Genomic DNA, 72,089 nt, shown 5'->3' with positions numbered 1-72,089 from the left:
TCAGAAAAAATTAAAAGCATACACCTTTGAAAAGTTGCTGGAGCATTACAAAGTCCAAATGGCATTCTCCTGTAAGCAAATACTTTAAAGGGGCATGTGAATGCTGTCTTCTCTTGATCTTGAGGGTCCACTGCAATTTGATTATATTCAGAATATCCATCTAGAAAATAATAAAAAGCATGACCAGCTAACCTTTCAAGCATCTGATCAATGAAAGGCAGGGGGAAATGATCCTTCCTTGTAGCAGTGTTGAGCCTCCTGCAGTCTATGCACATTCTCCATCCTGTGACTGTTCTTGTAGGAATAAGCTCATTCTTTTCATTCTTGATCACTGTCATCCCTCCTTTCTTAGAAACTACCTGCACAGGACTTACCCAAGAACTGTCAGAAATAAGGTAAATAATACCTGCTTCCCATAATTTCATTACCTCTTTTTGGACCACCTCTTTCATAGTTGGATTGAGTCTCCTTTGTGGTTGCACAACTGGTTTAGCATCATCTTCAAGAAGTATCTTGTGCATACACTTGGTTGGACTAATCCCCTTCAAGTCACTAATGGTCCACTCAAGAGCTGTTTTATGGCTTCTGAGCACCAAAATAAGTGCCTCTTCCTCTTCAGGCTTTAGGGAAGAACTAATAATCACTGGATAGGAATCATTTTTACCCAAGAACACATATTTCAGAGAATGGGGTAAAGGTTTGAGCTCAAGTTTGGGAACATCCTCCTCCTTTATTGGCGTGTTCATCAGCTCCTTTTGGGGTGGTGAATCATCTACTTCAACTAATTCATACTCAGAAATAGGATCCAGAACATCATCAAGTATCTTAGCTTCCAGTACTTCTTGAACAAGTGGTTCAATAACATCTATTTTCATACACCCCTCAGAATCATTAGGGTGTTTGAGGGCTTCAAAAACATTTAGGACCACCTGTTCTTCATTGACCCTCAGGGTTAATTCACCCTTTTACACATCAATCAGAGCTCTACCTGTAGCTAAAAAGGGTCTATCGAGTATAATAGAGGGTTTTACATCCTCTTCCATGTCTAATATAATAAAATCCACAGGGAAAATAAATGGTCCTACTTTAACAAGTAAATCCTCAACCACACCCACAGGTAATTTAATAGAAAGATCAACAAGTTGAAGAGAAATACGAGTGGGTTTTACCTCCTCAATTTGAAGCTTTTTCATCACTAAGAGTGGCATGAGGTTGATGCTAGCTCCAAGATTACATAAAGCTCTCTGAATGCCGACATCTCCAATGGTGCAAGGAATGACAAAACTCCCTGGGTCTGACATCTTCTCAGGAAGGTTGTGTTGAATTATGGTACTACATTCCTTGGTTAACACCACTGTCTCTTGTTCCTTTCAATTCCTCTTGTGGGTCAACAATTCTTTTATAAATTTAGCATAGAGAGGCATTTGCTCCAGAGCCTCTGCAAAAGGAATGTTAATCTGCAGCTTCTTAAAGGCATCTAACAATTTAGAGAATTGCTTTTCTTTGGACGCCTTCTAAAGCCTCTGAGGATATGGCATTTTTGGCTTGTATTCAGGAGCCTTTGGCAAGGTGGGATAAGTGTCAAGAGAGTCAAGAAACGGTTTGTCTGCACGTTTAGGAGGGGCGTGTTCTACATCTCCCTTCTTCTCCTCTGGAGATTCCTTTTCAACTAGCTCTTCATTGGCCTTGGTCTCGGAGCCAGCTACTTTACCACTTCTCAACTGAATAGCCTTGCAATCTTCTCTTGGGTTCACCACTGTATCACCTGAAAATGTACTTGCAGGCCTCTCAGGTATTTGCTTGCTTAGTTGGCCCATTTTGCACTTCCAAATTTCTAATGGAGGCTCTGGTTTCCAGCATAAAACTCCTCATCATCTCCCAATTAGAATCTTCTTGGAATTTAGAGTTTGCCTGATGAGGTGGTTGTTGTTGCTGAGGCTGAAATTGGCGGTTATTGTAATTGTTCTGTTGAAAGCCGCCCTAGAAATTATTGTTGAAGTTCTGAGGCCTCTGAGGTTGGTCTCTCCACCCAAAATTTGGGTGATTTCTCTACCCCTGATTGTATGTCTTAGAATATAGATCATTGTTGGGATTCCTAGGACCACTCCCCATGTAATTGACCTGTTTAAAAGAAGGTTGAGCATAATCATAATTATCATTTTGTACAAAATTACTTGCCATGTCATAGGAGATCTCTTGAGGTGGATTTTGTGTATTGATAGCTAAGACTTGTATGCCACCCATCTGTTGAGTAAGTAAGAATCCTGTTAGATGAGTATAAATATTGGTTGCTAGTAACCAATTCAATAAGTTCAATAGTCTCCTCTGGTGTCTTCTTCTTATGCAATGAACTGCCTGCAGAAGTATCTAAGCTCATCTTGGACATCTCACCCAAGCCTTCATAAAAGATATCTAGTTGGGTCCATTTGGAGAACATGTTCGGAGGGCATTGCCTAGTCAGTAGCTTGTATCTCTCCCAAGCTTCATAAAGAGTTTCACCCTCCTTTTGCCTGAAGGTCTGAACCTCCAACCTTAGCTTAGTCAGCTTCTTTGGTGGGAAAAATTTAGTGAGAAACTCAGTAACAACCTTTTCCCAAGTATTTAGACTCTCCTTTGGTTGGAAATCTACCCATAGCTTTGCTTTATCCCTCAGAGCAAACGGGAAGAGCATGAGTCTGTACACCTCTGAGTTCACTCCATTTGTCTTCACAGTATCATAAATTTGCAGAAAATCAGATATAAACTGATTTAGATCTTCATGAGGAAGTCCATGATATTGGTAGTTTTGTTGCACCAAGGTGACCAATTGTGGCTTCAACTCAAAGTTGTTTGCAGCTATAGAGGTACCACAATGCTTTTTTCATAAAGATCCGCAGTAGGGACAGAATAAGAACCAAGCACTCTCCTTTGTTGATCATCCCATTTGGATTTGCCACATTGGCATTAACAGTATTATTATTATCCATAGTGGACTCTGCAGCCTTGTAAAGTCTTGCTTGTTGTAAACGTCGCCTGAGAGTTCTTTCAGGTTCAGGATCAAAGTCTAAGAGATGTTCTTTGCCTTTGTTCCTATGCATAAACAAACAGAAGACAAGAAAAGATGGGATTCTCTACGTCAGAGTGCAGAGAACTCCCAGTGAGGTAACCTATGTAAAATATTAAAATAAAAATACTAAATAAATTAAATAAATAAATTTCGAAAATAATAACTGACATAAAATAAAATTTTTTTTTTCAAAAATTAATACGAAAACTAAATTAAAATTAACTAGGCGACACCAAACTTAATTTTAGAAATTAAGAAAAATATTAGTGCTATTTATTTATTTAAAATATTTTTTTTCAAAATTTTTTTAAATAGAATTTAAATAAAATTAAAACTAAAACGCCTAATCTAAGCAATCAAACAACTAATAATTGTTAATCACTATTAATCCCCGGCAACGGCGCCAAAAACTTGGTGCAAAATTTCTAACCACAAACTAACCGGCAAGTGCACCGGGTCGTACCAAGTAATACCTCAGATGAGTGAGGGTCGATCCCACGAGAATTGATGGATCAAGCAACAATAATTGAGTGATAGGCTTAGTCAGGCAAACAGAAAGTAATAATTGGGAGTTCAAAAGACATTAAACAATATAAAAAATATTAAAGATAGGCAGATAAATAAGTTGGGAATAAAATATTGAGAAAGCAGTTAAGGTTTCAGAGTTATCTATTTTTTCGGATTAACTTTTCTTACTAACTATTTTAATCATGTAGGATTTAATTTATGGCAAACTATATGTGACTAGATCCTAATTCCTTAGACCTTTCTAGTCTCCCCTAGAATTCTTCAACAGCCAATTCCTTGGTCAATTAATTTCAATTAGAGGGTGATGATCAAATTCCAGTTTATATGCCACAAAAACTCTAATTACCCAAAGATAAAAAGATTATATGTCACGTATCCTGTTAAATCCAGATAATTAAAATTTAGGAGAATATGTTTTCAAGCTATTGTTCAAGTAAAGAGCTTTTCCAAGTTATACAAGAACTCAAATAGAAAGAGGATCATACTTCCGTTCTACCCAAATTCATAAGATAAAGAGCGAAAACAATTCTTAAATTATAAATCCATGCATAAATTAAAATAGAAAAAGCAATAAAATCAATCCATACAAATAGACAAAGCTCCTAACCTTAACAATGAAGGATTAGTTGCTCATGGTTTAGAGTGAAAATAAGGATTGTAAATTGTGAATTGGAATAATGTTGTGTTAGAATCACCCGGTTGGAATTCCCTTTTATATCTAATCCTAATTATTTAAAATCTAATATCTAAAACTAAAAATTAATATCTTTTCCTAAAAATAATATTTGAATTTAAATCAGAATAATCAGCAAGTCTTTAGTTGATGGGTGGGGACCACATGTTTTGTCCATTCTGCAGCTTCTAATCTGTATTTTCTAGGCTGAAAACTGGGTCAAAACAGCCCAGAAATCACCCCAGCGTTTTTCTGCGTTTTCTGCACGTGGCGCATGTCACGCGTACGCGTCAGTCACGCGTACGCGTCGATGGTCTTTTTCGCGAGTCACGCGGACGCGTTGGCCACGCGCACGCTTCGCTGTGCAAATCTTCAAATCACGCGTACGCGTTAGTCACGCGCACGCGTCGCCATGAAAAGCTCCAAATCACGCGTACGCGTCAGTCACGCGTACACGTCGCTCCTCGCTGGTATCTCCTTTAATTCTTGTGCTGCAGAAACTCCATCAAATCCAGCCGAATGCTACCTAAAATAAACAAAATTGCAAAAGACTCAAAGTAGCATCCATATTAGCTAAAAGATAATTAATTCTTTATTAAACTCAACAAATTAGATGCAAATTCACTAGGAAAAGATAGGAAAGATGCTCACGCATCACAGATAAAATTGTGAAAGAATAAGAAAAGAAAAGAATGCGAACTTTTATTAATTATTGATTGATTGAATTGTACTGAAGTGTATTGTAAACTATGAGGGTAAAACTAAATATATATAGAACATTGTTCTGTGAAAGATAAGAGCAAATAAAGATAAGATAAGAACAACTAAGATAAGATAAAGATAAGATAATAAAGACTAAATTTATAATTGAATTTATGTATTCTATTAATTAGACTGAATTTGTGGGTCACAAAACTTCTTTATTGTTGTCATGGGCTAAAGTAGAAGAGTAGTTTAATAAAAGCACCTCTGAACTATCAATTCCTTAGATTTCTAAAGAAAAATCTATAATCATTGAATAAAGTGTTGCATAGTTGCATTGCTCTAAATCGACCACCTTGACTTATTAACTATTATTCAAAGACAAGATTACATTACATATAAACAGGGTGGCTGAAAAGAAAAATTACAAATGACATGTCTAATAAGGGCGGTTACAATGTAAACTCATTTACAAATCTTTAAGTATGACTAAAAGCTAAAATAATTTTTTTTTAGTTAGCTGAATTATGGTACTTAGCACATTGTTTATTCTTATTTGTGAAAATTTAATTTCAATTTCTTATTCTAATAAGGAATGTAGTTAAGTAATAAATGTAAAAGGTAATTATGTTTTCATATCATCATATATAGTATTGGTCTCTGTAGAGATTATTATATTTCAAAGAGAGATCTGCAACATCGGAATTTTCCGTTATCTGCAAATATTAAAAGGAATGAGGTGAGTAAATCATGCATAAAAAATTAATTAAAAGTTGAACAAATAATAGCATGGAAGGAAAAACAATTGCTTAAAGTAATAAAAATAAAAGAAATACACATATTAAAAATATGTAACAAAATTAAATAGAATTATAATTAAATAAATAATTCTTAAATTATTTTATTTTTTGGAATTTAAAACAAAGCGAGTCATGAAATCAAGAGTAAGGCTAGGCAAAATGGAAGAGGAAAACGAAACTGAAAGCGAAAAGGAAGAGGAAAAGGATCAGAAGAAGGATCGAGTCGTTAGAATTAGGCAATATGGCAATTTCAGAGGATACTATAAGAAACGAGTATTCATCCATTTTCTTTGTTTTTGCTTTCTTCTTTTCATTATTAGTGTCAGCTAAAAGATTCAAACTTTACAGTGCCCATTTGATTTTGATGATTTCAGAATGCAGGGACTCCTGAAAAGGATTCACGTTTAGAATTCTTGAGAAAGGAATGGTTTGAAGACAAGGAGTGTCTTGATATTGGTTCCAACGATGGCACATTAATTATCTCCATTGGTATTTTCATTGGCCCTCCAAAGATTTAATCTTTCCTTATTCATACTATCGGAATCTTAGAAATTTATGTTTTCTTGCTGTGCAAGTTAAACTAATAACAAATGGCAGAGTTTATTAGATAAGTGCTGATTCTTGTTAGGTACCAGACAAATGACACAGCAAAATATAGAGATGAAAAATTAGAAATTTGTATAAAATATAGAAACAATTGAATAACTTTCTTTGAGAATTACAACTTCTCTCTATCACAAGGAGACTACAAAACACTCTCTCTTAACAAAAGGAAAACACACTTCTCTCTATATATATAGAAGAAAACTACTCAAAGAAATATTATGTTATTCTCTTTGGATGACTTGATTGAAATGAATTAAAGAAAAACTCAATTTATAGGTGAGTCTCTTCAATATGAACCATCCGTCAATTAGAGGTATATAATTTTTCTCTTTTTCAACCACTAAAATTCTAAGGTTATAAACTAAGATTGTTTATTACCTCTCATTTTATTTAGTTATTATTTATTTATATATTTTCTAAAATTAGCTTTACTAATTTTCACAATCTCCCACTTAAAGCTAATTTTGATAAATTTTCAAAATTCATGTTGCTCATGTATTCCATAGGCCGTATGAGGATCTACACCATTCAAACTTTTCTGTGTTGATTAGTTTTGTCATGGCATCTGCTAGGTTATCTTTAGTGTGAATCTTCTGCATATCAACACTTCCTTCTTCTACTACTTCCCGAACAAAGTGATATTGTACTCCAATGTGTTTTGTTCTTGAATGAAAGACAGGATTCCTTGCAATGTGCAAGGCACTCTGACTATCACAATACACAGAAATCTTCTGTTGTTTGTGCCCGAGTTCTTCTATCAACCTTTGGATCCAAATAGCTTCCTTGCATGCTTGTGTAGCTGCCATATATTCAGCTTCTGTAGTAGATAAAGCTACAACAGTCTGTAATTTAGATAGCTAGCTCACAGCTCCTCCTGCAAGTGTAAACACATAGCCTGTAGTAGATTTTCGTTTATCAAGATCACCTGCAAAGTCTGAGTCGACATATCCATTGACAATGAATTCTGATCCTCCAAAACATAATGCAACATTTGAGGTTCCTTTGATGTATCTCAAGATCCTCTTAACAACATTCTAATGCTCTTTACCTGGATCTGTCATAAATCGACTTACCACCGCAACTGCTTGAGCAATATCTGGCCTTGTACAGATCATGGCATACATAAGGCTTCCCACCGCTGATGCATACGGTACTCGAGACATTTCCATCCTCTCTGCTTCACTACTAGGGCACATACTTGAGGATAATTTGAAATTCATAGGAAGTGGGGTTGAAATTGGCTTACATTCTTGCATATTGAAGCGTTGCAAGATTTTCTTCAAATAATTCTTTTGCGATAGCCAAATCTTCCTATCTTTTTTGTCTCGGTGAATTTGCATCCCTAAAATCTTGTTTGCTGGTCCCAAGTCTTTCATATCAAACTCCCTAGCCAACTGTGCCTTCAATTCTTGGATTTGATCTTTGTTGGGACCTACCACCAACATGTCATCCACATACAACAGTAGAATGATGAAATCATTGTCACCAGACCTCTTGTAATAAGTACAATGATCTGAACTAAGTCTGTTGTATCCAAGGCTAATAATGAAAGAATCAAATCTCTTGTACCAACACCTTGGCGCCTGCTTTAGACCGTACAGAGATTTAGTTAACCTGCAAACCAAGTTTTCTTTTCCTTGTTCTTCAAAACCTTCTGGTTGGAGCATATATATCTCTTCTTCAAGTTCTCCATGAAGAAAAGCAGTCTTTACATCTAATTGCTCTAGATGTAAATCAAATGCAGCACACATAGCCAAAACTACTCTAATAGTAGTTAGTCTCACCACCGGAGAAAATATTTCATTGAAGTCAATACCTTCTTTCTGAGCATATCCCTTGACAACCAATCTTGCACAATATCGTTCCACCTGATCATTACTATCTCGTTTGATCTTGTAAACCCATTTGTTACCAATGGCTTTCCGACCTGCTGGAAGTTCAACAAGTTTTCAGGTATGATTCCTATGTAATGCCTCAATTTCTTCTTGCATTGCTGTCATCCACATAGAAGCGTCTGGATTGCGCATAACCTCCATAAAAGTTGTTGGCTCTCCATTTTCTATCAAAAGACAATATGCATCATGGTTTGTCAAAACATAATTTGAGTGCCATGATGGTGTTCTTCTTTGTCGAGTGGATCGACGAACTTCTATGTCATTAGCCTCTACTTCTTGTTCTTCGTGCTGTGGTTCTGCTTCAGAAAGATCACCTTCTCTGCATTTTTCATCTATTTGAATAGTGGTTATCTCTTTAATAGTGCTGTTATTTTCTTGTTCTTTTTGTAATTCATCTTCTGCAAATATCACATCTCTACTGACAACTACCTTGCAGGCAGTGGGATCCCACAGGCGAAACCCCTTAACACCGTCAGCATAACCCAAGAATATACATTTTCTAGACTTTGGGTCTAGCTTTGTTCTTTCTTGGGAATTGTACATCACGTACACAGGACAACCAAATATATGTAAAGAAGAATAATTAGGTGGCTTACCTTGCCACATCTCCATTGGTGTCTTTAACCCAATTGCAGTTGATGGTGACCGATTTATCACATAACAGGCAGTTTTAACAGCTTCTGCCCAAAAAGACTTGGCTAAACCTGCAGTTTGCAACATAGCTCGTGCTCTTTCTAGGAGAGTCATATTCATTCGCTCTGCTACACCATTTTGCTGAGGCGTATATGCAACTGTGAATTGTCATTGAATACCTGCTTGCTTGCAAAATATTAGAAAATCACCATCAACATATTCTCCTCCATTATCTGTCCTTAAACACTTGATCTTCTTTCCAGATTCAAGTTCTAACTTTGCTTTGAACTCTTTGAACATCACAAACACGTCTGACTTTTTCTTGATCGGGTACACCCATAGCCTCCTAGAGTAATCATCAATAAATGATACAAGATATTTTGCTCCTCCTAGGGACATCTCCGGCGATTCCCACACATCAGAATGAATCAACTCCAATATGTGCTTGCTCCGAGCAGTTGATCTACCAAACGTCAATCTATGTTGTTTGCTTATAACGCAGTGCTTACAAAATGGTAAGTTTACCGATTTGAGCCCGGGAATGAGATTACGTTCTACAAGAATCTTCAAGCCTCGTTCTGACATGTGGCCTAGTTTGCAATGCCATATCATCGTCATTTCTTCTTGGCTTGTTGAAGCAACTGATGCCTCTGCCTCTTGTAAAGTATCTCCCATAAGCATGTATAGATTTGCTGCAATCTTTTCTGCTTTTATTACCACAAGAGCTCCTTTAACAACTTTTAAGATCCCACCTTCAATATGGGTCTTACAACCAAGTTCATCCAATTGCCCAATCGACAACAAATTCTTCTTCAAGCCTTTCACGTGTCTTACCCCTTGAAGTGAACGAATAGAACCGTCAAACATTTTTATTTTGACAATACCCATTCCAACAATTTCTAAGGCATGATCGTTTCCCATAAACATTGATCCTTCCGAGACAGGTTCATATGTACAAAACCAATCACGATGAGGAGTCATGTGCCATGTTGCTCCTGAATCAACAATCCAAACATCAGTGAGCTGCTTGCTGCCTTTAGAACCAATTGTTGCTTCGCCATACAGGATTTCTCCATCATCAGAGGTGCTCGCAACACATCCTTGAGAACTTGATCCTTTTGGAACCTTCTCTATACTCTTCTTATTCCAACAATCTTTCTTGAAGTGCCCTCTCTTACCACAATTGTAGCATTTGACCTGCTTCTTACTTTGTGACTTTGGTCTACTTTGACTCCCACTGGAACCACACTCCATTGATCTTCCTCTTGTCATCAACAAAGCCTCTGCTTGTTTTGAGCTTTCTAATCTATCTTCCTTATTCTTGCGCCTAGATTCTTCTTCAAGAACCGTAGCAGCCATGTCATCAAAAGAAAGATAATCAGTCAAAATATTATTAGTTAAGTTAATGATAAGCTGATCATATGAATCTGGTAGACTTTGAAATAAGAGCTCTGCACGTTCATTTTTCGCTATGGTATATTCCAACGATGAGAGTTGGGAAAATAGCGTATTTAGATTGTTGATGTGATCCGTTGCCGATGTGGACTCACTCATTCGAAGAGTATAAAGTCTTCTCTTCAAGAATATCTTGTTGTGTAGTGACTTGACTTCATATAATTTGGTGAGAGCATCCCAAATTTCCTTTGCTGTCTTTTTCTCTGCTACACTTGATAAAACCGAGTCAGCTAGTGCCAAGTGTAAGTTTGCAACAGCATTGTTATCCATCTCCTTCCATTTTTCATCTGTAATTCCAGTGGGTCTTTCTTCAATTGCTGTCACGCAATTGTCTTTTCTCATAATAGCTTTTATCTTCAATTTCCATATGGAAAAATTACTTCCACTGAATTTTGGAATTTCATACTTTGCTGCCATTTTTTTTTTTAGACAGTAACTCGCAGCGGAAAAAAAATATATATTAATCAGCAACCTTTGGCTTTGATACCACTGTTAGGTACCAGACAAATGACACAGCAAAATATAGAGATGAAAAATTAGAAATTTGTATAAAATATGGAAACAATTGAATAATTTTCTTTGAGAATTACAACTTCTCTCTATCACAAGGAGACTACAAAACACTCTCTCTTGACAAAAGGAAAACACACTTCTCTCTATATATATAGAAGAAAACTACTCAAAGAAATATTATGTTATTCTCTTTGGATGACTTGATTGAAATGAATTAAAGAAAAACCCAATTTATAAGTGAGTCTCTTCAATATGAACCATCCGTCAATTAGAGGTATATAATTCTTCTCTTTTTCAACCACTAAAATTCTAAGGTTATAAACTAAGATTGTTTATTACCTCTCATTTTATTTAGTTATTATTTATTTATATATTTTCTAAAATTAGCTTTACTAATTTTCACAATTCTTTGTTCTTTTCCGCAGCGAAAATGTTCCGGTGCGAGAGCATTCTTGCAATTGACATTGATCCTGGTATGATCAGGTCTTGCTTTGAACTTAGAATAGAAAAGTGTTTTGTTCCTTCTTGATTGATTGTTGTTGTGGGCAATTTGCAGAACTTGTTGAGAGAGCAAATAAGAATTTGAGAAAAGCTGCTGAAAGTGAAATGCAAATTGGTGAGTCCTTTAAGAATCTGATTGATGTGGTCACATTCAAACAAGAGAATTTTGTGGAGAGCCAGCATCCAGAACTCTATCATACTGTTACTTGGTAAACTTTTATTTCCTATCATACATTATTATGTCCAAAATGTTCTTTAAAATTGTTGGATTGCATGAAATTAAATATATTTCACCTTGTGCAATAATGCAGTTTTAGTGTAACTCAATGGATACATTTGAATTATGGAGACCGAGGCTTAATCAAATTCTTTTACAAGATATGGGAGGTGCTTCGACCAGTAAGTATTTTTTTTATGTTAATATATGGACAAATCATATGTTTAAAACAATTGGACTTCAAAATTACACAGATGCAGCATTTGAAAACTGTTTACATCTCGCTCCTATGCATTATTATGTAAATCACTATAGATTATAGGATTTTCAAAATATACACATAAAATCCTATAACTCATCGCAGATTATGAAGAATTTACGTTAAAGCATAAACTGCTACAAGTTATAGTGTTTTATGCTCAAAAATAAAGCTACACAAAACGCTATATTGCGTACACTAATAATAAAACAAGATAAGATTCTCTAAAATCCTCTTCAGTACTGTAATTAGCAAAACTTTTGAAGACTACACCACCATATATACAGGTATGAAAAATTTTCTTTTGTTTATTTTCTCTTCCTAACTAAAGTATTATATATCATATTTTATTGGTTTAAAAAAAATTTCGTCCAAAATGTTACCAAGTTTTAATTTGCATGGTCAACTAGTACTTATAGTGTGGAATTGAGCTCATAAACTGCTATGGACTATGAAGGATTATCTCAAACTCTCTCTTTATAAACGTTATTTCTCTTCATGGATTCATTTTATTATTTTTTACATAATTTCTATATAGTGTTTTGTGTAATTTTATTTTTGTATGTAAATCGTTGTAATTAGTAGCGATTTATATTTTAACATAAATTTTTTATAATTCGAGATAGGTTATAGGGTTTGGTGTATATTTTGAAAACCCTATAATCTATAGCGATTTACATAATAAGATATATGATTCAAATTCAAATGTAAACCGTTTTCAAAGGTTACTTTTGTATTAAAATTTGTTTTAAACATGTGATTTGCCACACACACACACATATATATATATATATATATATATATATATATATATATATATATATATGGTTAAGAAAAAAGGAGGTTGAATCTTGATCTCTTTGGATTTTTGCTTTTAAATTAGAATTATATTAAGATATTTTGAGTGAAAAACATAAAACATTTTGGTTTTGTCTCTTGACGCAGTAGGAGTCAAAACAGAGTTATGAACAAGGTGTAGTATAATGAAGTATAGTTAGATAGAAGAATCAGGAGATACTTTTGTTTTGTCTTCTAAAGTGCAGAACCAGAAATAGAAAAGAGAAAAAGAAGTAACACGGTCATATATCCTGATTTGGCTACTCAGTGCAATGCAGCCTACATCTAGTCTTTATCACAACAATGACAGAATTTCACTATCTTTATTTCAACAAAATTACATTCACTAATGCTCCCTAGGATTCTAACCAATCTTATCTGGGGCAAATTCAGTTTCTAACTTAAACCGGACTTGACTAAGAACTTACCCTAACTTTCAATAGCAAAGTACTAACCCAACTTGTAAGGAAATCCCCTCAGGATCATGACAACAAAATAGAAAAACTTACAAAGAATTTCTGAGATAAACATAGGCTTTTTTTCAAGTCTAACTCTCTTGTCTTTTTCCACTCAATGACTTTTATTTACAAACCTCACAATTTTTTCTTTTACTATTGAAACACAAAAAGACTAGATTGAAAAAACAAGATATTCAATGAGAATCATGAAGGAGAAGAATAAACAACTCAGTGAGCTATGGGAATCCAAACATTATGCTCTTGCTCCTTACTCCAATCCTTAGCCTTTCACCCCTTTAATAGAGGAATAAAACTTCCAGGATTTGAAAATTTTCTTCAGCACTTGTTTGACTTCTTTCCCAAAAATCAATAGTAGCAACAGCGTTTACATAGGTGAGATGGAGTAAAAGCAATAATTAAACAGTGCATGCAACCATACCTTCCATCTTCTCTTTCATCTTTTGTCATCTTGCCTCTTGACTCTAAGTCATGCAATTGGACTTTGGCTTCAAGTAATTTTTCTGAGCGTTGACTCACAACAGAGCACCATTGTTTACTTTTTTCATTTTTTTCAATCGGTGCTTGCAACGCAGAGGGTTTCTTCAGCAACCTTCAACAAAGTACAAATGTAAAAACACCTTTTTGTGATTTGCCCTTTTGATTTGATCTTGTCTTTTTATTCTAACTTATCTGACTTTCTCTTTTTTGTTTGGATTTAAAAATTTGCTTTTGTTCTTCATTCTTGCTCTAGTTTAGAGTTTCTTTTTTCTTTCTTTTGTTTCAAAGAATTCACGTGGGTGATGTAAAAGAAAAGAAAAGAGAAAGAGGAGAGAGTTTAGTTTCGGTAGAGTGAAATTTGGTTCAAATAAAATGAGATTCAATTTCTTTAGTTAGCACCAAGTAATTGAATTTGCATATGAATCATCGTTTGAACTTGTTTATATTTTTGGATGAATTTGCTTTCTTTCTTTCTTTCTTTCTTGTAGTTCAACCACTCAATCTTTAGATCAAGAGTGATAGTATAAATATTTTGTTTAATTTGAACTATTTTTGGACTTGTATTCATACTTTTTGGACCTAATGTAATTAAATTATTTCTTACATATTAATCGAAACAAATCACACTTATAATTAACTTTTAATCCAATAATATTTAATCATCATTTTAAAATAATTTAATTTTTCAAACTCTAAACTCTATATATAAACTTTCTGTGTTATTTGTTTATTTATTTTTTCTTCTTATATTATCAGGGTGGCGTTCTTATATTGGAACCTCAGGCATGGAAGTCATATGTAATAAAGCATGATGTATCGCCTGTAATAATACCACCTCTCTCTCTCTCTCTCTCTCTCTCTCTCTCTCTCTCTCTCTCTCTCTCTCTCTCTCTCTCTCTCTCTCTCTCTCTCTCTCTCTCTCTCTCTCTCTCTCTCTCTCTCTCTCTCTCTCTCTCTCTCTCTCTCTCTCTCTCTGAGACCCTATTATTCATTCAAGTTTTTTTTTTTTTCTTTTTTTGGATCCCATGCATACTATATTTTTTAATGGATTGCTATATATAATTGAGTGTGTATTTACTACTTTAATCAAATTTTGTTTAGATTCTTTTGATTTTTGGCAGTTAATGGGATCAATTTTGGGGGTGGGGGCCTTTTGGCATAACAAAGCATTATCAACTTGTTAATATTTTAATTACGCTTTTAACTCTCTTTGTCCCCAATCAATTACTTACCAAAAATAAGAGGCTACATAATCATATTACTTTCTTTTTAATTGTATTTTTTTTTTTTTAGAATTTTATTGTGCAGATTACTGCTGAGAAATTTAAAGAAATTAAAAAAAATTTTCAGGAGATACTATTAAATAGGGTTTGTGTTATTTTTATTTCTTTGATGACTGTATATCAAAATGTGATGTTTGTTCAATTAATAACAAGCATTCAGGTTGCTTTGTTATATTTATTGTGCAATTTTATCATTATATACTTGACACCTGATTTTTTTTCTTTTTTTTTTTTTTTCTTTTTAGATTGGCTTTAAAAGTGTAGAACATATCAATCCAAGTTGGTCAAAGGCCAACCTTCGTTACAATAGACATATTTTGGTTTTTAAGAAATGAGACAATAATTAATAAAAGTGTTGTACCAATTTGGATTCATTCTTTTGTATAGTTTGATATTTAGATTCATAGGTTGCTCATGGTCATAGAGAGTATAAACAATGCATCAATGAGCAATTTTTTTTTTTCTTTTTTGATGATGACTTTCGTTTGCATCAAAATTGAGTTGAAGGACATATATACCTCTAAATGGGATACACTCTTTTCTTTTACTACATAAGATTTTAATTTAATTTGTATCACGCAAAATTAACAGTTTTGAAATAATGAAAGTGTCTTGTGACTTTTGTTGTCACATAATATTATTAAACATGTTTGATTTTACCAATGATCATAAGATTACTTCATTGATATTTTATTAAAACGTTATTTTACAATAAATAAACAAATAAATAAAAAGTTTCTAATTAAAGATGAATTTATCCTTGTGATGAGAATTGTTTTAGCAAATAATTTATAACAAAATTGTTTTTAAAAAATGAGTTTAATTTTAATACACTAATAATATAAAGCGTTTTACTTACATCTGTTCTTTTGGATGATTATTTATGTAGTCAACGTAAAATATAGTTATTTTTATTGATGTGGTGTAATATAATTAGATACATGTGTAAAATTATTTTACACTAACAGTGCATTAAAATTAAATTAAAAAAAATCCAAAAACACTTTTTAATTTTGAAAGAATTTTTTCTTGTTAATTAATTAGTGTTAAAAGTTCAAAACTACCTTAACTTTATCCACCAAAAACAATCACAGGTTGTAGAGTTGACTTGGTTTCAGGTGGGATTAATTAGGGCTAAGTAGGTGATGTCTAGTGGTTTGTGTGAATGACAGGAAGCAATTATAATCAATCAAATCTGAAGTAATGTTTTACCTTCCTAATTAATTACTACGAATTGAACATCATTAAGAAAAGGACACATTTGATTCCCATTCATGGCTCTAGCCTCTATAGGCTTTACCCAAATGTTAATTCCATATGGTCCTAAGTTATCAATAATAGAGAACATACGGTCCCCACTTTATTATTATTTCATTTGAATTTTTCGACCTAAGTAAGATTAAGCTATGTTTTGAACTTTTTAATAGCCTTTTTAAGGTGCTTCTAGATGTGATTAGTGCAATTGTTTACTATTAATATATATTCTTATGAGAAAAATGGGGTGCATTATTTCATCCGCCACACTTTTCTTTTCTTTTTTTCTTTTTTAAATTAGGAGTGAGACTCTAACTCGCAACCTCTAGATAAATATAAAAAAATTATGTCATTTGAATTATAGCTCGTTTGCTTTTTCCGTCACACTTCGTTAGTTACTTAAGTTTCACATTTATAGCAATAAGATTCTTATTTTGAAAATTTAACTCTCATTTTTTTAACCACTTCTAAAACTAATCCTCAAAATAAAGGGAATAAGACTACAAGATTGAATGATATGAAAATCCATTGAACATGACTTGAACTAATTAAGTCTATTTATAATATGTAAAATTGTAAATCAATGCTAATATTTATACGTATGACATTAATTATTTATTAATTACACTAGGAAATCAATGAAATATCTATACAATATGTACAATAGGCTGTTTAATTATTTGACCAAATTTAAGTTAAAAACGAAAATAGACCCACTTTTTACTCTAGTGTAACAAAACCCTTCAATTTCACTTTAATTCTAACTATCCAATCTTTATTTCAAATTTTACCCAATTCCTTCTTTGTGAACGATGGCACACCTCTCACCCCCTCCCTTGCGAGCTCCGATAACCATCCCATTGCAGTGCCCCCGACACCGCGTCTCCTTCATCACCTTTCAGCCCCCGATCCACCCCATTCTCAACCGAACATCCAGTCCCATTGGAGTGTAGATTCCGCCGCAGTCAACCGGCCTCTCTTGCATGCGCGTTTCAGCCTGCGAAACACGCCTCTCCTCTCTCACGCCGGCCTTCTTCCCATTGCGGGTATCCATCTCTTCCGTCGGTGTTGCAGTTCAAACCGCGCCATCGTCGTTTCGGTCGCGCGTTCTAGTGAGTGGCTCGGCCCTCTCTCCCGTGGCAGCAACCATCTTTGTGGTCCCGTTCTACCTCCATCTCATCCTTGAGGTTAACGGCAAACAGTTCGGCCTTGTTTGCTGCAACAGCATCATCTCCTACTGCTGATAAGATTGGTTAATGAATATACTTACCTGATGAATTTTATTTTGCTTGTAACTCGATGTTCATGCGTAGAATTTGTAGCTGGGTTTGATCAGGTTGTTTTTCTAAATTAGAACACCATGGTAGGGATTTGAAATTTTTGGGAATGTATTGTTCAAGTTGATGCTTTTGATGGCTGCGTTGGTGTTTTCTTTAGCGCGGAAAATTTTGTTCATGCTCGAATTAGTAAGGACAGTGGTCCTGGTTTTCAAGCAATTGATTTGTATTTGTTTTGATTTTTCTTGACTTGTTTGAATCAGGTAGATTTTGTTAGTTATGATTTTGTTAGGTAAGATTTTGTTTGAATCATGGTTGAGAATAGTTACTAATTGTAACGCTCTGTGATCACTTTTAATTAATTTTGATTTTTTCTAATGCTTATCAAGTTAAGTGTGTGGCATTTTTTATGGTAGTTTGTGATAATTCATCTAATAAGTTAACGTGCTTGTATTGCTTGTAGAAGTAAATGGCTTGTGTTTATTTGATTTGATTAATATCATGATTTTCATATGCTTGTATGTTATCTATATGGTTGTGCTGGTTTGCGTATTTTTTACTTTATTCATTCTTTCATGAATTAATAGTTCATATTTGTTTTGTTGTTTCATTGTTATTTTATCTGTTTTTTTTTTTTTTCTAAACAACAGATTCGCAGATTGGCCTTTGAGTCCCTTTGAAGCCTTTATTTAGTTCAATTATGTATTTTTGTATTATTACTTTCATTTGAAAATTTGGTAATTTTTTTATGAACCACATAATTTAAGTAGTTTTCTAGGTGTTTGTAATGGCCTATAAGTATTAATGGGCGACTACGACACTTTGTGCGTTTGTGATTATCTTGATACGTCCCTATTTGAACTAATTTAATTAGTGCACATAAGATAGATGGTTACTTTAAAATGTATGCGGATGGTTGTTTTGATCTCAAGTGATCGGATTTTTTATTTTTTATTTTTTGCATTTTGTTGGATTTTAGGAAATATGATTTTTCTATATACCTGTTAATAGCAATTGGGCATATTAATTTTTTGTGTCATTTTAAAGCTCCAATTAAGCTAGTGTTTGTGTATGTCTTTCTTAGATTCTTTAATGAACTCGTAATTTTGTCATGAATCACGCGAATTTAGGAGTCTTGTTGGTGTTTGTAGTGGACAACTAGTGTTGCTAGTCGATTGTGACACATTGTGCACTTGTTGATCTTGTGATGTGCCCTGAATTGAGTTGATCAGGTGATTTCAATTTTGAAAGACAAAGTTGAACCTGGACACCGCAACATACCACGAAACAAGCGTAAAAAAGTGACTTCACCATTCACAGCACCCAGCACGAGAATGCTGAGACAACCGGCCGAAGGATTACCACATGTTAAAAATGTCTACATGAGGAAAAAGTAGCATATTTAAGTTTATTTATTATAATAGAATTGCTTATTGAACTTATTTACTGGTTGAAGTTTTGAGATTTTGTTTTTGGGAATTGATTAGGAGTAACATGTGGTTGCTCATTTATTTTCTGAACTTGGCTGAATGTGTTGGTAGAATATCTTTCAATCATAACTTGCTTACCAGGTATAAAAAATAGCCATCCATTTTGTCTAAGAAAGTGACAATCCAATCCTATATTTAAATAACCATCCAATATATTATGTCTATATATAGGGATTTTATTTTTTCCAATGCAAAATGCTTGTTGAACTAATTCACCAATTAGAGTCTTGATGTTTTGATTGTGAGACTTCATGAGGACTAACATGTGGTTGCTCATTCATTTTATGCACTTGGTTGAATGTGTTGTTAGAATATCTTTCAATCATGACATATTTACCAGACATAAAAAATAACCATCTATTTTGTCTAAGAAAGTAATCATCCAATTCCATATGAAACTGACCATCCAGTTTATTATATCTATATACTAGATTTTTTTTTTCAATGCAAAATGCTTGTTGAGTTAATTCACCAGTTGGAGTATTGAGATTTTGTTCATAAGACTTGATGAGGACTAACATGTGATTGCTCATTCATTTTCTGAACTTGATTGAATGTGTTGGTAGAATATCTTTCAATCATGACATACTCACTAGGTGACAAAAATAACCATCTATGTTGTCTAAGAAAGTAAACATATGAATCTATATTAAACTGACCAGCCAGTTTATTGTGTCTATGTACAGGAATTTTTTTTTCCAATACAAAATGCAAGTTGAGCTGATTCACCAGTTAGAGTCTTGAGCTTTTGTTTATGAGACTTGATGAGAACTAACATGTGGTTGCTCATTCATTTTATGAACTTGACTGAATGTGTTGGTAGAATATCTTTCAATCATGACATATTTACCAGACGGAAAAAATAATCATCTATTATCAGTTGAGAAGAAGAAGCAATGACATGGCGGCGTGATGGCATGTTGCTGCCCTTCGCGCCGCCTCCTGCGTCAATGGCGGTGGCTATGGCAGTCGAATTGTTAGAAGTAGAGTGGCACGACGTTGACAGTTTGACGGAGAGGGATTAGGGTTCGAGGAGAGGAATTGGGTACTAAGAGCCTGTTTGGGAAGTAGCAGAAGCTACTTTTTCTGACTTTTGAATTATGAAAAGTCACAGTATGCGTGTTTGGCACTATTTTAAAAAGAACTTTTAACTTTCCGAAAAGTTAATTCATAACTTTTTGGAAAAGTAGAAATATATGACTTCTCCTCCTCCATAAGTCATTCTATTATTTCCATAAAAAAAATGATCTCAAAACAAAAAAAAATCTACTTTCATCCTTGGCTCTGTAAAAAAATACTGAAAATACTGGCCCCTACTATCATTTTCACCCAAGGTTCCATCCGCTAGAAGCATTGACCTTCTATCATCATTTTGACGTAATGATTTATCTGTTGAAAATATTGATTCTCCACCACCATTTTAAAACAATGTTCCATCTGAACCACCTATTGTATATATTCCTTCTAGTTTTTTTTTATCATTTTACCACTCTATATTTTTATATTATTAAATTTGTATTTAACATTGTGTGTGGTATAAAATCTCAGTTTTAATTTTATTTTTTTTATGTGATTTTATTTTTATATAGCTGCTATTATTTTTATAAGTAGTTATAACAACAAAATATATATTAACACACATTTCACATTTATTTTTTATTTTTGTCTACCATATCATACACAATAAAACAGTAAACACTAACTACACAATAATTTCTTTGGCATTGCCATCAAGATTATTGTGAATTAAAATTTTATTACTATTTACCACATACAAGAACACCATTATGGGTGAAGATGAAGTAGAAGAACCAATTTTTACGTAAAAAATGGAACTAATAAGAGAGAAAATAAAAAATTAATTGCTTAAACAATTGTAATCTTAGTGATTAGGTTATAGAAAATCAACATTCAATATTGAAAAATATTTGTTATCATCATTATTTTAATATCTATTTTTTGTGAAAAAAAAAATTGTATTTTTTGAGTTATTTATCCAAACGCTACAACTTTAAAATAAGTACTTCTATAATTAAAAATCTAAACACAAAATAACTTATTTATAAGCTGCTATTAATAAAAGTCCTTATACTTTAAACTCTTCTTCCAGAAGAGCTTATTTAAGTTGTTTACCCAAACTGTACCTAAATAGAAAGAATAAATTTCTTTCATATGATGGATTTTTGTGTATGTATAACTAACGACAATCCTAACTTGTTTCAAATTTTAAATTAGAAACTATTTAAAATAAATTAGTTAATTGACTATAATTTAATTTTAATTTTAATTTAATCTTTTTTTTTACCAAAGATAGGAGACTCGAACCCGCAATCTCTTATTTGAATATGGGGAGACTATGCCATTTGAACTATAACTCATTGACTATTTCAATTTAATCTTCATTATACACATTGTATATTATATACATTGACTTCTCATATTTTCTCATTATTAAATACTTATCGATACGTTCATAGACATCACATATATAGACATCAAACACTTATTTTTGCATTTCTTCTTTTTATTTTATCTATTCTTCTTAAACAAAAAAAAATCGAAAAGTTTATTTGATATCAAATTTAGGGTGTTCATATATCATTGCTCAAATTGCTCTTTGCGGACCTCATTGATAATGCATGTTCGTCAACTTTATATATATCATCGCAGATAGCTGCCCCCCAAGTAGGGATGGCAAAATTCCCCGAGATGCGGGGATCCCTGCGGGGACTGCCCCGAATGGGGATCCGATTGTGGGGAATTTTCCCCACGGGGATGGGGATGGGGGACAAAATTCCCCCGAAGCAGGCGCGGGGACCCGAGCGGGGATCCCCGCCCCATCCCCGCTATTCCCCGAAATTTATGAATTCCTTAAATTATCTTATTTCTCATATATGTTTTTTAGTCATTTCTCACACACACAAATATAGAAACCCAAAACTCCTAATCTTTATTTGCATAACCCTTCTTCAATTCAGAGATCCCTAAGGCTGTCCATACTCCATCTAACCTCTCTGCAGCCACCCCCTCGTCACCCTTCTCACCGAATCGTCACACCTCACCGTGCCATCACCCTTACCGTGTCGTAATTTCTATTTGCGGCGCTCTTTTTCATAACTCTGCCGTCGTGTCCATTCTCCTCTCTGTTGCCACGTTTCTTACCTCGTCCACTGCTTTGTCCTTTGACTCGTCGTTGCGTCCCCCTATTGCGTTATTTCGAGAGAAGTCACCATCGTATCATTTAGACTTTTTGTATAAAATATTGCAGTTTTTGTATAAGATAGATACTTGCAGCTCTATTCATATGGAAATTAATAATTAGTTAGAACTATTATGTAGATGGGGAATGGGGTCCCCGCGGGGAATGGGGCCCCGTGGGGAATGGGGATGGGGAGCAATATTCCCCCACGGCGGGGAATGGGGCGGGGATGGGGAGCAAATCTGACGGCGGGGATGGGGAGCAGGGAGGCATCCCCCGCCCCCGCCCTGCCCCATTGACATCCCTACCCCCAAGACATAAAATAATCGAGTTTAACTCTTTTTTCGGTTTATATCAACTAATTTTAAAAAATATATTTTTTTAAAATTCTAAATTATAAATCTTAAATTTTAAACTATAAATTTTATTATTATACTCTAAATTTTTCAAAAAAAAAAGTTTAAAGTTAAATTTTTCTAATAAAAAATTATCTAATATTAATTAATAAAAAATTAGTTTTCTATTACTATTTTGGTTCCAACATGTGGCCAAATTTTAGTTTAGTTCCTAACATTTTAAACGTCCTATTTCAGTTTCAAAAACTTTCAAATGGTTTAATGTTGTCCCATAGGTTGCATTTATTTTTGAGAATAGGACAAGATAAAATAACAGAGACACAAAATTTAGTGTTTTTGTATTCTATTTGATAATAAAATAGAACAAATTATGAAAATTTAATTTATTCTCATTTTTTTAATTCAAAAATTTGAGAAGAAAAATATAATAATAAAAAGTATAATTATAAAAAATGAACAAGAATAATAAAAGAAAAAATAAAAAATAAGTTGTGTTCTTGTTAGTGTCTCTATGTCCTTCCTATCATGGATACAAAATATACTAATTCAATATTTTTAGATATAATATCTCTGTCCATGTCTTATCTGCCAAATACAATTTTAGTATCCTTAAACAAAGGCAGCCATAGTTATTAGTTAGATTTGACATGAATAATGATTTAAAAGCCAATATAATACTTGATTTCAGTATGTAAGTAAAATCGACCTATCAATAATTACTAATATAAAAGTTTTTCTGCTAATTATTTGAGTCAAATTTAACGGTAGAATAATATTAAATTTATTTAATTTTTTTTGAGTTAAAATATGACGTTTGAACGATATAGATTAAATTAAAATTTATCCCAAAAATTAAGACCAAAATAATGCTTTACCCTTAAAATAATAACATGGCATATACTTTTGAAATCAACAGTAGTCAAATATATATTTTAGGGAAAAAGTATTATCAATAGTGGGGCAAAGATATTATTGTACCTTAACATAGTAGTAGTAATTAAGCAAAAAGTTCAAATAGAATTAAGCCTAAACCCAAAATTTCTAAAACAAGGGTCCAATTGAATCATGATCATAATTACCTTCTTACTTTATCCTTTGTCCATTTTCTTCATTTGGACCTAACATGACTTTTTTCTTATTCATAAATATGTGTATATATACAGAGCAAAATTTTTCCACCCTTCATCATCTTCAGCAATGGATTATAGAGAAAAAACAAAGAATATGATGAAACCCTTTGACTTTTTAGAACAAGAACAATTTAATAATTCTTCAGCATATTTTTCATACCCTTATTGTTCTTCCTTCATCCTCTACAATAATCCAAATCACAACATGGAACATAATGCAAGGCCTGAGGGTGAAAAGGGAAATTCCAATTCACTCACACCAATTTGTGATGAACCATACTATGAACAACATTCTTCTTGTTGTGCTAAGTCAGACACAGACTCATGCAGTGGGGGAGGTGCTTATGATGCCGCAGTCGAAGACGAAGACGAAGAAGAAGAAGAAGAAGTGAGTTTGGATGAGTTGTTGCTTGATGGAAAAGCAAAGAAGAAAATTGAAGAATTGGCTGCAATGGTTGGAGTTAGGACTACTGAGCCAGTGGTTGTGCTAACTGAAGTTGTGAGAGTCCTCAAGATCATGAAGAAGATTACTCTTTATTAATTATGTTCTTAATTGAGGTTAAGAATGTTAATTCTTCTCCTTTGGTGAGCTTAATCTTTTTCTTCTTTTATTTATTTTTTACATTTTGAGATGTGACTTGTGTAAGATGTCTACTATTCCTTCTTATGTGTTTATGAAGCTAACACTTTAGAAATAATTATTGAGCTTCATAATTTATTATTATTTTTTTTCTATTGATATATATGTTTCTAGTTTCTACTTTTTCTCATTCAAAACAAATGTTCTTCATCATACGGTGTGATATATTCAATATTTTTCAGACCCTGAAAAGTTTTGATAAATTTTATTCGGCCACCATCTCTCTAGCTCGTCCATGCAATTTTTTGCGTGAACTAGAGGTGTAAAATATTTATATAAAATGACACGACACCTTCGAAAATGTGTTTTGAAGGATTTGTGATTAGTTATAATTCTAATTTTTATATATTATATCAAAGATATTTTAAGATTTTTCGACTTAAGGCTTTAAATGTTTTATAAAAATTGAATTACTTTAAAAACAAGTTCTAAATATGTGATTTTGAAAAAAAGAAAAAGAAAAAGAAGTTCATCATTTTCATTATTGCAATTTAAAAAATATAAAAATACCTTGCATCAAAGTCCTTTTGTATTCTATACATAACTATTTCAATCTAATAAATAATCTAATTGCTTATTGAATCATGCAGTTGTTATCAAAATGCCATAATAAAGTTTAATCCAAGAAATATTTTACTCACACTAAATATGAAATATTTGACAAAAGTTTAACAAAAAGTAAAAAAGTTAAATAAATAATAAAGTTAAATAATCCCATATATTATTAGGCGCATGTATATTAGTATATAGCATCCATCAAATTATTAAAGGTAGAGGATTTTTTTTCTCTCTAGTTTATCAAAAATTTCAAAAATACTTTTGAATTTTATTTTATTTTTATTCTAAAAATTTTTACTTACATAAAATGTGTTTTTAACTGCTAAATTTTCAAGAAGTTTAGGACCAATCGCTTAACAACTAGGAATTAATGCAGAACTTTATGTCTGTCTTAATTGTATTGAAGATTATCCTTGTAAATTTGTTATTGAATTGGTTCTAAAATTCTTAAAAGATTAAGTGTCAGAAGTACATTTGATACAAATCAAAAATTTCTCGAACAAAATTTAAAAATATTTTTAAAATTTTTGACAAACTTTAAGAACAAAAATAATTTTTTAAATTATTAACTTGAATATTATGCGAAAATATCAATTGTGTATTTTATCCTAGCTTCATTCATAGGGACCCAAACAAACAAGTGGTGCCGGAAAATCAGAAGGAACTTTTACCCCGGAACAAATATGCAGGTAGTAAAAATACATGGATTAGTTGGAAAAGAAATCCACACAACTCCCTTTTATAACCTAAATGTGATGCCTTAAACTTTTTTATTTGCACGTCTAAATTTGAACTTAAGAGATACCAACTTAAATCAAAGGATAGTGAAAAATCAATCAGTCTAATTAATAATTGTAGATTAAGTGTATAATTATTATTTCTCTTTCATTTGTTTTCGGCTATTTCCTTTTCTCCCTTCGAGATAACGGTAAGGCAGTGAAAAAGGAAAAACGAAAAAAAATAAAAGCAAAACAAAACAAAAGGATTGAATAAGGGGTTGGATGGTGACAATATTGAACTACACAAGAAAAAGTGCAAAATAATTTAACTTTGGCTAGATAAATGACATACAAGTTTCTACTAATTCTTTCAAAATCTCGACCATTTTTCTTCACAGAAACTAGCCTAAACGAAACCATATGACAAATCTAGCCTCTGCTGCCAAGATTCTGGATCATTGTTTGGTAGAGAAGGAACTTAAACGTGTTTGGAACTTAAAACGTGACAAATCTAAGTAAACGTTTCCACTTGCATTCATTCGTTTCAGAATTTAGATTGGTATTGGTTTGGTTGGTGATCGATTCCTCATATTCCTACCACTGTCAAATGTCATTGATATTCAACAATTGCCATTCAAGAATCAAATTACTCCTCTGTTTCAAGCACAATTTCCATTCACTTCACACCTCAGACTGCATTTCAATACTTGGTATTTTAAAAACACCAATGACATAGCATGTGCTCTGGAATCTGAAATCTTCATGATCTCTGTTCATACCAAACACTAGTTGATCCTGGGGTATCTACTACAGTATTACAAAAGTGCTTGAATAAAAATACCTTCAGATAGTGTACACGTTTATGGCTTCAATATTCACCATGAATGCCTGATATTCTAACAAATTCTGCAGCTCCACAATAATGCAACATATGATGCATATGTCAGCAACGAATGATGGATACTCATCACATTGAAGCGAAGGAACCATGAAACTTACAATTTATCTTCGTTCAAAAACGAAACGTATTCAACTCTCAGTAATGCCCTTAACAAAACTTAATTCTAGACATGAAGTTAACCACCTTCAGATGCACCAATTCTTAGAAAATCTTTTCATCTGGGCAGAGAACTTCCCAGAATCAGCACCTAACTGCATCAGCCAATCATTTAGACTAGCTGAAAATGAAATTTGCAATCTGTTTACAGAGAGAATCATAGCAATTAAATATCCATATCACATCTCAGGCTCGAGAAGTCCCCGAGCACTATGTCAATCCAATCTGTCTAGAGTCATATGTTCTGGTTGATGGTGGCATCACACAAATTCTAGTAGACTGTTATATTTCATCCTTCAGTCATGATTGAGAAAAGAAACCCTGCAAAAGAAAAAATGTGAACCGATAATTGAGCTGTTCATTTGCAATTAATTTTCCACAGGAACTTCAAATAGGCAGCAGTTTATCCTAACCTTGAACTACACAAAATTACAACTCATTCATCCCAAGAATTGTACAATCTAATCTGGCTGAGCGCCATATTTGTTCTACCTACAAGTAAAGAAGTGATTCCTGAGCATCATGGTTGAATTAAGAGCTTGAATGAAATAACTATAAACCACAGGTATTAAAAGCAACATATCTCTGAAACTTCCAACTAGAGGCAATTATTTAAAGTTAACAAGTGACACTTCCTAGACATTTAAGATTTTTCCTAAAATATCTTCTTTAGACCAACATAAAAATTCTAAAACAAGATACAGATCTCAATAACTGAGTGGCCTCATCCCTCAGCAACATAGCAGAACATAATCATATTTTTGGGTGTTAAATAGTTGCCACCAACAACCCCATCAATATGTATTAAGAAACCATAATTTTCAGCGATCTTTCTGCTAAATATTTTTGCTAAGATTATTTTGGATATGCTAGTCAATAACACGAAGTTCAACTTACCATCTTAGGAGGTAGATTATGTGAAGACGAGGATACAGAAGCCAAACACCAATTGATAAAATATTTAAAAGCCCCCCTCCCCTTCTTTTCCCTTTTTTCTAAAGAAATTTTATTTATGGATGCTTCAAAACATGTATATATGCAGTTAAGCTACAAGGTCCTTGTATCTTATACAAATAGATAACATAATCCAGTCAAAATAAATAACAACCAGCAAAAGGCTGAAAGCTGAGATCAAATATAACTCATCAAGAGAGAAACTATGAATTCACCTGCAATTCATAACATTGTCAATCAATGCAAATCACACTGTCACCACTTATCATGGCACCAGGATAATTATCATCAAGTATAAGGGAAAATGAGGCTACATTCACACATTAATTTTACATTAAAAAAACATGAATACACAACATTGCTGTGTGCCAAATTCAAATTTGAAACCTATGTACAGGAAACGTGTGAAGCCTGGTAGTCTGTATATTAAACCAAACAATCGTTTGTAGTCACCTTTGGGAAAAAGCAACACACGATGACCTCAAAAATTGAGCTATGAAATTTATCAACCTTGTAGCACCTTTGCAGTCTTCGTGGAGAGAGTACTTGAAATATTGACTAAAAGCATACAAACGATGCAAGCCATCCACCATTAATTGCAACTTCATGTACGCAGAAGGCACTCTTCAGGACCACTTCCACAGCTGGAAATACAGCAAAATATAAACAATCAAGGATCAAGGATAGGAGTGGTGAATATGGAAAATAGAAAGTAAGACAACAAAAGTAGTATGAACCAGAAAATTACCATATTGGATGTTCATTTGGCAGATGATATGCGATGCAGAGATGAAATCCAGCTACTTGAAGGGCCAACTTTACTGCCTTGCCCAAGGCCAGGGTTAACAGCATCGGAGGACGGAGCAGGCTTCAAGGAGTTCCTTTTTGAGGGACCAGCATGAGAATGGGAAGTAGAGGGTATATTTGCTTCGCCAAAAATCTAGGGGAAAAAATAGAAGAAATTGAATAATTCTAGTTAAACACATTTATCTATTATATAAATTTAAAACAGAGAAATACGTAACCAAAGAACTGTGACTTAATTATTGCACCAAGAGACTTCATCTAAGATGACTTACATTCTTGTCGTTCTTGTCGAGTGGATTTTTAACAGCAGGTGACTTAAACTGAAATTTAACACCAGAGCCAGTGGCATTGCCTGATTTAATGTGCTCTGTAGCATCACCTGAAAAAACCTCAAGATCAGTATAATAGGAAATATACAAGATATTTTTTTATGCAGAAGAACACTAATTTGAGATGCATCAACCTCGATGGTTGTCATCGTCCATTGGTGTTGCACGACTGTTGCTTGCTCCTGGGACCACCTGCAACATGACAAAATATAGTACTGCCAAAAACATATGGGAGAACTCAAAAGTACATGCGTAAAAGCCCAAAAGGAGAAATTACTTACAGATGAGTGAGCCTGGACTCTATTCTTTTGTGCCTGCTGGTACTTTAAAATAGTCCAATCAAACACATAATCAAATTCATACCCTGTGATACACCAGCAAATGAAACAGGAGGAAGTTAAACCTAAGAGCAGAGATGAAAAACATAGACGTGCCAACTTTACTACATTGGGACATGAAGTCTGCACAAGGAAAGACCATATGTGCACAAAAGGCATCTTTTAAAATCATAGATTTTGCAGCAGCTTGAACCATGCTAGTGTTGATTAGTGGACAATAGTAAGCATTAATGTGACGAGAGCATAAAGACCGCATAATCTGTAAGATTCTATCTCATGCAATATTAGGAAGATACATTATTGTTCGGAAACTTGTTTGATTTAAAATTATTCACAAAGGCCAAGAAATAGTCACCTTCCCGAGCAAATTGTTCCCGAAATAGGCGCTTCAAGAATCCATAGTCAGGTCGCTGATCGAAGGTCAGAGAGTGGCAGTAATGGAAGTATGAAGCAAACTCTACAGGATGAGATTTGCAAAGAACCTATAGAAAATAACTAGAAAATAAGAACCATTACAAAGTAGGGGTGGACAGTACACTTCAAAACTTCAACCACTTACCTCAATAGGGGTTGACACTTTCTTCTCACATATTTTGTCATACTTCTGCTTCTTTGTTGCAGCCTTTAGACCTTGCCAAGGAAGGCTAAACACAAATATTTGGTCATTTAGAAGTTAATAAGAAGTTAATACATTGCATTATGCTTCCCTCTAAAGGAAGATGAGGCAAATGCTTGTGTAACAAAAGAAGCAGCAGCAGAAGAAAGTTGTACCTTCCTCTGAGAAAGTAGAGAAGCACATATCCCAATGACTCCAAATCATCCCGCCGACTTTGCTCTAGAAGTAAGATAGAACAGGAAAAAGTTAATTCAGCTTATTTGCAATGAAGCAGTTAAAATAACTTCTGACGTCAGACTTACCAATCCCAAGATGTGTATTGCAACTTGCATAGCGTGCAGTCCCCGTTAAGTTTTTGTTCTCCCTGAATGGGACAGTGAGGGATGAGAAGAGAGATGCAGAAGGAAAGAGATACACACAAAAATATTAAACAATCTTCAAGAAAGCTGCTTAAGAAATTGGTTCGATTCTGACAACGAACTTATAGCCAGATGAGTGACAATTTCGCATCAAACCAAAATTTGAAAAGTAGAAGGGAAAAGAGACTGAACCAAGTCAATGGAAGAATTATAGAAACCTGTAAGGGATGTGGCGATTGGTTGTAGAGTCCCGATATCGTTTTGCAAGCCCAAAATCAATTATGTAAACCTGACAAGTAGAACAATTTCATTATGCATGCATGGTGCCTTAACACTAACAAAGAGCTGAAGAACAAAAGTGCCACTCAATTGCTAAAACCTAAGTAACGCGAAACAGCGTTGCAGCAATAACCGTGTAGCTACCTGGTTTGCTTTCCGACCAAGTCCCATGAGGAAGTTGTCAGGCTTTATATCTCTATGTAGAAAACCTTTGGAATGCACGTATTCTATTCTAGTCATCTGCATCCCAACAAAATTAAGAAAGAGTCAATACCAAACGCGCTCTTAGCATCAGAACACATAACACACAACAAGATTTATAATAGTGATGCACATGACAAAATTTTCAGCAGAACTGTATAGCAGATAAAGAGTGCTAAAACAATTCATCCGTTTCAGCTGGAAAAAAATAAACAAAAATAAAACAGGTAAGTGGTTAATTTTCTGGCAAAGTGGTTACCCTTATAACTAAAAAATAAAATAAAAGAAGTGAAAGCAAAGCAAGGTCACCATTTGATCAGCCAACATCAATACTGTCTTCAATGAGAACTTTCTTCCACAATACACAAAGAGATCCTCAAGACTAGGCCCCAGCAAATCCATCACAAGAACATTATCCTCCCCATCTACACCAGACCATCTTATGCTAGGAATGCCGCCTACATATTAAGAAAATAAAATCTCAAAAGTCAAAAATCAATTCTTTTGTTTTTCTTCCTCACTCGGAAAATAGCTTAATATTTCCAAAAAAAAAAAAGAAAAACCATACTTCCTCCTTGGAGAATGTTGTAAAGCTTGGCCTCATAAAGCAATTGAGGATGCTTCGTTTTAGTGTTCTCCTGCAACAACATCAAACCAAATCCCACCAAGAGAAAGTTAAGCAGCATGAAAATACAAAAAATAACAAAACTTTAACAACCAGAATTGCAACAAACAACGATTAGCTCAAAGAAACAACCGTTTAAAAAAAAAACACCATGCGCAACAATCAGATACGCAAACAAAGGTCTAGCAGCTAAAATTATTCAGAAAAATAAAACGATTGAGCTGAGGAATGAAGCGTACGATCTTGACGGCGACGATCTCGAAGGTATCAACATGCGTAGCTGCGGAAACACGAATCGCAATTCAGAAAGACAGAAGATTAAAAACAAAAAATCAGGAGAGTGAGGAATGATGAGAGAGAGACCTAGGTAGATTTCGCCGAAGGAACCGCTTCCGATCTTGCGGCCGAGCTTGTACTTGGAGGCGATGATGCGTTCCATGGTGAATGAATTAAGAACCCTAAAAGAAGGAGTTTGAAAACTATGGGATTGGGAACATCAATTAAAACAGTGCGAAGAACAGGAAGCTAGCCACGACGATAAAACAACTTCGATCTGAGATATGAGTGAGACCCTGGTGGCTGCTGCTCACTGCACAGGGATAGTTTCGTCCTTTCATCTTGTTTCGGGATGGATCAAGTATCATCAATACCCAATGGGCCGGGTCGATTACTTAGCTCTTCAAAATTTTTGTCTGACATTTTTATCTTTAAATAATTAAATTAATAGTCAAAATCGTCCCTGAAAATACATAGATCTTCATTTTCGTCCCCGAAAAATAAATTTAATCAAAATCGTCTTCGAAATATTTAAAATTAATCACATTAGTCCTTCCATCTAGTCTATTTTGTTACTAACAACATTAATTTTGTTGACGTGGCATGTTAGTTTTTTTTTTTTGTCTTTTTTGTCATGGGCTGTTAAGCCCAATAAACAGAAACAGAATCCTAACTACCCAAAACCCCAACCCATCCGTACCCGTCCCGAAAATTTATCCTCAACTCATCTGAGTAGTTTTGAGCTTCCATTCCCGTCCCGCTACAACACAACCCCCGCAATGGTGGTTCTTCAAGCTTCACGCTGCGCATCGTCTCCAGTAACCACCGCCATCGTCGCCGGATGTTGCAGAGATATCACGTCTTGCCTGAACGTCAACCTCCACCACCTATCAAGAGTCTTAGAGCCCCTGCGCCACAGCTGCTGCCACCGCCGCATCAATGGTATAGTGCTCGCTTTCCACCCCCAATCCAATTCGGTTAGCCGCATCACAAAGCACTACTTGCGGAATGCGGCCGTCGTTGCGCCAAGGAGGACGAATTTGAACTTCCGTCATCGTCATCATCTTCTGAACGATATGCATGTTCGGTCTCCGTCCCTGATTTGAGCTTACTCGGACGTAACCTCTATCCATGGCTCCTTACATCATCTGTTGCTGTCCCTGCTGCTGGTTCTGTTGACGCCACTCAATCCTTGCTCCTCGACGACTCTCGACGTCGCGTCGGATCACTACCCTGAGTTCAGGGGGCGGGTTAATCATCCAGGATTGCTCTAGTGCTCCACCGAGTTCCATGGGTATCTTTCGTGCGCTAATCTATTTCCCTTCCTTGGCGTTCAAGTGAACCCGAACCTGTTATCCTCCTCTGCCAACTGTAGGATGTCCAACAATATTGGATCAATGTCCTCAATCCTGCTCTTCGATTTCAAATTCTACATTAGAGGTAAGCTATCTGACTCAATAAGCACTTTATGTAACCCCAAATTGTTTGCAAGTATCATGGCGTTCCTAATTGTATAGTGCTGCTATGCTAGAGATTGCTCCAATTTTGAATACTGACCCAACCTGAACACTTAGAGGGAGGGAGGGAGGGAGGGAGGGAGAGAGAGAGAGAGAGAGAGAGGGTCAGTTTGGAGTTTGGGTTTGGGTGGGTTGGGGTATGGAAATAGATACTGATGGAAGCTTATGCGAAGGCGCCGATGTAGGTGACGGCGGGAAAAACGACATCGACGAGGAGCCAGCAACTGTTGGAAGTTGGAACTGACATGGAGGCTGAGACGCGTAGAGGAGAAGGAGATTCTGTGATCTCCGGGTCGGGTCTTTGGGTTGGGGCTCCAATTTTCTAATGGTTTGAACCTTGACCAAAAAAAAAAACTCACGTGCCACGTCAGCAAAATTAATGTTGTTAGTGATAGAATAGACGGAGGGACTAACGTGATTAATTTTAAATCTTTCAAGAATGATTTTTATTAATTTTTTTTTTCGGAGACGAAAATGGAGATCGGAGTATCTTTTAGAGACGATTTTGACTATTAACTCTTAAATAATTTGTTAAGAATAAAGTGACAAATAAATTTCTAAAAATTTATATTTCATACAAATTAGTTCTTAAAAAAATATCAATAAGTCCTTTAAGATAACAAACGTATGTTAGTTTAAATTAAGATCTTCTACCTTAATAATAAGAGTTAATTTAAAGGTAATATATCTATATCTACTATTAAAGACGTTATTGGTATTTTTTTAAAAAACTAATCTATTTAAAGTGTAAATTCTCAAGAATTTATTTGTCACCTTACATATATTTTAAACAATTATTTTGTTAAGAGATATTAATATTTGTATAAATTTGTCATTATTCTGAAAACTTAATCGAATAGACCAGTTCGATCAAATTAATAAAAAATTATTAAATTTTTATTTTATTTTTATTTGTTATTTTATTTTTTCCTCTCTTATTCTTGATCTTATTTTATTTTTATCTTATCTTTATTTGTTCTTATCTTATTTTATCTTTATTTATTTTTATTTTTTGTAAATAATATTTTATATATATTTAGTTTTACTTTCATAATTTTAATCAATCATCAATTTTAATAAAAAATTAAATAAAAAATAAAATAAGAATTTAATAAAAACTGACCACATTCAGTTCAAGGTAAAAACCAGTTAATAGTGAACCGATTAAAATATCAAAAAAATGGGTCAAACAATTTGTTAACTTATTAACTTGGTTTATTTTTTAGTGGTTAATCGATTTAAAATAATAAATTATAAAAAATTATATATTTTATTTTATACATAAATATATTATTTTATTATATTCAATTCAATTTCGATCGAATTCTTATTTAATACATCTAACTCTATCAATTCAATAAAAATTTAGAATTCAAAATCTTTAAATTTTTTTGTTGTTTGGTATTTTCTATCCCGACATATTAAGAATTAATCAGTTACAAATCTGAATTTTATTTAAAGGTCTGTCGCTAGTCAAAGATTATTACATGTACAAAGAAGCAGAATTCAAATCGGCTTAAGTAATCGATTAATCCAACCAAAATTAGTTAATAAACTTTGAAATTTATACCAACTTTCTTCAGCTCGTCATCACCGGTATCCTACCCCACTCGTGTCCATGCAATGGCTCGCTTCCAACTACCTCCACCTGCGACCAATCATCCACAACCAGCCCCCCCACCATTAATACTCTCATCATAAATCAGCTTCCTCCTCCCCTTCGCCTTGGCTTTTTGATTGCATCACTTTTTCATTTATACCATGGTTAAATATTATTTTAATTTACAAATGTTAAATGAGTTTTTTTTTTTAAATTAAATTTGATGAATATTAGTTTGCAATATTTTAGAAGTCACTCGAATTCAAATTGATAAAATTTGGTTCGGATTTAATTACATTCAAAATATATAAGCAAAATGATTCAATCAAATGTAATATAGTTTGAATTTGATGAATTTCTTTACTCAAAATTGATATAAATTAAATCAATTGAGAATAAGGCATGGCCATTTTCTCCACGTAACCTTTATTTATTATCTTACTATTACTTTTCATATATAGCCTAAAATTCAAGACACAAATAAACAAAATTTACAAGAATTGAAATATATGTAGCTATAAAATTATAATTTATATGATATATTATGTCTAATTTTTCTCCATTGGCAATGATAAAATTGTCTTCTTTGTCATCTTCCTAAACACAACATTTAAGGTGTTAACATCGTTGTATGTTTTTTTTTCTCCCCAAGAAAAATCCAAGGTTCTTTGTTAGATCTAGAAATTTGTACAATAATTAATGTTATTTCCTTGCACGCCATCTATTTTTTGTCTGCTTGCTCTAGTTTATGGGTGTGTTTGGTTATGCTTAAAAGAAATTCACATATTTGTATAAGTTTATAAAATAACCAACATTAAAAAAAATTCCAAGTATTTTTTTAGAAAAGAAAAATCAAATTACAAAAGCGATTTCGAATAATTAGAACGAAACGAGTACCCTAATTAATTTGTCTACACATTTTCCTCTATTTCATTTTCAAGTCATCTTAAGCTTGGTTAGATTGTGTATGAAATTGACTCATGAGAATAATAACGCATCATGTTGAATGTTTACATGGTTTTATTGGATTAATTGAATTCCATAATATGTTTGGAGACTGGTAAACAAATCTTATATAATCAAAATTTCAATACATCTTTAAATGCATTTTATCCTAAATGGTGTGTTTAAAATTGAAGCCTGAAGCAGGTGCTAAATTCTGGTCCTACTTGATGAAATTGGAATGAAGCATACTCCTAAACCTTGATTTTGTTATTACATGCATGTTTCTGAATTTAATGAGCACTTATAGAAACATTTATAGACATTCATTAAGTGTTGTTTGGCTTTTTTAAGTGGAAAAAGTTTTTTCTTTAAAGAGAATTTTTTTTTATTATATTTTAAATAAGTTTAGATATATATTTAAAAACAATTATTTGTCTTTTTTAGAAACCAACAATAACTTACTTTAAAAAATAAAAATAAAAGAAGTTTTAATTATTTTTTACCAAAAATATCATTTACTATTATCAATAAATACATTTATATCTTTTTTTTTTGTCTCTTTAATCATAATTTTTTCTCCAAATTCTATTTTTTCCATATTTTTACTTAATATATTCCCTTCGAATCCTAATATTCGATAATAATTATTCAATCCTAATTTTTCTCGACATATATACTTATATATTTTTTTCAAATACTAATTTTCGATAATCATTATTCAAAAGATGAAAGATATTTCACACTTGTAAATTATACATTTAGAGTGACTTATAGTAATAAAGAATAAGAGATTTTAACATACAATATATGGGTACAATAAGAAAGGAAATAAAGTTGAAAATAACCGAAAAATTACAATGCACAAGGCAGTATTATTCAGTTCATGAACAATAATTAAATCACAAAGTCTGAACTCTGAATCCCATAAACAAATTAAAAATATTGAGACAAAAGACAAAACAAACTCCCGCATGAATAGATTCTGTCTTATGAAAATTCACATGACATATGACATATGACTTAGTATTGACGATGTCTTCGTATGAAAATTACATTATAAATTATTAGATAAATTGATATATTTAACTGAATTATCTAACCATTTATAATATAATATTCATATAAAAACATCATCGTTAAAGTACTTACGGTTAATTTAACACTTAGAACTGTGTCTTGAAACATTCAGGAGGCACTTGACCATTGAATCTCTTGGTATCTTTGCAGTAATCATAGATCATGTAATTGTTTCTAACCCAATTTAACTGACCCATCTGTGCATAGCTTAATTGCTTGTAAATGGGTGAAGTCCACCAATTAGAAGGGACATTAGAGGCACAATTGTTTATGCTAATTGGTCCATTCCATTTGCAAGCCCTTGCTCTGAAACGGTTCAACCTTGCAATGAATGGTGCATTGGTCCAATTAGTCTTCACCAAACCACCCCTTGTGGCCCAATCATCTGCATTCCATAGGCTTGTGTATACTTTCATTCCTTGCTTGTTTGGGTATGCTATGCCCTCCTCTTCATAGTTCATAAAAACTCTAATCGGTATGCTATCAATATACCACCTAGTTTTTTTAAGAAAAAAGAAAAAAAATAATTAAACACTTTTACATGTTTCAATTATGGTTATGAAAATTAGGTCAAACTAATTGATTCAACCGATTAACTGAAAATTGGTTAGGTAGATTGATTAATTTCAATTCAAAAAACTTATTGCAAGTAAGGTAAAAAATTGACGAATTCGTTAAATTGAATTGATTTTAATACGACGACAGGTTCAAAAAAATAATTTTAAAAGAAAAATATATAATAATTTATTATATTAAATTTAAGGTAAATCTTAATAATTAGAAAAAAAAATAGAGAATGCAAGATTTTTTGAAAAATGACGTGCTATTGAATGAATCAAACAAATTAAAAAGTTTTGGACCTTTTTTATAATTTTATCAAAAAGTATTGTTAAACTGATTAACAAATTATCCTTTTAAATCTGAATCTTCAATATATATAACAAATAAAAAGTTAACATTTTGTTTAACCAACAAAAAGTATAATACTCCTTACTTAATAAATATGCCAAAATTTTAATTGAATATCTAATTTTTACAGTTCAATATAATTAGTCTTGTTTGGTGAAAACTCAAATATAGCATGTGAAGTTAATGACTAAGAGTCGTTAGATGAAAATTTAGTCAAATCAGTCAAATTATTTGACGATTTTCAACTATTAACTTCACGTAAAATTGACTGTGAATGAGCTTTTACCACCCATTTTCATGACTTAATTCTCTGCTTTGTTCATCCAAAAAGTGTGGTAAATGAAATTGATAAACTTACACAACTTGAGTGGGGTTCCAATGAATGGTGTAATTGTGAAAATCAGCGGTAGGGTCAAACCAAAGGTAAAATTGTTGCTCTTTGCTTCCATTTCCTTGTGTATATATGTTTGTGTGGACAATATATGGTTGTCCTGAAATGTTGCCTAAGAACTCAAAGTCTATCTCATCATGTTGACTTCCTGTTGAGGATAGCTTTACCCATTCCAACAATTAAAAAAATAAAAGAAAATAAAATTATTAGTGACAGATAAAACGGAACAAAATCAATAATTGTGTATCCAATGAACTACTTACATAATAGGCTGTAACAGTTCCTGCAGAATTATTAGGTACCAGTTTGATTTTCGATTCTATACTTCCAAATAAGAATGGTATCTTTGTTTGAGCAGCAGAGCCTGAAATTAAAACTCAACCCATGTTTTCACTTCGTTAATTACAATTTTTCTCAATATTAATTTTCAAGAGAAATGATTTAGAATTTTAAATTATTTTAATAGATTTTTAAATAAAATTTTTAAAATATTTTCTCTTAATTGTTTTTCTCTTTTTTTTTTCTTTTAAAATAGCAAAATTCTGGAAATTAAATCGGTAATGGAATTAGTAAAAATGAGAGGATCACATGTTTAAAGGTTTAAATAAGTGATTAAACCGACGAGTATATAAAATAATATATTTATGTATAAAATATATTTTTTAGTGTTTATTTATGTATAAATATATAATTTAAAAAATATTTTTTTATATTTTATAATTTTAAATCATTTAACCGTTAAATAACTAGATTGGTTCAATCAGTTAATCGGTTGTTTAATCGATTTTTTTATTCTAGTTGATTCATTACTGATTGATTTTTATCTTAATCGAATTGATTCAATGACCCATTTTCAATTTTCAATTCAATTTTCATAACCATGCTAAATAGCAAGATTGTTAATTAAGCTCACAAAAATAAATTTATTTATATATCTACTTACTCCACAATAAAACAAATAATTACTCTTTTTTTTTTTTTTACCAAAGATATGAAACTCGAACTTGCAATCTTTTAATTGAGTATGGAGAGACTATGCCATTTGAGCTATTACTCATTGGCAACAAATAATTACTCTTGATATCGTTTACAGTATATTTTTTATCCTCAAACACTACATTATTCCTATGTAACCAAATAGAATAATTAACTTATTAATTAGCAAAGAAATATATATAGAATTATTAGAAATAACAATACAAAAGAATTGGGTGCATGAGAAGCATATATAGTAGATTATTGTATATACCTGAAGTTTGATCTAACACAAGCTGAAGATCTTCACCCTGAATTGAAGCATGTTGGGTACCCCATGTGAGATACATGCTTTTGCCAAAGTTTGCATCCACTATGATAATCCCTCGTGCCATGAAAAATATGAACAACAAAGCCAAAACCATTTTTTCAGATGCTGCTGCCATATGTATGTGTTTGATGTATGTTTTATATGGAGTTGAAAATTTGGTCGTTTATTTGTCTTTTGGTTCCATCTAGATCACTTTATATATATAGCATACTGCTATAGTGCTATGTATTATATATTATAAAGATGAAAGATGAATTAAAAATAATTTAATTGGTTAGTTTCCATCCGACTATATTATTTACCTTTATTTTCATAATAGTGACGTTTGACATTCTAATTAAATTATTGTTATAATGTGACTGTGTGAGAGCACGCAGCCTAGTAATTAATAAAGAATAATTATGTAATGTATACACTAAAAAACAGTCATTGGTATACAATATATATTGAATATAAAAATATTAAATTAAGTTAAACAACACATGTCTTCATACATATATATATAACAACTAATTTAATAGTTGATTTTTTAGGTGTACGTAATATTTTTTGATAACGAATTTATGTACGTTCTAATTGTATTTCAAATTAGAAGTTTGTTTCCATATACAATTATATATATATATATATATATATATATATATTACACGAATTAGAAAAAGTGTATGTATGTCACAATTTGATGTCAGATATCATTAGCTTCACATATCATCAATTCAATAAGCAGGTACTTTTTTGAAAAGTAAATTTTGAATATCTAGCTTTTTGTACATGATAATATATATTGAGATTTACTTTAGGAGATTACTATCCAAAGAGAGTTAGGTTTTTAATTTTGGTCCAAATAAAAATATGTAGATTGGTAATATTATATGATTTGCATGGAAAAAAGTTGGTGTGTGAAGCTGGAGAGAAGAACGCGGTGAGAGAATAAGAGAATGTCGTGCATAGGACTATAGAGTTCAATAGCTAGTTACAGCTTCTAGTGTTGAGTCTTGAGAGTGATTTTCAATTCGATCACTAATTCACTTATTCAATTGTCTATGAAGGAATAAATTAAGTTGAAGGGTGTGTACTTAAATAAATATGGGACGTGCACGCCACATTGACCAACAGAGAACATGACATATATGAAGAAAGTGAAAACCTTTTTCCTCCTTTCTTAAACGCTGGTCATGATTTATTCATACATGGAATATCACCGTCGCCCCACACCGTGACCTGGGGAGTCGTCGGTCAACACTGCTTTCAGCCGTGTCACCACCGCCGTTGAAAGCTAATGCTATTGTTGTTAGGGTGTTCTTAAATGGGATTATATCCATGAATCCGTCGTATTTATCTGTATTCGATTTATAATTTGCGAATATGATCCAATTGAATTCAATTACATTCTAATAAAATTGTATTGCGAATATCACATTTATATCTATATAAGATCCAATCCGTATATGTGGAGATTGGCGGCACCAAATAATAAATAAATAAATAATATATATATTGAATTTATATTTTATTTCAATTAAATAATAATAATTATACATATACATTGTATTATTTTTTTATTTTAAAAAAACTAGTTTCATAATATTTTAGAAGTGTGAGCATGTCAAAAAGAATGAAAAAGAGATTTTATTAGAGTGAAAAAAATTTTATTAAATGAACTAAAAAAATTATTGATTTTTTATAAAAATAAGTTTTTAATATATTCGATATCCGATATCAGATTCGATCTGCAAATATATAATTTTAATTAGATCTAAGTATAAAAAGTGTAAATTGAATTGAGATTTTGACTATATTTTATTCGATCTACGAATACCCCTAATTATTCTCATGTACAATTCTGGGATAATGATGGAATTTCTAAACAACCATTAACTATAATCCAAAAAGAATCAGATTCTGTAATACAGAAAAAGAATGAAATGAAAGGAATATTTTATCGAAATAATTATATTTGCTTTCGAAAGATATGTTTTTTGGTTGTGATTTTTTTGGTAGGTTTAGTGCGTTTGGCTATCATTTGTTGCAAGGCAATGGTCGTGTCCAAGGACGTTGAAAGAACATTTTCTTAGTTAGATTGAGATATTTATTAGTAAGGAGATAGGTAAGAGATGGATGGTATACTTTTGTGCGATTATTTGGAACATATGACTAAAAAGGAATAGAAGGATTTTTCAACCTAAAAAAAAAGAGGTCAACGAGATTATCCATATGTTCTTTACAAATTATAAGGAGTAGCTATGGGTAGATTTTTTTGTTGTTGATAATAATATTGGAGATCACAAGCGATAAAGTTAACGTTGTATGTGCTGGCTAGTTTTTCTTTTTCTTTATAGTTTATGTTGATTCTTTTGTTGTTTTCTTATGCTCAACACTAGCTGCTTTTTTTCAAAAAAACATCTAGACAAATAGAAGTAGGTTAACGGACAATATTAATATATAGAGTTTTTTAAAAATAAAACACACGGGTCGGAGGCTCAAACACTAAATAAAATTGGGTGCCCAGTTCCAAAAATAAGAGAGAGAGAGAAAAGGGCCAATGGAATCATATACAAAAGATCAAAGAAGAAATCCAAATGCCCAATCTCTTATTTGAACCCAATTTCACCAACAAAAAAAAAAATTAAAGGCTAATAATAACTAATTTTAATTGATTGATTCATTCACTTAAATAAGTATCAGTGATTTAAACTATATTTTATGTATATAATAATTTATTAGAAAATAATAAATTTTTAAATAAAATTTTGATTTGATTAGTCCAACTAGAATGAGACATGGTCTGAGATAATAATAATAAAATAATAATAATAATAATAAGGAGAATACTAAAATGATTATCTTGAACAACATGAACAACTACCAATCAAATAAAAATATACTACACCCTAATTTAATGCTACTAATTAAATTTACTCTTTTAACCCTATTAATTCACATTGTTTACATATTGTTCAAAAATGTTATTGGTTACCTATACTTTTCCTAATAATAATAATAAAAATAAAAAAAGGGATTGGAAAATTTTTATGAATAGTATTCTAGGGAGAAATGATACCACTATCCTTTCTTAATCATTAACATAATTATTTACATTATTTCAAGTAACACTAATTAATATGAACTAGTTCCTCCTATGCGTTGCAACTCTCTTCTACAAGAAGTTGGACGAATTGAACTAAAATAACAAAGCATGTAATTAATTTACATTTATATACATTACTATTTTCCATCATTTTCTTTCTTTACATACAAAAAATGAGGAATTTCAATACAAAAACTAGAACATAACTATCCACAAAATACCAATAGCTTCCAAGAAATAGATAGATCTATCGATCTATATATCCTATTTCTGAATGTGTACCCACATTCCTTTGCTAGGTACCCCACGGTGGACAACAAATAGCAAGTAATATCCCGGAGGAGCAACCTCACCGGCCGGCGGCGCCGCCGATGTTAACCTAAAAACCCCTTTAATAAAATCTTTAACAAAACCTTCATTTTTGAGAACCAAAAGCCTTTGGCTCATAGCCACTCCATGAGTTGTAAAAGGAGGGAAATACATGGTAACCTTGATATCATTCTTTGTCAAACGATGAAATCCTGTCTTCACTGAAAATTGTGTCTCAAAGTTAACCCCATACTTCAAATCCTTGGTGGAAGTTTCTTCAATGATTTGAGGTCGAAACTTGTCTAGCTTAGGGTCAAGATAAGGAGGAGAGAATCCTTCAACCCTAGTCTCAGTTGGGAACTTATCTTGATCTTTGTAAGTGTCATGAGTGTTGCTACCAGCAACCCAAATCTTGCCATTAGGAATCACTGCGGAGGTTGAATGGTACATTCTGGCAATGGTGGTAGGGTTCATAACCTTAAATCTGGTTCCTTTGGCCTTTTGAGGACTATACAAGACCGGAGTCAAATTGGGTTGGTCTGCATCCCACCATGCAGACGTACCCCTTTGCGCACCATTGATGAACATGATTTGTCCATTGGGGAGTATTAGGGCATCCCCCATGGTCCTCCCTGAAGGCATTTGTTCTGAGTCCCAGCTAGGGTTAGGGTCTGTGATCACCATCCTATTGCAATCTCGAAGAGCCGAAAGAAAAGTTTTTCTAGTTTCAGCTAAGAAAAATGCATTGGGGTGGTTGCCGCCGCATACGATGACTTCGGCGGAGACATTATTATTGTTGAGGTTTATGGGGAGAAGGGCGGACACGCCGGAGGCCGGGTAGTTTCTGGAGCCGCCGGGGAGGACGGGGAAGGTGCGGACAACCTTGTTGTTGGTGGGATTGAGAAGGAGAGAGCGATTGTTGGAGAAAAGGAAGAGATTTCCATCGGGAATAAGGTGGACAAAAGGATAGAGATTGTTTTCATCAAGGTCAGAGGTTTCATAGAGGAATGGGAAGAAGTAGGGTTTATCGGTAATTTGACCTTCTACTTTTGGGAGGAACTCATAACTAAAAGATCTGCGACCTCCTATCACTATGAAATCACCATTCGGAAGAATTGTTTGAGTTCCATACCTAATAACATAACCAATATATTCAGCAAAGCTAAAGAGAGTCCAAACTTCTACTCAATAACTTGAAAAATTAATTAGTGTTAGTTTAATTCAAATATATATGGGATAATCCTTCACATGAAATTAAATGAGTACATGTGACTAATGTGCACTTTAGTAGTGTAGAAATAGCGTAGGGTACATACCATCTATCTTCTTTCAAAGCTTCATTATGTTCCCTCCAATCACAGTCTTTTTGGCAGTTAGGTCCACCATAGTATCTGATGGTTCTTGATCCATCTCTGAAACCGCCAGAGCTTATTAGGGTTCCATCAGGTGCAAGCCCTCCACATGAACACCATGGATCTGCCGTTACCTTCATAATCATTTCAAAGATTCTTGTAAAACACAGCCTAACAATAAGTTATATTTAATGGGTTTTTATAAGGAAAATTCTAATTTATTTTTATTAAAAAAACAAAAATATTATTCGTACACTAAAATTAGCCACTAATTTATTTGTATATAAATACATGTGATTTAATTTATTTTCAATATGTATTTATATTCTAACATATATATTTTATATTGGTGACTGACTTTAGTAATTTATTATTTTAGTGTACACATAACATAACCGTTAAAAAAAATAACTTCTAAATTCTTAATAAGTTCTCTACAAAATCTTTTTGTAGATGTGTTTAAATTGTGAGTTATTGAACTTATCATCGTCCATAAATTTTCTAATTATTTTTTATGCCATTAAAATTAACTTTTTATATAATTATTACTTATTTTTTGTTGGTCATACTTATATATAACTTTTAAGAACTTATAAATAAAAAAAGCAAGTATAATTATGAATATTCTTAAAACATTTATGGCATAGAAATACATAGGAATTGTTCTTGAAAAGAAGAGACAAATTAAAGAACCTTGAGTGGCCTAGCTTGATTTGTGTCAAGATCATATTCCATAGAATGAGCAAAGCAATCTTGTTTCATTTGTTTGGTGAATTCATCCATGAATGGAACACAAGGCACCCCCGGTGGATATTGGATCCTAGAGATGCGATAAATGGTGGCATCATACACAATAATCTTGTTTGTTGGCATCAAATTGATTTGCATTGCTGAAACACCCGAGTTTGGTGAAAGCAATTCCCATGCCCCATTGAAATCTGTCTCAAAATCACCCTTTGCAATTTCCTCATCAATAGTGGTATCACCACCATCATTTGTAGGGTTATTATTGTCATTATGATCATTTATAGGGTTAGTAGGGTCATTTATTGGGAAGGGTACTGGAAACCTTGGATCGGGATAAATGGGTTTGAACCTTGACTTGCGATGGTGTTTGTGGTGTTTGTTAAGTATGTTGCTATCTACGGCAACAAGGAAGAATAAAAAGAGAGTAAGAATCAAAAGAACTTTGTACAAATAATTTGCCATTGTTAATTTGTGGGATATGGGTTTGGTGTGTTTTTTGTTCTTGCTACTTTAATTTAATTTTTGATGGGGATTTTTACTCTTTTTTGGGGGGTAGGGGGGGAGGGGTGATGGTTTTTGATGTATGTGTGTAGTTTTTGTTTAGTTGCTTTTAGGTTATGGTTGTGTAAACCATTGATATGTTAAAGGAATTTTTTTGGCCAAAATAGCAAATGATTTAAAACCCAATGTTTATTAGTAACTAGGTTTTGTAACCATTTCTTTTTTAACATCAGGTGTTTGTGGCAGATGAATAAGCATGCACATTATTTGACAAGCCTCTTGTAATGCAAAACATGCTGGGCTTTGGGACCCTCCCTTAGCTTGTTTTTTTTCTTTTTTTTTTTGTGTGTGAAATTAAATGGTTCTTAATTAGTGGTATTATTACTATTAGGAAAAGTCTAGGGCCAGCAACTTCATTAAATTCTGGCCAGCATATAACCAATAAAAAAAAGTGAGTGATTTGATGAAATCTCAGTACACCATTAAAATCATCATTGATAGTTGTTTGATGGCTATAAATCACAAAAGTTGCTGGCCCCTAGCACTCCTTGTACAACTCAAAAAATCATGTTTACTGACTATTTATTTTGATTTTAGTGATAATAAAAATAACTGCTAATATATTTAGTACCAATTTAACATTAACTTTCTTATACTTTGTTGCTAAAAAATTTTAGTGGCAATTATATAATTATCGATAAAAACTTTTTTAATGGTCGCAAATATATTATTCTCATTAAAAATTTGCCACTAAAAATAATTTTTATTGTAGTATATGAATTTAACTAACATGTATCATGGACGCATAAGTTATAGTTATAAATATAATTAAAAAAATTTCTATTAAAAATAAAAAATTAAAGTTTAAATTTTTAATATATTTGTTATATATTTACTGAAAGAAAAATTTTAAATTAAAACTTCTATTAACAGTAATCTTTTTAACATGAGTTCTTAGAAAATATGTAGACATACACATGATAGTTAAACACTTATATTATTAGAAACTTGCTAACGAGTGTTCCTAGGACACTAGTTAAAGTCACTAAACAAAAAAGTTTTTATTAAAAATAAAAAGTAAATATTGATTTTTAAAAGCTTTTTATTTATTTAATGTATTTAAAAATAAAATTTTCCTTTTTTTTAACCAATATTGTTAGGACACACTTTAACATTATTATTATTATTATTATTATTATTATTATTATTATTATTATTATTATTATTATTATTATTATTATTAAAACACAATAATACATTAGATAGTCGACGCAATGAAAATTCACAAAATATTTCATCTATTGTGATTGTAATTTTTATATTGGCCGATGAATTAAGGACTTGATTGAAAAGTTATGCTAATAGAAATTTGATTACAAACTTTTAAATTATATATCTAATTAAAAATTGAATGGAATTTTAACGACCTACAAAATAATTAAACTATTTTTTAAAGTAGTTTCCTATCTTCAATTTAAAAGAATTACCCTAACATGTCCAATATAAAATACCATCTGTTTTTATAAAAAAAATGTTTGATTAATCTGAAAATGCATCCATAATTCCATACGCACTGTAACTGTTGCATATTGGACGAATACTTTAATTAATTTGAAGGAAAACATCGTGAGAATCAAATCAAACAGTATGGTTTTTGTTTAGAAGCAAATGTTACCAACCAAATAGACGTATCTTTTTGAATCACAACTTTTTCATACTTTGTTCATATCTTTTTCTTAGACTTTGTCTTTTTCCAAGTGACAACTATTTCAGTGTTTTGTTTGAGTAATGTGGACACCATAACCGGATTATATTCCTTAAATTAATTAATAAATAAACTCTTAGTGGAACTTATTATGATTTAATGTTGATTGACTCACTTATGTTTAATTTGCTATTATTTCTACCTTTATATGATCAAGGAATAGGGTAATATTATATATGTACCAACCAGGATCGACAATTTTGCATCGATCACTACTTGTCTCAATTTATTAAAAAAATTACACTTTGATTACCTTTGTGGTGAACATTATTTTATTAAAGAAAGCGTGTTTAATTAATAATGCTTCAAAACTATAGTACACAAGAACGTAATCTATGTACGTTTGTCTGTATAGTACATTATTTAGCTAGACAAAAAAAATTAGTCAAAACAGTCCAAATTTATTTCATTTAATATTTATTAATTGTTTATCAATTCAATTAATAGTAGTACAATTTGCCATTGAATCAAACTAATATCATCACTGTTAAGAGTATTGAAGCAGAGCATGGTATGAATGAATATAAGAGAATGAATTGTATTGAAAATCATAGATAGATCAGTTTCTTACAAAAGCCTTAGGTAGTGTCAACAGGAAAAGGAAACTAAAGATGATGTTAGAGGTTACAAACTTGCAATACAGCAAGTTCTATTCTATTTTTTATTTATAGTTATTCTGTTTTCAGTTAGTTAACCATGTTGATTCAGTAGAAGTTTCTAAGCAGTTTTTAAATAGCTATTAGTTTTCAGTTATCAAGTTAGTTGGTTGTTAGCTAGAATCAGGTGCTAGAAGGTTTCAGTTAATTTTGTTTTAGATCAATGCCAACCCTTACATTATCAATTCTGCTTTTACCTTTTTCTTCTTTCTTCTCTCTATTCTCTTCTATATCTTTCTTCTTCTAAATTCATTTTCTGAGGCCTGATACCTTTCATGGTATCAGAGCCTTCGTTTCACAGCTTCCGTACGTCACAAGTTAGAGAGTAGCTCAACAGCAATGACTCAAGGATTCATAGCAACACCGATCTCAATGAAACTGGATGAGGACAATTTCTTGCAATGAAAGGATCTAGCAATTTCAACAATAGAAGAAAATGATATGCTAAGCCACGTTACAGGAAGAGGAATTCCTCAATAGTATGTAGTTTCGGAGAATGGAACAGATACAGTAGTGAATCCAGAATATCAACAATGGAAAAGGCAAGATGCATGTGCTTCTCAAATCATGGCTGTTGGCCTCAATAAGTAAACCTTTCACTACAAGAATGGTAGGCTGCATGTATACACATCAAGTGTGAAAAATGTTGGAGGATCATTTCTCTTCGTAAATCAAAGCAAAGGTGATGCAATTAAAGAATAAGTTCAGCACTATCCAAATTGGAAGATCTGTAATCGAGTATGTACTGATGATTAAAGGCACAATCAATGCATTGGCCTCTGTAGGAGAATTGATGAAGGAAAGTGATCATGTTAATGTGATCTTGCATGGTTTAACTGAAGAATATTTCTCAGCGTACACGTCTATACTTGCAATATCAGAGAGCATAACTGTTGTTGAATTAGAAGCATTGTTGCTGGCTCATGAAAGCATGCTTGCAAAATTCAGAAAACCTGAAACGTTTATGCAAGCAAACATAGCACAGTTTAGGAACTACAATAAGAATCATCAAGCAAGAAGAGGCTTCAGAGGTGGATTTAGAGGAAGAGGATGCAGAATGTTCAGAGGCGGTAGAAATTTTTCGGGTGAAGAAAGATTGATGCAAGAACCAACAAATGAGGGACAATTCACAAATGATGGACAGTTCACAAGTGGAAGAGAATAGTACAGCAGAGGAGGTAGAATGTACAATGCAAGAGGATATGAGAATGACAAACCACAATGTCAACTGTGCAACAAAATTGGACACACTGTAAGAACCTGTTGGTACAGATATAGTGAAGATCAATATGAAGAAGATTATGGCCAGAAGGGAAGTCTACAATAACAGTAGCAACAACCAAGTTTCTCAACCTGAAGCGAATTTCTGCAATATGCTGGCAGCACTAGCAACAGTGCAAGATCCCAGCAAGTATCCTGATTCATGAGCTACGCATCACATGACACATGATGAGCAGAATCTAATGGAGAAAGAAGAATACTGTGGAAAGGAGCAGGTTGTAATCGGCAATGGAACAGGTTTGCAAATCTCTTTTGTTGGAAATTCATGCTTCAAGACTGATTTGAGCTCTAGATTGTTATATATGAGAAAATTGTTGTGTGTGCCTGAAATCACAAAGAACTTGATGATTGTGCATCAATTATGCTGTGACAACTAAATTTTCTTTGAATTCCATGATGATAGGTATTGTATAAAGACTAAAGATACAAGGGAGATTGTGCTTCAAGAAACTGTAGATAAAAGTCTCTATAAGTTTGCTAATCTTCACAATCTACAAACACCAACTGCTTATGTCTCTTCAGTAAGAAATAAGGATGAATTCATAGTTTGGCATGCCAAATTAGGTCATCCAAACCATAATGTTGTGTCAAGAGTGTTAAAAGCCTGTAAAATTCCTGTATTACCCAAAAAGATCAATTGTTTAGTTTGTTGTGTTGGTAAATCACACCAATTACTTTTTCCTTCTTCACAGACCATGTACACACACCCTTTAGAGCTTGTATACTTAGACATTTGGAGGCCTTCTCCCATTCCGTATAATAATAGAAATTGGTACTTTGTGAATTTCATTGATGCATTTTCAAAATTTACCTGGCTGTATCTAATTAAGTCTAGAGCTCAATTAAAAACAGCCTTTGATCACTTCCAACAAATGGTTGAATTGCAACTAAACACTAAGCTAAAAATGCTGCAAAGTGATAATGCTGCTGAGTACATTAGCTTGTCAAAGATATTGCAGGATAGAGGAGTGGTGCACAAGTTCTCCTGTCCTCATGTTCACCAACAAAATGGCTCAACTGAGAGGAAGCACAAACATATGGTAGAGATGGGACTCACTCTATTAGCAGGAGCCTCAATGCCTACAATGTTTTGGGGAGAAGCCTTTATCACTGCTGTCAGGCTAATCAACATCCTTCCAATGCTTGTTCTGAATGGTGTGTCTCCAACTGAGAAGCTGTTTAGAAAGCAACCATCTTATAAAAACCTTCGATCCTTCATTAGCTATGGGACAACATACAAGGGATACAAATGCCTCACTTAACAAGGCAAAGTCATAGTCACTCCCAATGTTGTATTTTTTGAAGATCAATTTCCTTACAAGCAAACTCTTAACAAAGCCAAACCAGTAAACTCAGTAAATGAAGACTCAGTCCCAATAATCCCAACCCTTCCAAAGCTTTCTCCAAATTTGGCTGCAGGCAGTCACCATCAGTTTACCTCTCCTCAAGGCTATTCCTCAAATAGCCAACAAAAACCTATAATAGTTACCTCTACAAGTCCCCTTCAATCAGCCAGCACGCTCTTATAGTAGCATCACCAATTCCAGTTCCCGTTCTCATAAATGACATTGAAATTGTGCTCCCTATCTCTGATCTTGAACATGTACACACAGCACCCACACAAAACTCCCACCCAATGATAACTCGAGGCAAAGCTGGAATAATCAAACCAAGACTCTTTTTGGCTAATGTGGAACCAAGAAGTGTAAAGCAAGCTCTCAAGCTCCTAGAATGAAAGGCAACAATGGATGTAGAGTACGAGGCCTTGATTAAGAACAAAACCTAGGAGCAGGTCAAGCTTCCTCCAAACAGAGATGCAATAGGAAGTAAATGGGTCTTTAGGATTAAATATAATGCAGATGGATCACTGCAGAAGTACAAAGCGAGATTAGTTGCTCAGGGCTATGCTCAAAAGCCAGGGTCTGATTTCACAGAAAGCTATAGCCCAATAGTGAAGCCTACCTCTATTAGATTGTTGCTCTTAGTTGCTTTGTCAAAATCTTGGACCATCAGGCAATTGGATGTGAACAATGCCATTTTACATGGTGATCTAGTTGAAGAAGTGTACATGAGGTAGCCTTAAGGGTATGAGCAAGGAGATTCCTCATTAGTATGCAAACTCCCCAAAACCCTCTTTGGATTGAAACAGGCTCCAAGAGAGTGGTATCATATGCTTGCAAGTGGCTTAAGGGACATTGGATTTGCAGCAACTAAATCAGATGTAGCAGTGTTCATTTGTGATGTTTCCAACATAAAAACATATGTTCTAGTATATGTAGATGATATAATAGTAACCGGTGAATCTGCTAATTGTGTTAAAGAAGTCATAGAGCAGCTGAATTCCAAGTTTTCTCTAAAGGACTTAGGTGATCTACACTACTTTCTTGGGATCCAAGTAACCAAAACTAGAGATGGAGGTTGGTGTTTACGCAGCAGAAGTATATTGGTGAATTGTTGAAAAAGGCTGCTGGCATGGTAAGGTGTGCAGCTTGCCGCACTCCACTTCCCTCTACTGCAAAAATCACAACTCTTGGAGGGTCAAGCTTCAATAATCCAAGCCTGTATCGGTCTGTTATTGGAAGTTTGCAGTATTTAACCATCACTGGGCCTAAAATTTCCTAGTGTCAACAAACTCTCTCAGTTTGTTCAGTCTCCTCTGGAGTCTCATTGGAGGTTGGTGAAGCGTGTGTTGAGATATCTAAGTGGTATAGCAAGCTATGGCCTGCTTATAAAGACGGACACTGCTATGGGAATTACTGCATACAGTAATTCTGACTGGGTTGGCAATCCAGATGATAGAAAATTCACTAGTGGATATTGTGTATTTCTTGGCTCTAACTTAGTCTCCTGGGCGTCAAGGAAGCAGATAACTGTTGTTAGATCAAGTACTAAGGCTAAATATAGGAGCATGGTAGATACAGTGGCATAATTAGTTTGGATAAGAACCTTGATGATTGAATTAAAGCTCCCTGCCCTAAAGCACCAATGATATATTGTGATAACTTAAGTGTTGTATTACTAGCAGCAAATCCTATCTTGCACTCTGATGGTTATCAGTGGCTAAGAGAAGGGGGGGTTGAATCTTAGCCTCCTTTTTGCTTGATAATACTTGCTGACTTTTGAAACCAACTTTGAAAATTTTTTGTCTTTTTATCTCGTCACTAGCCACGAGACTTTTTCTTTTGTCTCGTCCCTAGCCATAAGACTTTTCTTTTTGTCTCGTCACTTGACACGAGATATTTTTGGTTTTTGCTCCTGTGCAGTAGAAACAAAAATGGAGTAGAGAAGAGAGAAAATTACACCCAGATATATCCTGGTTCAGCTGCTAAGTGCAGTGCAGCCTACATCTAGTCTCCATTACAAACATGATGTAATTTCACTATAATCTTCCTGATTACAATATGTAAAGTGCTAACCCAACTTACAAGGGGATTCCCACAGAATCATAAAACACAACATAGATGAACAAAGGAACTCTAAGGACATCTATGGCTCTTTTCTTTTAATTTTGCACTCTCTGCCTTTTTCCGCTCTATGGCTTTTTCATACAAACCTCACTGTTTGCCTTTTTCCATAGACTCAAGACATGACAAAATTAAACAGAAAATTACAAAACAGAATACATTGAAGGAGAAGAGAAAATTGTTAGCTCAGGTAGCTCTGAGAATTCTGTGCCTTGCACTCTCAAACTTTCTCCTTGCTCCAAACAGTGGCTGTTCTCTCTTTTTATAGAAGAGGGAAGCTTCCACTTTTGAAGCCAAAAACCAAGCCAACTTCTTCTTCTCCAAGAAACAGAACTGGTTCGGCCACATAGAGAGAGAAGAGATAATTATGCAAAACCCAACATGCAATTACCTCTAGTCCTTCCTTGATCACCACTCTTCATCAATCCGAGCGCTCCATCCTTGGCTTGCTCTCCAAGATGGATTTCTGGCTCTTGATGCTTCATGATGATGATAGCTTCATCTGCTCCAATCTCTGCCTCCTCCATCACTTCGCCACTCTAGCTACTCTCTGTGGTGGTTGAGCAGAATCAGAGACAAGCCATCTCTCCAAGATCTTCTTCCTAGCTGGCCGAATCTCCTTCTCCATTTTTGGTATGGAGGAGCCAAGATCTCATCACAGAATCTTACTACAAGTGATAAGAATCTCAGCCACTACATTTTTTATGTTTTCTTGCCATCATTGAGATGATCTTGTAGAGTGTTCTTCCTTCACTTTGGTAGCTAATTTTTGCTTTCATGGTTTCCTGGGTAATGACCGAAACAGAGAAGAAAAGAGATGAGAGAGAATAAACAACTTGGAAGGAAAGCAATTAAATGAGTTAATCAATTTAATTCAAAAGATACTTTTACTTTCCTTTAGGGTGGCGTGTAGCTTAAACACATCAATCATGTCACTCATTTTCTCTCTCTCATTTATGTTTCCAATGCTACAAAAATGAAATTTGAAATCCATCCTTAATGAAAGTTGGAATCCGTTGGAAAGCATAGGGCAAATGATAACATTTGCTTTCCTGATGGATTTTGGATCAAGCATAGAATCACTTATCATACATCTTGGGCTTGTAATAATAAAATCAATTTGGCCCAATATAACAACTAGCTTCAGCCACATTAATTTGGACATTCAAAGCTGAGCTAATAGTAAAACACTTGGGTTTGTCAATTTTCTTTTGTTTCGGCCCAAAATCAATTCAGCCATATTCATCATGTATTCTTGCATTAAATCAAGACTGAGTAAAATTGGGCTTGTACCAGAATTTTATTTTCAGCCCAATTAAAATCTGCATCACAAAATTATTAATTAACATATGTCAAATGAAAATCAAATTAATAATATTGTGATTAAATATTTTAATAATGTTTGCTCATCATCAAAATTAACTTGTAGTTTTCAAACTCATCAATCTCCCCCTTGATGACAAACATTATTAAAATTAAAATTGAAGGAAATTTAAAATTAGAGTATAGAGTACTCCCTTTAAAGATTTGAATTTCTCCCCCCTTTCAAGTTGTCACATGGCTCCCCCTTAATATATACCATTTTTACCAAGGGAAGCACTAACCTGTAACATTTTAATCAAGCTTCAAGTAACATATTCATTACATGATGCTAAATGCTTGATTTATGAGCAGAGTTGGATGATAATCAAAACTCTTTTGTTATCAATAAATTGATTTTCTGCTCAATCATTACACACATCAATTGAGTACAAAACAATGTTGTTCAAAAAATTTCAAATATTTCTCAGTCAAGATATCAGAGCAATATTATTTAAGTAAGGAAAATATTTTTTTGAATCATACATGATCATATCAAAAACATGGCAATTGTTAGATATCACAGTTTAAAGGAACTGCCAAAAATAAATTATCAATCCAGCATGTTCACCAAGATGAATCAGAATATTCTTATTTCAATAAAAGCATGTTCATCAAGATAAATCAACAACCAGGCATTCATATAATCATAACAAATGCATTGTCAAACATCATCATAAACCAAATGCCAAATGCATTTCCAGCAGCAGTATAGTGAAACAAATGTAATAACAACATGCTAATAACAACATGCATCCTTTTAACAAGGGTGATCATGAATTTTCAAACGAAAATTTCATCCCCTGTTTTCCACCTCTGTTTTTTCAGATTTCAATTTTTAGCTTTTCTCCCCCTTTTTTCATCAAAGGGGCACCTGCAAGAAATGTTTAACATAGATAACAGAGTATGCAAAGGATAACTCAAAACATAATCCAAAAGTATTAACAGAGTGTCACATAGTTATACTGCTATCAGTCTCCATCCTAACAAAATAAAGTAACAAGTTGAGCCAAAGTGTGCCAATATCAAACAGTAAACAAAAATTTAATCATCAGAGAGATTAAAGTCAGATCCCTCAGCCCCTGCTTCACTACCAACTTCATCATCAAGGCTTTCCAGCATTAGACCGACCCTTTCTTGGCATTTCTTCTAGGCCGACTTATTTTTATATGCAAGTTTGCGAGCAGACTTGTGAAATTGAACCATGAGATCGGACATGTTTGAGAATTCTGTGAGAATGTCTCTTAAAGAATCGGTCGCCTTTGAGGATTCTGGCCGGCTCTCAAAGTCATCATCAGACGCCATAGATTTCTTTCCCCTTTTAACAGCCCCGCCTCCTTTGATCATAGAGACTTTGTTCTCTACATTCTCATTTGTTAAATCTACCTTAAAGTACTCAAAGATGCATGTGAGAAACATTCCATAAAGTAAATTAGCCCTTTTTGTACTCTTTACAGACTCCCACATATGTCTAATCATGAGATAACTAAATGAAATGGAAGATGAAGTAACAAGAGCAAATATTATGAGACAGTCAGATACGGTTACCCTGTTATGAGAACCACTTTGTGGGAGTAAGAATGTGAGTTATGATGCGGTGCAGCAGGGAGTTGGTTGGACCCAAAGCCTTGTGAGTAGGAACGGTTCCGTCCAGTCCAGACATATTTTCACAGATTTGATGAAGAACTTGCTTGTATGCAACCCCAACGTGTGAATCCCATTTATCACTCATGTAAACCTTCGGCCCTTCATCAATGTAACCAAGGGCAGAAGCAATGGTCTCAGCATTCAGAGTGATATGCACACGTTTCACGTAGGAGTGAAGGCTGCCATCAATAAATCTCAGATTCGCATAAAACTGCCTTACCAACCCTGGGTAAACCATTTTGTGAATAAGGAGCAATGGTGACCATTTGAGACTATCAAACAGGGGTTGTAGATTGATTCCTTTGGAGGCCAGAGACTTGAGATTCACCAAGTAGGATGGGCACAGATGCCGTTTTTCCAAAATCTCTTTGTGGAATTCATAGAAGGCACAGGTAGAAAACCTTGAAGGATCAAAATGGGAGTGTGGTTTGTGAAATTTATTCTTGAACTCCATTGAACCAAGGTTCGTGGGTTCTCTGGTCTCATGAAGCACAAAACCCTTGGTCTTTTGAGAGCTTTTTTTGGATGCATGGGGAGTGGATTTCTTCGGTGGTGATGGTGGTGGAGACGGAATAGGTGATGTGTGAGACTCTTCTTCTTCTTCCACGGGAGCTTTTTCTTTCTTCTTCCTTGAAAAGGTTTTTGTGGCAATGACCTTCCTTCTCATGGTGTCGGTTTGCTTTGAGGGAGGTGAGGGTGACGATGATGATGTAGAGTGAATATGAATGTGAGTGTGAGATTGTGGAGTGGACGATTTTTGAGAAAATAGGAGCCTTTCACTTTTCCTGGGAGCAGTTTTCTTTTTCATGGTTGGGAGAGTGGAGAAGTTGAATATGAAAGGGTGAGGAAGGGCGAAAGAGGTGAGGGAGGAGGGAGGTTAGTGGTGCAATAAATGTGGAGTGGAGAGAGATAGTGGAGGGAGTTATTAACCATTAATGGCGCGGTTAATAACCAGGGAAGTTTTCAAAAACTGAAAAGGGAGGAGTTTCCTTGAATCAAGGGATTAGTTGGAAGGAAAGATTTGATTTGACAACATGCTTCTTCCAACAAGATTTGATAAGACAACTAAAGAATTTTGTGATTTTATTTTTCAAAAAAAATAAGGAATTAACAAAACTACCATGGTGGGGTCAAAGATATTTGATAGGGCCCATGAAACTTAAATTCTGCGTTGCCTCCCCCTTAATTATAGCTCTTCCATCATGCCCTCATTTTTTTTATCTCGTCCATACCTACGAGACAAAACTGAACAGAGTCAAATATTCACAAGTTATCAATAGAACTTAAATCAAACATTCCCAAACTTTTTCTCAAGGTGCAGAATCTGTCTTCACAGAGGGATTTTGTGAAAATATCAGCAATTTGGTCTTCAGATTTTACAAATTGAATATCAATAGTACTCTTTTGCACATGCTCTCTAATAAAATGATATTTTATCTCAATGTGCTTAGTTCTTGAGTGCAGAACAGGATTTTTTGAAATGTTTATCGCACTCATATTATCACAAAATAAGGGTATACTATTGATTTTTAATTTGTAATCTTCCAATTATGTTTTTAACCAAATTAATTGAGAGCAACAAGCAGATGCAAAAATGTATTCTACTTCAGCCGTGGATAAAGCCACTGTGGCTTGCTTCTTGCTTGACCACATGTTGAGTGAGCTTCCAAGGAAGCAACACATGCCGGATGTGCTTCGTCTATCCACTCTATCTCCCCCATAATCTGCATCACAAAACCCTACTGCACAAAAGTCATCAGATTTAGGATACCATAATCCAAAATTACAAGTCCCCTTAATATATCTAATGATGCGTTTTACAACCGTAAGATGAGATTCTTTTGGGTGAGATTGAAACCTTAAGCAAACACCCACACTTTGGACAATATCTGGTCTAGAGGAGGTAAAATACATAAGTGAACCTATCATTCCTCTATACCTTGTTTCATCCACATCTTGGCCATCATCATCCTTTTCAATTTTTGTGTTAGGATGCATTGGTGTACCCATTGGTTTGGAATTTTCTAGGCCAAACTTTTTGATAAGTTCTTTTGCATACTTTCCTTGGTGAATAAAAGTACCACTAGGAGTTTGTTTGATTTAGAGGCCAAGAAAGAAAGTTATCTCTCCCATTAAACTCATTTCAAACTCACTAGTCATGAGTTTTCCAAACTCTTCACACAAGGATACATTGGCCGATCCAAATACAATGTCATCAACATAAACTTGAACAAGGAGTATATCATCATTAGATACTTTAATAAATAAAGTAGTGTCGGTGGTACCCCTTTGAAATTAATTTTCCAACAAGAAGGCACTAAGCCTTTCATACCAAGCTCTTGGAGCTTGTCTAAGACCATAAAGAGCCTTAGATAGTTTGAAGACATGATTTGGGAAATCTTTATGTTCAAAACCGGGGGTTGAGCCACATACACTTCTCTATCAATAAAGCCATTAAGGAAAGCACATTTAACATCCATTTGAAACATTTTGAAACCTTTATGAGCAGCATAGGAAAGAAGCAACCTAATTGCTTCCATTCTAGCTACCGGAGCAAAAGACTCATCAAAATCTATACTCTCTTCTTAATCGTAACCTTGGGCCACTAATCTAGCCTTGTTATGAACAACTTGTCCATCCTCACCAAGTTTATTTTTAAACACCCACTTAGTACCCGTAACATTCTTACCATCCGGATGAGGTATTAGTGTCCAAACTTCATTCTTGTCGAATTGAGCAAGCTCTTCTTGCATTGCTTTGACCCAAGATGGATCTTCAAGAGCTTGTTTGACATTGTTGGGCTCCATTTGAGACAAGAGGGCAAAATTGCTTGGTTCGGATTGTCTTTTGGTGGAGGACTTGTTGTTACTCCTTGAGAGGGATCACCAATTATAAAGTCATGAGGATAACCCCTCATAGACTTCCATTCTCTAGGCTTCCGAAGTGGTGTTGAGCTTTGATGAGTTTCTGGTGGTCTCACTGTTTCAGTTTCTCGTGTCTGCTCAGGAGATAAAATGGAAATATCTCCTCCAATCTGACGAGACAAAACTGGACTGGCAGAATCTTCGTTTTGAGCAGATTTGGGATTTTCTTCACTTGTTCCAGCATTTTCACCATCTGAATCATTATCTATCACAGCACTGGGAATTAAGTTAGAATCACAAAAGTAACATGTATGGATTCTTCTATAGTTCTATGTTCCTTGAGATAAACTCTATAGGCCTTGCTTGTGGTGGAATATCCAACAACATTCCTTCATAAGATTTTGGATCAAATTTTCCAAGGTTTTCTCTATTATTAAGTACAAAGCATTTGCATCCAAAGACATGAAAGTACTTAAGATTTGGAGGGGTTCCTTTCCATAGCTCATAAGGGATTTTCTTCAACCCTTTTCTAATGATTGTCCTATTCAAAATGTAAGAAGCTGTATTCACAGCTTCAGCCCATAGAAATTTAGGAATCTCATTCTCACAAAGCATAGCCCTAGTCATCTCTTGAAGGCTCCTATTCCTTCTTTCAACCACCCTATTTTGTTGGGGGGTTCTAGGGCATGAAAAGTTATGAGAAATTCCTAAGTCATCACAGAATTTTTCAAAGTCTTGGTTTTCAAATTCTCTTCTGTGATCACTTCTTAAATGGGCAATTTTTAAATCCTTTTCATTTTGAATTTTCTTGCAAAGAATGGAGAAGGCATGAAAAGTATCATTTTTATGAGCAAAGAAAAGTACCCAACCAAATCTAGAGTAATCATGTACCACCACAAGACCATAGTGTTTACCTCCTAAACTTTGAGTTCTTGTTGGTCCAAAAAGATCAATATGTAACATCTCTAATGGCCTTTTGGTTGAGATTCCATCTTTAGGTTTAAAGGAGGATTTTACTTGTTTGCCTAATTGGCAAGCATCACAAGTAAGATCCTTATCAAATTTGATGTTTGGAATTCCTCTAACCAGATTTTTCTTAACAAGCTTAGAGATTTGGTACATGCTTGCATGACCCAACTTTCTATGCCATAGCCATTTTTCAAATTCAAGAGATGTAAAGCATGTCACATTTTGTTCTTTTAGGTCCTCAAGAGTTAATCCATACACATTGTTGCATCTTTTAGCTTCAAATAAAATATCCCCAGTTTTCTCACAAACAACTAAACAAACAAACTTCCTAAAAATAACCTCAAAGCCTAAATCACACAATTGACTAACACTAAGTAAATTATGTTTCAAACCATGTACAAGAAGAACATCATTTATACAAGATGAAAAATTTTTACCAACTTTCCCAACAGCCACTATTTTTCCTTTTGCATCATCACCGAAAGTGACAAGTCCTCCATCATATTCATCAAGCTTTATGAAGAAGGTTGTCTTTCCGGTCATATGCCTAGAGCATCCGCTATCCATATACCACATATTTTCTTTCCGTTTGGATGCTAGGCACACCTACAAAACAAGCTCAAGTGACCTTAGGTATCCAAATTTTCTTGGATCCTTTCACGTTAAACCATCTCCTATGTCCTAAGCCATTGTAATAAAAAATAACTTTACAAACTTTATCAACAATCATTCTTTCACCAAAAAAATATTGAATAGGAAAGTGTCCATTTCGATTGCATAGTCTACAAAATCTTGGAGTTGCTGTTTTGTTAAAGTGGGTAGGATCTTGAAATCTTGTATCATTAGAGGATGAAGCAAAGTTTTCAAAATGAGATTTTTCAGCAGATTTATAAAACCCCAACCCAGCCTTATCATAAAGAGGTTTTTGACTAGCCAAGATTTGATTCAGATTTTCAGAACTTTGGGTGAACTTGGCTAAGTCTTCCTGAAGCCTCTTAACCTCGTTAAGCAACTCTTCATTTCTTTTAAAACAGTCTACATATGCAAGGACGGAATGATCACTTTCACAGCTCTTAATTTGGGCTTTTAACTGCTTATTTTCTTCAACAAGATCACAAGCAGATTCGGCCTCCCTCACTTTTTCTTTAAGAAAACTGTTTTCAGCTTTAAGAATGGTGATTTGTTGTTCAAGTTCTTGATTTTCCAGCAGAAAGCATCTTATTTTTTCATAAAGATGGTCTATCATAAGATGAAGATCTTCAGTGTTAGGGTTATGAAAGACTACCTGATCTATGTGATCTGCCATGAGACAAAGTTGTGACTTGGTCTCGGATTCTTCATCATCATCATCCGAGTCATTTTCCAAATCTTCCCATGAAGCCATCAGTCCCTTCTTCTTTCCCCTTTTTGGCTTCTCTTCCTTCTTTAACTTGGGACAATCAAATTTGAAATGTCCCATTTTCTTGCAGTTGTAACAAGTTACTTTACTAAGATCTTTCTTCATTTTCCTTGAGCTGCTTTCTTTGTCTTTGAGCTTCATCATTTTTCTGAATTTTTTTTTGCAAACAACACAAATTCATTTTCAGATGAGTTGTCACTGGATTCATCATCCAGAGGGTTAGTGACAGAAGAAAAAGCTATTCCTTTCTTTTTTGAATCTTTTTTCAAATAGGTATTTTCAAAAGCAAGTAAATTTCCTCTCAAATCATCATAAGTCATAGAGTCAAGACCACTACTCTCAGAGATGATTAAAGCTTTTGTTTCCCACTCTTTTGTGAGACATCTCAACACTCTTCTCACTAGCACAGATTCAAGATACTTGATTCCCATAGCATCCAAGCCAACAATAATGGTGTTGAAGTGTTCAAACATCTCATCAATGGATTCTCCTTCCTTCATTGCAAACATTTCGTACTCTCTGTTCAACATATCAATCCTGGTCTTTTTCACAATAGTTGTTCCTTCATGAGTAACTAGGAGTTTATCCCAGATTTCCTTTGCTGTTGTGCAACGTGAAACCCGTCGGTACTCCTCAAAGCTGATAGCACAGTTGAGCAGATTGATGGCCTTGGCGTTGAGCTCCACCTTTTTTCTATCTTCATCCGTCCAACTTGCTTCTGGTTTTGGAGAAACAACTCCTTCGGCACTTGTAACAGTTGGATATTGAGGTCCTTCCAAGATGATTTTCCAAAGTCTGTAATCCACTGCTTGTACAAATATCTTCATCCTCTCCTTCCAATAGGTATAATTTTTTCCATTGAAAAGAGGAGGTCTGTTGCTTGATTGTCCTTCGGTCAGATTGTAGGACACACCATATTTGAGCCATTGTTTTCTGCCATAAGGATCTTTACTCTAAGCTGCAAAGCTTGATCTCTTTGAGACCAAGCTCTGATACCAATTGATGGTTATCAGTGGCTAAGAGAAGGGGGGTTAAATCTTAGCCCCCTTTTTGCTTGATAATACTTGCTGACTTTTGAAACCAACTTTGGAAACTTTTTGTCTTTTTATCTCGTCACTAGCCACGAGACTTTTTCTTTTGTCTCGTCCCTAGCCACGAGACTTTTCTTTTTGTCTCGTCACTTGACACGAGATATTTTTTGTTTTTGCTCCTGTGCAGTAGAAACAGAAATGGAGTAGAGAAGAGAGAAAATTACACCCAGATATATCCTGGTTCAGCTGCTAAGTGCAGTGCAGCCTACATCCAGTCTCCATCACAAACATGATGGAATTTCACTATAATCTTACTGATTACAATCTGTAAAGTGCTAACCCAACTTACAAGGGGATTCCCACAGAATCATGAAACACAACATAGATGAGCAAAGGAACTCTAAGGACATCTATGGCTCTTTTCTTTTAATTTTGCACTCTCTGCCTTTTTTCGCTCTATGGATTTTTCATACAAACCTCACTGTTTGCCTTTTTTTATGAGACTCTAGACATGACAAAATTAAACAGAAAATTATAAAACAGAATACATTGAAGGAGAAGAGAAAACTGTTAGCTCAGGTAGCTCTGAGAATTCTGTGCCTTGCACTCTCAAACTTTCTCCTTGCTCCAAACAGTGGCTGTTCTCTCTTTTTATAGAAGAGGGAAGCTTCCACTTTTGAAGCCAAAAACCAAGCCAACTTCTTCTTCTCCAAGAAACAGAACCGGTTCGGCCACATAGAGAGAGAAGAGATAACCATGAAAAACCTAATATGCAATTACCTCTAGTCCTTCCTTGGTCACCACTCTTCATCAATCTGAGCGCTCCATCCTTGGCTTGCTCTCCAAGATAGATTTCTGGCTCTTGATGCTTCATGATGATGATAGCTTCATTTGCTCCAATCTCTGCCTCCTCTATCACTTCGCCACTCTAGCTACTCTCTGTGGTGATTGAGCAGAATCATAGACAAGCCATCTCTCCAAGATCTTCTTCCTAGCTGGCCGAATCTCCTTCTCCATTTTTGGTATATGGAGGAGCCAAGATCTCATCACAGAATCTTACTACAAGTGATAAGAATCTCAGCCACTACATTTTTTATGTTTTCTTGCCATTATTGAGATGGTCTTGTAGAGTGTTCTTCCTTCACTTTGGTAGCTAATTTTTGCTTTCATGGTTTCCTGGGTAATGACCGAAACAAAGAAGGAAAGAGATGAGGGAGAATAAACAACTTGGAAGGAAAGCAATTAAATGAGTTAATCAATTTAATTCAAAAGATACTTTTACTTCCCTTTAGGGTGGCGTGTAGCTTAAACACATCAATCATGTCACTCATTTTCTCTCTCTCATTTATGTTTCCAATGCTACAAAAATGAAATTTGAAATCCATCCTTAATGAAAGTTGGAATCCGTTGGAAAGTATAGGGCAAATGATAACATTTGCTTTCCTGATGGATTTTGGATCAAGCATAGGATCACTTATCATACATCTTGGGCTTGTAATAATAAAATCAATTTGGCCCAATATAACAACTAGCTTCAGCCACATTAATTTGGACATTCAAAGCTGAGCTAATAGTAAAACACTTGGGTTTGTCAATTTTCTTTTGTTTCGGCCCAAAATCAATTCAGCCATATTCATCATGTATTCTTGCATTAAATCAAGACTGAGTAAAATTGGGCTTGCACCAGAATTTTATTTTCGACCCAATTAAAATCTGCATCACAAAATTATTAATTAACATATGTCAAATGAAAATCAAATTAATAATATTGTGATTAAATATTTCAATAATGTTTGCTCATCATCAAAATTAACTTGGAGTTTTCCAAACTCATCACACTCTAAGTTCAAACATTTCGAAATAGACCTCCACTTTGTTAGAGATCGTGTTAACAACAAAGAAATTCGGGTGAGTTACATTCTAAGTGCTGTACAAGTGGATGATATCCTCATAAAAGCCATATCCTCTGAGGCATTTCTACACTTTCAAAGCAAGCTTAACATCAGTAACCAACAAGAAGTCACAAATGAAGTCAGTACACATGATCAAGAGCACCACTGAGCAGCCTATTATCCTTCTTCTTCAGAATCAACAAGAAAAAGAAAATTAGAGATGATATCAAAGGTTATCCTTCTTCAGAATTAGCAAGAAAAGGAAATTAGAGATTATGTTAGAGGTTACAATGCAACAAGTCCTATTCTATTTTCTATTTATAGTTATTCTTCTGTTTTCAGTTAGTTAGTCCTGCTGACTCAGCAGAAGCTTCTAGGCAGTTTTCAGGTAGCTATTAGCTTTCAGTTATCAAGTTAATTAGTTGGCTGTTAGCCTATTAGCTAGAATAAGGTGTTAGAAGGAGTTTATAAATACCCATCCTTCATGTAAAGCTGAACAGTTTTACATCAATGCCAACCCTCACATTATCAATTCTGTTTTTTTCTTTTTCTTCTTTCTTTCCTCTTCTCGCTTCTTTCTTCTCTACCTTTCTTCTTCTGAATTCATTTTCTGAGGCCTGATACCTTTCAGGTAGAGCCTACTAAAAAGTAATTTTTTGTGCTTTATTATTTTAAACTATTTAATCGTTAAAAATTATACTAATTTGATTAGTTAATCAATTTTTTAACAGATTTTTTTTTGTTTTTCAATTGATTCATTGTCAATTGAGTTTTTATCTAAACCGAACAAATCTAGTGATTGATTCCTAATTAGTCCAATTGAATCGACCAATTTGATTCAATTTTTAAAATCATTAGTATAACTATTATTTATTAATGACATGAATATATACGCTTCTTTTTCTCAAACTTAAAAAGAAAATTTATATACTCTCTAAGTTTGATACTAAATTTATCAAATCATCTAATAGACAATAATTTTGTCAATACATCTATAGTTTGATCCTAAGATTGAATATTCATTACGTATAACTATTTTTGCTTTTGATTCATTAATTCCGATATGAAGTGAAAGATCTTGCTCTAAGTGTTTATACATACTATGAAGTATGAGATTTACGATTAAAAAACAAATATTTTGATTATCACACAATGGATAGTAAGTATGATAGACTGACAGTTTAAAGGATCTTCAACTCTTGAAGTAACTGTTAGATGCATATGATTTCAGATTGTGTTGATGTTAATTGGAAGATCTTGGGAAGTTAATGTTGTTCTATAAATATATGTTAACTCTAATTTCTATCTGACAAATTAAACATCCACTTGGAGTGATTTCGATTAACTATTTTGTGTTGATTCTTATTGTTTTCATTGATTGACAACAAATCAGTTGTTTTCCCACCATTTGCTTTAAGAAGTTGAGTAAGTCATTATTGATACCTTTAACACTGTAAACATATATATTGTTACAAAAGTGACCAATAACTACTTTAATGGAAGTCATGTTTATCTCTAATAGAAAGACATTTGAATCCCAATTTGAGATATTGAATTATAGCTAGACCTAAAGTTTTAAACATTTTATTGATTTTTAATTAATTAAAACTGTAGATTTTGTTTATCTCTAATAGATTTTGTTCAGTTTGATTGATTGTCTTTTTTTTTTTTTGTTTCCCACAGTATCTCCCAACCCGACAGATCAAGGACTAATCCGTTACAGTATTGAGCTCTATTTAAGGGTTTGTCGCTGACCAATTTTTATTGTTAAAAGCTACTTGAATCTAGCTGCTAGGACACATGTACTAGGCCTTATTTTTTAGTTAATGAAATTGATCCCAAAAAAAAAAAGTAAGTAGTATTACACTAATAACAAAAGGCATCTTCTAAACAAGTTTCAGGCTAGTCCAAGTTACCCAAAACTTATTAATTATATCATCAAGCTAAGGGTGAAAGCTAGATCTTCTTAGTATAGAATAAATAATAGGAGAAAAAAATTAATGATAAAATTAAAAAAGTTAACTGGGAGAGAAAAGATTAATTATACTAAAATTATTAACAAGAAATATTGAAATAAACAAAAAAATATCATATATAATTTGTGTAAGTATGCAATTATTTATCTTTTGTATTATTTTTCTCCAATTATTACTTAATTATTTCAATTCATTGTTTGTATTGGATGATCCATATGTTATCAACATATTATATATGAAACATACAAAGCAAGCTTCCATGCACAATATTTAAAATTAAATTACTTGAGACTCACGGATATATGCTAGAAAACAAAGCTAAAATCCCATATGTTACACACCATGAATCGAAGTTTGAATTCTAATCGGAAAAGTGGTCAAGTATATTTGATGTACGATTTTTTTTTTCAATAAAATTACCTCCAATATAATATAGGTCTCTCCTATAACATATATAGAAAAAAAAGACTCATGTAAGGAACTAAAAAGAATAAGCGTATAAATTAAAGCTGCACTTATTATATTCATAAACTAGAGAAAGCATAAATAATAACGAGAAAAATAATGTTTAGGAGATAATAAAAAATAAATTCAAACAGTCTAAAATTATTTTACTTAATATTTATTAATTAATATTAAAATAATTATATAATTTTAGATATAAATAAATATATAATTACGAATATTATTTGTATAAAATTATAAATATTATATTATATAAAGTAATTTTAGATATCGTCTTTTTAGTAAATTACCAAAAATAGAAAAGACATTTAAATAGGTGACTAATTTATTATACTCTTCTTTGGGGAAAAACTGATTCAGAAAGGCACTTTAATAAAATTTTCATTATAATTAAGTTGTTTTTGACTTAAACATCTTAATAACACGTGAACAATGAGTTTCTTACGGGCTGCTATATCAGTATTATTGTTAGTCCAATTAGTGGGATTCATGTAGAAGGAAGCGATCCATCACAAAAATTTTAATTTTGTGATATAGAGAATGATTTTTGTAAATAATGTAAATAATGGACTTTAGAATAATTTACTCAATAAAATAAAAAAATACTTTACTTTCAAATTATCTGTTAAACTTTAACATTAAAATAATTATCTGCACATCTAATGAATTAAACATTCAACCATTGTTAATTGGATATGAATAAATCAAATGATCAAAAGAAATAACTATTCAATTAAAAATAATAAACATAATTATTTACATACTTATTAAATTTAACATTTAATATATCTATTTTTCACATTATTTAGAATTTTTATTGTTTACCTATACTTTTTCCAAAAAAATTTACAGTGCTTCAATCTTATTAGTTATATATTAACTGCCTTTCAATCATGAAACACATTTTTTTATGGAAAAGTATAATGTTTCATAAATGGGAAAGTAGTTTCGTTGAGGTTGCTTCTTTTGCACACATTCCATAGAAAATAAAGTGTACTGAAAACGTGTTACTTATTTTATTATATTTTTGGAATTTAATTTTTATGTAGTAATTAACATTCTAAAAAAGTTTGTTACAGATATTCCATATTTCCATCGTAGATTGTCATATTAATAAAGTAACTAATTTTAAATTTATTATTTAAAAATTTATATAAATATATGAATTTGATTATATAATTGTATAAAACTTTTTATTAATATTTAAAATTAAACTAAAAAAAATTAAAGCGGCGATTAAGTTATTTCTATATGATCTTAAGATTAAAAATTTAGAATTGTGAAATCAATTACTAATATAATTATTAAATTAAATTATTTATATTATATTTTTTATGTGCAATCTTTTTACGAATCTAAATATATTTTAACGCAAGATATTTATGTACTGAATTGGCTCTTATCAAAATTAAACTTAGTTGGACTGGGCTAGTTAATTAATACGGTTTCGTTACGTTACCAACAGCATATCTGCCAACTTCTGCCAACTCTTATTTATAATTGTGTTTCATGAAAGTATGTTCGTAAATGTGTTTAATAAAAATGTCTTTTTTATAGCTGTGTTTAATAGAAGTGTCTTTATAGATATATTTTCTGGATGTGTCTCTTTATATATGTATTTAAAATATATTAATTATTAGACACATCTACAAACACACTTCTATGAAACACAATTATAAATAAGAGTTGGCAGAAATTGGCAAATAATATGTTGGTACCCTATACTTTTCCTAATTAATAAAGTATGTTGAATTATCTTAACAGTGAAATCTTGGTATGTATCGTCTTATATGGGAAAGGGAAAAAAAGTTGTTGTCTACTTCTAATCATTAAAGGGTACATGCATGTGAATACTCATATAAACTCCAAAAACTAAAATCTGATGAGTCATACAATCTAAACTCTTTGTGAACAACTGAAAATAATATAAGTTGATGAGTGAAAGGCTTGCTTCCATCATCAATATCAAGGCATGCCAGAAAATTTATTAAATATAGTTACAAAAGTAGTAAAAGTGCTTAAAGATGATGATCAACTAATAATGTAGGAATCTAGCTATAAATTGAATTCAAGTTAAATTAAGATCAATATTTAATGAGATATAAGCATTATTCCTAGTAATACTAGGAATACTAACAACTACTATGGTACATAGAAGAAAATTAGCATTGTATTTAGATTTTCTTTAGGATGAAAAAAAAAAGGGTGAAACCATTAACCACTTTAAATTTTAATTTGAATTATTAAAGTGTAGTTATTAATCAAAGGGAAAATGACTATTTACATTTACACATTATTTTCTCAATAAAATCTAAGTTCAAGAAAGCTTAACCTACTATTATTAATGATAATGTGGACTTTCAAAGACTTCAAACAATGATAAATCCTTGAATCAAGACTTCAAAGAATGCCCTTGCTGTTAGGTGTAATCGGTTTCTGTTTTCAATTTTATTTTCAAAATTTTCTGATTTTAAGAATTAAAAAAATAATAAAAATAAAATAAATCAATTTTTGTTATTATAATAAATCTTTTTAATTTTTTCATGCTCGTAAATTCTTGCATATTTATTCTTAGTTTCACTTAAAAAATATATAATAAGATCACACTATACTATATCAATTTAAAAAAACCTTAAAAAATTCTTTTTGTTTTTTTTTTTTTTACAAAATCTTAAAAGCAAAAAACAAGGAATATAAAAATAGATCCAAAAACCAAATAATCACACAACCTAATAATGTGGACTTAACAAAAACAAGTACGAATATATATAAGAATAAATTTTCTTTTCATATATAGCTTTGAGAAACTATGCTAATAAAGAAGAAAGTTTGCATTTTCATTCAAAGAGTGAATCTATGTTTCAATACACAAGCTAATAAGGGGTGTATATGATATGATGATAATAATCTCTGGATGAAACTTTCAAACCAAAAACAAATTGGCCTGTTCATCATTATATTATATTGTACCTTTTGCAATTCTAATGTTATGTGATTGAATAAAATAGCACATTACAATTACTAGAACCGCAAGTGGCAGTTGATCAAAGAGATAATCTTAGCTCCAAATCTGGTTCTTGATTGTCACTTGATTCAGAGTTCTGACTGCTTGAACCATCTCTATGCTTTTTTGAGTCCTAATAATTCATTAAAAATAAAAACACAGATTATAGATTAACTTGTTTTATACAGTTACTATAAAAATAATACTTTATATTGAAATTCAACCATGTATTGAATATAAAATAAGTAAAAGAAATTATTTTTTTATCGATCTAATACACTTGTATATGGTCATCTAAAAGAAGAAATAAGACAGAAGAATAATCTTAGTGAATCAAGATTAATGCCCTGTTAAATAAACTAACAATTTTGTTATTTATTATTAGACTAAAAGATATAGTTGATGATAACAAAGGATGCAACTTTATTTCGTTTTAATTTCTAAAAATCATCACTCATTATTACAAAACTGATGGGTTTATCAAATGTGAAGAATGATATAATGATTAAACAAAACCAACAATAATTAAGTGTAACATTTTATTATACTAATAATTAACATCATATCAAAATTAAACTAGTAGAGTATTTGAGTGTCAAATGTACATCTTTTATATAAGTATGGAATATGAGATTCATGTTGAAAAGATTCCTTACATATAGGTTAAGAAAAGGTATAGTAGTAGTGTTGTGCTGAGGCTCCATGATGGCATTTGCATGTTCCCATCTGAATTTAATTATTGGACATACATAATAAGATCATCATCGATCTCATCAAAATTAAAAAAATAAAAAATAAAAAATAAAAATCCAACTTGTATACTTAGAGACATGTTGGTATTTGATTTATGAATGAGAGAAATAATAATAAAGCTAAGGATATGAATATGATCCAATTGTACTGGAATCCTTTTTAAGTACCTTGCTGTATTAGTTGTCTGAGAATCTCCATATCTTATGTTTGTCCTTTCATATTCTTGTAGGCCCATCTGCACTACCAAACAATGTTTTCCAAAGTTTAGGATCCTCCATATATATACATATGCTCATCAATATTATTCATGCCATATATATTTTTCTCTAATAATACTATGTACTTTCATATATGATGAACATTATATTAATGTACATGATATATATATAATCAATTTATATGATTTTTCATCCTACATCACCTAGCTAGGGTTAGCTCTATACATACCCTTTAATTTGTACTTTCAAATTCAATAATTAACCAAACATATATAGATTAGATAGCTAGCTAGCTAGCTAAGTAATTACCAAGGTTCAAAAAATGCTAGGGTTATATATGCTAGAATTATTTTTTTTTTCAATTGGATATATATTATTATCATGTAATCATCATATGATGATTATCAATAAAATCATAAGGGATAGAAAAAACAAAATAAGACTATATATCCTTGATTGATTATTGCTTTTGGGCTTTATTAATTACTATGTTGTGAGTTGTGACAAATCAGAAATGACAATAGTGTAAATAACATACACACATACATGTGGAGCTAGCTAGCTAGCATGTTCACTCATCACAAAAAAAAAAAAAAAAGAGAGTAATAATGAGAAATAAAAACAAGTTAAATATATAGTACAAGTTAATTAAGCAATAGTGTAATTTAAATAAAAAGCAAATCTAATTATTGGAATCAATCAATTAGATAAAAGTCAAAATTATTAGACATAAACAAACATACACATACCACAACGTTGGGTTGGAATCCATAGGAGGGTGATGAGTATGATGTAGATGAAGATGAGTAAGAAAATGATGATGATGATGGCACTGATGAGTAGTATGGTGTTTGCACTCTTGGATCTTCCTGCATGTTCATCATAAAATTATTGCCACAAAATATTATAATCCAATTAAATCAAATTAAAAAAAAAAAACCTTTGTTCTATTATATAATAAAATTGAAAATAATAATAATAATAATAAGAATAGTAACAAGAAGAAGTCTTACATTGGTGAAATTAGAGGGGTAATTAGATGGATGATGATGATGAAGAGGAGGGTGATTAGGATTATTGTAAGTAGAAGCAATTTCACCATGTAATCTAATCTTTTCCAATTGAGCAACACCAAGTCCTCTTTGTGGTTGCTTTGGTTGCTTCTCTTGATTGTTCTTCTTCCCTTTTCTTGAAGATCCTCCTCTACTATCATTGTTCATGTTTGGTTCTCCAAAATAGCTGCTTCCCATGCTTCAATCTTATTATGATCCTTAGATTCTTCTTCCTCTTTCCTTAAGAGAGAGAAAAAGAAAGAAGCTTTGCAAATCCCGGAAGAAGTGGTTCTTGTGCTTTGGAGAAAAAAATTAAAGGTGGGAAAATAATAATAATGAGGGATCTCTCTTTCTAAGATGGTGATTCTTGATTTCTTCTTCTTTCTATTGCTATGATGAGAACCCCAGCATCGCTGGATCAAGATTGTGTTTAGATTTCAAACTTATGTTATATATACACCTAGATTCTCTCATCTTTATTCTCTCTCCACCCTCTCTACCCTCTATTATTCTTTTTTTTTTTTTTTATATTAGATCACCTCTATTCTAAGTTATTTAAAAAAAATATTATCAATTACCAATATAATTAGATTATGTGTTTATCAACGTGGTGTGGTTCAGGGTACTTTTTTAAGTTTTATAATAAAATAAAGTTGTGTATTTTAAATTTAATATTTGTTATGTTAAGAGAGACTCTATTGATCCACATATACAACATTAAATATACAAATATGTATGTTAGTATTATTTAGGGTTTTCTAAATTTTATTAAGTCTCTTCTAGAATAATTACTATACTAATGTGTTTTTCACCTTATTTTTATATTTGAAACTTAAATCCTGATTCCTTACATAAAATTGATATTATTATGAGTTGTCCAGTGAAAGAGATTCAAGAACTATACATAAAATTTCAAGTTTAAATTTTGTTATTTTCAATGTAGTAAAAATAATACGGGAGTAGATCCTCTCCAGTGAAAAAAATATTGGATGGTATTCAGTGTTCAATCTAACCATTCATTGATTTCTCTCTTTTATTTATTTTTGGTCCCACTCATCAAATTAAAGGTGAGAGATCATATTGTATTATATATTTATATCAATTGTTAAAAAAACTGGAGAGGATCATTTTCTAAATAATACAAAAAGACTTTTAAAAAAAATTATTGATTTGAATTAATTTTC

General features: G+C 32.8%; 4 protein-coding genes across 8 annotated transcripts; all 4 read right to left on the bottom strand.

The window, feature by feature from the left end:
• Positions 1 to 26,140: 26,140 nt before the first annotated feature.
• On the bottom strand, positions 26,141 to 31,773 carry LOC112751238 (casein kinase 1-like protein 3). 5 transcript variants are annotated; one of them, XR_003176316.3, is made up of 17 exons: positions 31,456 to 31,734; positions 31,332 to 31,372; positions 31,036 to 31,105; positions 30,777 to 30,925; positions 30,411 to 30,506; positions 30,206 to 30,276; positions 29,931 to 29,992; positions 29,784 to 29,847; positions 29,572 to 29,656; positions 29,368 to 29,494; positions 28,956 to 29,038; positions 28,809 to 28,866; positions 28,618 to 28,724; positions 28,287 to 28,478; positions 27,992 to 28,182; positions 26,998 to 27,076; positions 26,141 to 26,905 (listed from the first exon to the last, which is right to left on the bottom strand). XR_003176316.3 is itself a non-coding variant. In XM_025800306.3 (15 exons), exons 1-14 carry the CDS (start codon positions 31,529 to 31,531, stop codon positions 28,299 to 28,301), a joined length of 1,269 nt encoding a protein of 422 aa, XP_025656091.1. In that variant the 5' UTR covers positions 31,532 to 31,773; the 3' UTR covers positions 27,723 to 28,182; positions 28,287 to 28,298. The 5 variants fall into 5 exon arrangements, 1 of the variants encoding a protein (XP_025656091.1); XR_003176319.3 differs by having other exon boundaries at positions 28,049 to 28,182; XR_003176317.3 differs by lacking the exon at positions 26,998 to 27,076.
• Positions 31,774 to 36,261: 4,488 nt separating this feature from the next.
• LOC112747235 (probable xyloglucan endotransglucosylase/hydrolase protein 26) lies at positions 36,262 to 39,265 on the bottom strand. The gene is made up of 4 exons (XM_025795201.3): positions 39,057 to 39,265; positions 38,071 to 38,171; positions 37,775 to 37,968; positions 36,262 to 37,002 (listed from the first exon to the last, which is right to left on the bottom strand). Exons 1-4 carry the CDS (start codon positions 39,226 to 39,228, stop codon positions 36,594 to 36,596), a joined length of 876 nt encoding a protein of 291 aa, XP_025650986.1. The 5' UTR covers positions 39,229 to 39,265; the 3' UTR covers positions 36,262 to 36,593.
• A 3,200-nt stretch (positions 39,266 to 42,465) lies between these two features.
• Positions 42,466 to 45,207, bottom strand: LOC112747234 (aldehyde oxidase GLOX1-like). Its single transcript, XM_025795200.3, has 3 exons — positions 44,556 to 45,207; positions 43,827 to 43,996; positions 42,466 to 43,642 (listed from the first exon to the last, which is right to left on the bottom strand). Exons 1-3 carry the CDS (start codon positions 45,069 to 45,071, stop codon positions 42,466 to 42,468), a joined length of 1,863 nt encoding a protein of 620 aa, XP_025650985.2. The 5' UTR covers positions 45,072 to 45,207.
• Positions 45,208 to 68,694: 23,487 nt separating this feature from the next.
• LOC112751237 (protein SPEAR3) lies at positions 68,695 to 71,331 on the bottom strand. The gene is made up of 5 exons (XM_025800305.3): positions 70,867 to 71,331; positions 70,603 to 70,722; positions 69,803 to 69,870; positions 69,539 to 69,608; positions 68,695 to 69,015 (listed from the first exon to the last, which is right to left on the bottom strand). Exons 1-5 carry the CDS (start codon positions 71,101 to 71,103, stop codon positions 68,923 to 68,925), a joined length of 588 nt encoding a protein of 195 aa, XP_025656090.1. The 5' UTR covers positions 71,104 to 71,331; the 3' UTR covers positions 68,695 to 68,922.
• Positions 71,332 to 72,089: the final 758 nt, after the last annotated feature.

Source organism: Arachis hypogaea, chromosome 15 (genome assembly GCF_003086295.3).
Source record: "Arachis hypogaea cultivar Tifrunner chromosome 15, arahy.Tifrunner.gnm2.J5K5, whole genome shotgun sequence".
Lineage (NCBI taxonomy): Eukaryota > Viridiplantae > Streptophyta > Magnoliopsida > Fabales > Fabaceae > Arachis > Arachis hypogaea.
The sequence above is the reverse complement of the archived record's forward strand: the minus strand, read 5'-3'. Positions and strand labels throughout refer to the sequence as shown.

What these genes read in the sequence shown, in the direction of transcription:
- LOC112751237 (XM_025800305.3), bottom strand. Translation starts at nt 71,103, where the DNA reads ATGGGAAGCAGCTATTTTGGAGAACCAAACATGAACAATGATAGTAGA. An exon ending in CAGACAACTAATACAGCAAG is followed by an intron (nt 69,609 to 69,802) that starts GTACTTAAAAAG and finishes AATTAAATTCAG; the next exon opens with ATGGGAACATGCAAATGCCA. An exon ending in TACCTTTTCTTAACCTATAT is followed by an intron (nt 69,016 to 69,538) that starts GTAAGGAATCTT and finishes ATGAATTATTAG; the next exon opens with GACTCAAAAAAGCATAGAGA.
- LOC112747235 (XM_025795201.3), bottom strand. Translation starts at nt 39,228, where the DNA reads ATGGCAGCAGCATCTGAAAAAATGGTTTTGGCTTTGTTGTTCATATTT. An exon ending in TGTGTTAGATCAAACTTCAG is followed by an intron (nt 38,172 to 39,056) that starts GTATATACAATA and finishes TTTTAATTTCAG; the next exon opens with GCTCTGCTGCTCAAACAAAG. An exon ending in GAACTGTTACAGCCTATTAT is followed by an intron (nt 37,969 to 38,070) that starts GTAAGTAGTTCA and finishes GAATGGGTAAAG; the next exon opens with CTATCCTCAACAGGAAGTCA.
- LOC112751238 (XM_025800306.3), bottom strand. Translation starts at nt 31,531, where the DNA reads ATGGAACGCATCATCGCCTCCAAGTACAAGCTCGGCCGCAAGATCGGA. An exon ending in CTTCGGCGAAATCTACCTAG is followed by an intron (nt 31,373 to 31,455) that starts GTCTCTCTCTCA and finishes GTGTTTCCGCAG; the next exon opens with CTACGCATGTTGATACCTTC. An exon ending in GGACGATGACAACCATCGAG is followed by an intron (nt 28,725 to 28,808) that starts GTTGATGCATCT and finishes AGGTTTTTTCAG; the next exon opens with GTGATGCTACAGAGCACATT.
- LOC112747234 (XM_025795200.3), bottom strand. Translation starts at nt 45,071, where the DNA reads ATGGCAAATTATTTGTACAAAGTTCTTTTGATTCTTACTCTCTTTTTA. An exon ending in ATCAAGCTAGGCCACTCAAG is followed by an intron (nt 43,997 to 44,555) that starts GTTCTTTAATTT and finishes ATGATTATGAAG; the next exon opens with GTAACGGCAGATCCATGGTG. An exon ending in GCTTTGAAAGAAGATAGATG is followed by an intron (nt 43,643 to 43,826) that starts GTATGTACCCTA and finishes TTATGTTATTAG; the next exon opens with GTATGGAACTCAAACAATTC.